We start from the raw sequence: 70,661 nt of genomic DNA, 5'->3' as shown, positions 1-70,661 counted from the left end.
GAACATTTAATATTCATTGAAGGCTGTAGCAATAAAGAAAATGGAGCTGCCATCAAGTAAGGAAGCAGATGGAGAACGAGAATTTAGAGTAGAAGTTGATCTCTTGAGCAGGCTGGATCACCCAAACCTGGTTGCTCTTATTGGTTATTGTGCAGACGGGAAGCATCGTTTCCTGGTTTATGAATATATGCACAATGGAAACCTGCAAGATCACTTGAATGGTGACGTACATTTCCAATGTGCTCCTTTTCCTGTTTCTTCCATTAGGCCGTTTAACTCAAGTCATCTATTTCATCGACCAAGGTACTAGAAGAGAGAAGTTGGATTGGCCATTGAGACTCAAAGTAGCATTTGGAGCTGCAAGAGGACTTGCCTATCTCCATTCCAGTGCTCCCCTGGGATTCCCTATTGTGCACAGAGATTTCAAATCCACCAACATCCTTTTGGATGAAGACTATGAAGTCAAGGTAGTTATAAGATATGTTTTAGCTTTTAATATCTGTAAAAGTTACATGACCAGATGCCAATTGTCTCACAGATTTCAGATTTTGGCCTAGCTAAGTTGATGCATGAGGGGCAAGAATTATATGTCACAAGAGTGCTCGGTACTTTTGGCTATTTCGATCCGGAGTACACAGCAGTATGTAGACAAATCTTATTCCACTTCGATTTTGGTAATAGTGTTTAATTTACAAAATGTTGCCTTTTCCCTCATTGGTATTTATCGTGCTATTTTTTTGTGCATAAAATTTCAAGGCTCTGCCATTTTTTAAGTGCGGTCTGTTCAGCAAAACCCTGCTTCTATGTATATCTTTCTTTTGAGAGATGTTTGAAGTTTTCAGAACCCCATGGATTATATAGAAGAGAATCTGTTATTAGTAAATAAACCATTTCTTAAATATCACATTTTTCAGGGAAGACATTAATGACGGCCTAATATTAAATACATAAATAAGATCATATATTATCCATCTCATATCACATGAGCCTTATTCGTCTTAATGTTGTTCCAGACAGGAAAACTTACGATTCAGAGTGATGTATATGCATTTGGAATAGTTCTCCTGGAACTGCTGACTGGTCGGAAAGCGGTGGATTTGAACCAGGGACCAAATGAACAAAGCCTTGTACTACAGGTATACCGTTTCTTGTACATTCTGAGAGTTCCACTATTTGAGTTCTTTGCAACTACTCATTGAGATGGTCCTGAAAACTCCAGGTAAGACGCATGCTGAATGACCGGAAGAAGTTGTATAAAGTGATCGATCCTGATCTTAATAGGGGATCATACACCTTCGAATCTGTTGCAATGTTTGCAAACCTTGCATCTCGATGTATACGTATTGACAGTAGTGAAAGACCAACGATGATAGACTGTGTCAGGGAACTTCAAAAGATATTCTACAATAACTCAAAGGCGTCGGGCTTCTCTTCCGTGAACCTTTGATGTCTCATATTGAATATTGTATTATGAGGTCTGCATGTTGGGCTTTTGTATAATTTAAATTAAACAGCATCATGTGATGCACATGTAAGATAAGCTGTCTATTTGTCTATAAAAAGCGAACGGATGGAACTGGATCCAAGTTCATTATGAAATTTAAATTGACAAACCGAGTTGACATAGTAATAGTTCTCCATATTCATGCTTCCAAACCTTGCTAGACAGTAATACCTGAAGCCATCAATTCCACACATCATGACACTGTCCTGAATGTCCAAGTACTCAGCCTCATTAATCCTTTTCTAGATTAACAGGCAACCGAGTTGCATTATTCACAAGCTAACAAATTCATTTTCTTCGTACCAAATAACATTGTGAAGCATGCAAGAAAAATTCTTCTTTGCCTAGTCATTTGAAAATCCGTTTTTGGGTCACTACAGCACCTGTACTGTGCCTGAGAATAGAGTAACTTATGAAGCCTGGGCAGCAAAACTGATCTTGTAACTTAAACTAAGGAAATGATTTCACGCAGATTGCAAGGAGCACTTGCACTATAATGTGAACACATTTGAGGGCGTTCCTAAAAAGCTTGGTTGAGACACACCGTTATATTTATATATAACAGGGATGTGTGGACAGGATGCTGCTGAAGTGTAGCATCCAAGCCAATTATTTCCATGACAATGAACGTCTTCAACAATGCTTCTGCCAGCACACCATTTAGATGTATAAGGTCCTTGGAGTTGGAATGTCTGTCTCTCCCTCTGAAATGGAAGCAAATGAACTTGACACCTATAACCTAAAAATACTGGTAGAACTCTGAAGTCTAAACACACTCTAAAATAACGGCACTGGCAAAGTGACACCACAAAAAAGGGACTTTTACTGATGCAACAAAAACACTCAAACGTTCAAGAGCACTGAATTATGGAAGGGAAAAGAATTATGCAATGAAGCATTGAAACAAACAAATAAGTTATAACTATACCGGTCAGACCACTTAACCTGAATCCTCAGTTTAAATCCCGGAAGACCAACCCTTCCTTCGACTATCCAACAAAAAAAAAGGAGGGAAGGGCCTTCCAGAAATAGATATTTTCTTTCCTTCAATGGCCTAAAGCATTGGTAGACATTCACAACCTTTGACTAAAAGCTGAAGTGTACGTGATTCATGCATTATTTATTAACAAACTTTCTGAACTACTGATGTACACATTATTTATTACCAAGTAAAATAATGTGTGCAAGAGAAATTAAGCATGTAAGTGTTCACAAACATACAGCTGGTAACAATCTTAAGGCAAGGTAGTTTCAAGTACAATCGAACTTAATAGGAGAAAGAAACCACTATATTCCAAGATCAACCTGTCATGCAGTCATAACTCATGTATACTAGCCAAAAAATGTCTATAAAAAAACGGGAAATGTTTGAGCCAGAAGACTACCAGTGAATCTATGATTGACTAGCTGATCATTCTTTCATTTATTAATCATGTATCAGAAATCCTTGATCAGCATGGACGAACAGTAATAGGCGAACCTATGATGCAGTCATAGCTCATGCATACTAGCCAAAAGAATGTTTATGAAAAGACAGGGAACATTTGAGCCAGAAAAGTACCAGTAAATCTATGATTGACTGGCTGATCATTCTTTCATGTATTGATCATGTATCAGAAACCGTTGGTCTGCAGGAATGGACAGTACAACTATCCCAGTTCACCAGCAAAAGTGAAAAGAAGCTGTGATGGGGACCAAAGCAAATCACGCTCATCTTCAAAAAATTATTAATATGAAAAAGTTCATGGTCGTTCATTAGCTAAACAATAAATTTTGCTATGCAAACTAGGGGCATCAGGTAACCTTTTTCTTGCAATATATTGTACCTTATTCATAAAATATCCATATAAGCAGATGAACTTCAGGTGTCACAATCATGCATAATTCAGAGGTTTCATAAGCTGTTTGCACCTATTGGCAAACAGGGTATAGGCACTCATATCTAAGATGCTGTTCTCTTCACATTTCTATGTGGACCTAATGACATAAAAAAGAAGGGTTTTAAACCACATGAATTTCTGTCAAAAGTTTCAGAAGTGAAGTCTAAAAAAATGAAACTAGACTATCTAGACTATGAAGTTGATTTCCTTTGGGCTTGCCAAAGCAAAAGGTCCTGAATTTCAAGAAGCCAGCTGCAACCAACCATGTAAAACATGATGCAGCAATAGAAAGATGCAAAAGCCTTTTTTTACCTATTTTCTTGTCTATAAAAGAATAAAAAAATAAAACTCAATTTTTTTGTTACACTGAGCTGTGTTGTAATTTGTTCACTACCTTCATATACACTGAGGAGATTTGAGTCTACAGTGGATCTATAAGTTGTCGAGTCTTTGCAGGCAAAGCCAGTCTCTTATACATCAAGTGTTTGCGTCGCTGAAAACTCAACAGGGACAAGAGACTGTCTGTTCTGACAACATTATAACCAGCCTTGCTATACATGCTAAGAGGCGCAGTATCAATCAGCCTGCAATGCAAGTATATCTCGCTGGCTCCCAACTGAGGTGCAAGTTCCTCTGATGCCTTCAATAGATGGCGGCCAATTCCCCTTCTGAAAAAAAGATAAAATTACAGTAAGATTAGAGAGCCCTAGTTCTCATAAGCATCAATGAAAAAGCTGGAAATTTTCAAAATTTCTAGTTGTGAAGACATAGTGCCATTCGTCATGGTTATCAATCTCCATTATCCAATAATATAAATATAGTGTAGACCATTACAGCTAATGATTCCAAAATGTGAATCGTGAAGTTATAAACATATAACAATATGGATTCGCACACAGGTTCTTGAAGATGAAATGTTTTACGGCAACATCAGCTCACTCTGGGGCGCACGCTAAAGCATCTTTCAGATAGAAAACGTAAAAATTGAACTGTTGAAGAAATGCATGAGAGTGAGGAAGGAGAAAAGACAAACAAACAGAAGTAGCGCATTGCGAAACCAAAAGACTCAATTACTTACAACAATTAATAACTTCAAGCTGATAGGTTCTGATTACTGAAGTTCGCTGTATAATGGACTTGATGGTTCATTTAATCATCTTCCACTATAAGTTAAAGCCCTCGGTATAAAAATCTATTGAAGCCCACTCATTTATGAAGAAAAGCAAAAGAACTCTTTCGCCGAGGCAGATAAAGCCACGGCAAAAGTAAACATTTTGCCATAGTTCAATTCTTTTAAAAATTGTTTAACAAGATAATAAAAGCATACACAAAAGGCTCATATGCAAATATATAAATTGAAGAATTAGCACCATTCAAGCTTTCCTTGTCACTCCAAATAGATTGACCCAAAATGAAGGAGCAAAAGAACACCGCCCAATTAATCACGATGGCGATTGCAGAAATAATTACCAATATGGAAACAATTAATCTACTGAATTAAGATTCCTCAAATGGGTGACCTAGCAAAACCACTCTTCTCAATGAGAGCCCCACCCCATCGCGCATACCTTCGAAGCTCTTTCCTGACGGACATATTACAAAGATACGGCGACCCTCTCGGCGGCGTCGGCGTGGGGGGATTAGCGTTAGCCCCTCTCCGATCGAACGATATCTCGACGGTTCCCGCAAGCTCCATCTCCCCGTTCCCTGTTCCATAAAAGCCTACGAGCGTGGCGGCATGAGGAATCACTGCCCTTCTCTCCATCACATGTTGCCTCACCACCACCTTCAACAATGGAGTATAAGTAAATTGTGCCCACGACAATTCAGCGAACGAATCCGCGAGCAGTTCAACGGTCTTGTCTATCTCCTCCGCAGCCATGAGCCTAATCTGCAAAAGCCCATGACCTAATTCTTGAACATACAAGAAGTTCTCCAAAATTCTCAGTTTCCGCAAATCTTCTTCATCCAAGAACCCGTTCACTCTCTTGAGTTTGAGAACATCGAAACTTGAGGTCCTGGTCTTATTCTCCGAAGCCTGTGGATCAGAGAAGTCTGAATCTGATGCGGATGAGGGAAGGGGAGGGAAGAAGTGGAAATGGGGGGTTGAGGGCTGAGAGAGAAAAGATGGTGGTTTCTTGTGTAACAGACAAGTGGGTCGCCTGGTTTCGTTCTGTGATGAAGGTGCAAGCGTCCGAATTGCAAAGGAACCGATGACTTGGGGAGCGGTAAGTGAGAAGAAGGGATTGCAGCCTCTAAGCAGCAGGAAGACAGAGTTGCGGCCATAGTAAAACTTATTTCCCGCTCAGAAGTGACGAGAGACTGCGCGTCGCGCTTTCATCGTTATCTTCGGTAGAGACTAAAGAGAGAGAGAGAGAGACGTAGATGTGGTTCTGGATACGAGCGAGAGAGAGGTGGAAAATGGTCGGACCGATTGTGTGTACCCCCCAGCCGATTTGCACCGGAATGTGACCAATTGTGGTGACCCCGCTGGCTCGGAGATTAGCTCTGTTGGTTGTGTGCGCCGATAAAAATATTGTTAGAAATGAATAATAATAATTTCTTCGATAGAATGGAAATTGTTTTATTTGGAGTAATATCGCTATTTCAATTGTCCACTTATAAAAAATCTCAATGAATTCAAAGAAGGAATATTGTTTTGGAGGGTTGAGAGCAACATTGAGAGGTCGTTTGATGGCTACATGACACAAGTAGGTCTAATCAAAATTTTCATCAAACCCTGTCCAAGACAGGTTGGACACGGTGACAACTAGAAGTATAAATTGTTTTTTTTGTTTCATTATGTTCTGAGTTAATCCTTAAAACAGACACCACAGAACACTCTTCCTCTCTCGTCCCCCCGACTAAGCATAGGCATCGGGTCAGGCCGCTGCCGGGTACCCGGTATCCGGCCCGCCACGGGCTCGAGCTTGCTGCTGTGATCGTCGGTGGCCTGACAAGTCCGACATTATTATTATAGTATTATTCTTTTTTACAAAAATGAACTTAGGTAAGTTAGGGTTTTGGACTTTTTGTTGTAAAAAGTTTCATTCCCGTCATGGAGACTGCCTCCTCCCATCCTCCTCCTCGTCCCTTGGCTGCCTCCTTTGGTCCTCCCCCGTCGCCGTTGTCGCTGTGAAGGTCCAACTTTTTTTGATGATTTTTTTTTCTACCCGTTAGGGCTTCTTCTATCACGCTCCTCTCCCTCGCTACCGCCTCTTCATCACGCTCTCCATTGCTTCTCGTTATCATCGCAACCAGTTAATCATTTTTTCATTTCATCACTGGATTTTGCATTCCAATCGATTGTCCACCACAACCACTCGATCGAGAAGGAGGAGAAGAAAGAAGAAATAATAAGGATATGCCTCTGTCATCTCATTCAAGCAGAAAAATTCTTGCCTACACTAAAATCCTTTGAAGTTCTTATCTGCCTACCTTGGAAGCTTCCATCTGCAACTTGTTTTGCCCTGTGAAATGCTGACAACTATTGTGAGAAACAGGCCCGACCCAAAAAAGCCCAGCCCATCTCACCCAAAAGCCCGACTAAGCCCGCCCGGCCCATTAACAATTGGGTCGGACCGGGCTTCGAGCATTAACCGAAGCACGAGGCCCGAAATTACATTGGCCCGGCCCGGCCCGATGCCCAACCCTACCTGCGACGACCACGACCCCCGACCCCAAGCACTCGACGCCATCTCCTTCTCCTCCATCTCTGCCCCCATCTCTGCTGCCTTTCTCCTCGCCTCCGCCCCCAGCTGCCTTTCTCCTCCATCTCCGCCCCAAGCTGCCCTAACCCTTCCTATTTCTCTCCTTCTCCTCCGTCTCCCGAGCTGCCCTAGCCCTTTCTGTTTTTCTCCTTCTCCTCTGTCTCCACTGGAGGGCGATCACCGCAGTGTCGCTTGCAGCTTCTCAGTGAGCGTCTTCGAGCAACCCCTCAGCAGGGCGTCTTCCAGCGGCTCCTGTGCAGCAGCTTTGAGCAAGGCAGGGTGACCATCTGCATTCCAGGTACCGGTCTATTCCCATCTCTCTCTCTCTCCCTCTCTCTATTGTTCGATTCTACTATCAATGGTAGCTAAAGCCCCTTTTGTATTTGTTGCAAATGGCAACAATTGGGTTACTGGATTTGGGTTTTTTTACTACTGAATGGAAGATTTCCCAAAATGTTTGTAGAAAAGCATGACCAAAATCTTGCATCCTGATCAGCACAGTGTGAACTGTGAAATGTCTGTGCACATGTATGTTGTATATTTATTTGAGTCTAACATCAACGAGATCACCTTTTGCTTTCAAGATCTCAGTATTGCAAAGAATTTGATATTATTTGCTGACCCCATGGCCAGCACTTTGTCTGTAGTTTCCAAAGCTTTTCTTGAATATCCACTTAGGCCAAGCAAGCCTAAAATCAAAGCCTTCCATGACACAATGTCATCCTGAACCATCTTCAAAAATAAAGAGTTGTTTTTGTCAAATATGATATCATCATGGTGCCTTCCTGTATATAATACTCTGGGTAGTCATCCAAATAATCATTCTTTTGGTTATTGAAAAATTATGCATGATGTGTACCCCAAGCCATCCTTTTCATGTTTAAATATGAATTTGACCTTCTTTGTAAAGTTTAAGTTATTTTTTTGTATTGACAGAAAAAATGGTCTTCTCCTGATTGACTAATTTTATTAAAATGGTTCCCTTTTTGTCTTTAATTTTGATAAATCATGCAGGTTTGTGGCATCGGAGCTAGCAACTGACATAATTGTAGTTGTCGAAGAAGTGAAATTTCATTTGCACAAGGTATTGAATTTTTTGTCCGTTTCAATAAATTTTATTGCTTTTCAGATGGGCATCTACGCCAATATTGATGGTCCAACAATATCAATGAACATCATTATATTTTTTAAATTGCTAATGAATATGTTTGATTGTTGCTATTTTTTACTCATTTAGTTCTGTGCCAAAATATATCTATAAGATATTGTCATTGTATTTGACCTGACCAAGGTCTAAGTAGAAGAGGCCCCTTGTCTCTTTACGAGTTGGATGTCTTACTCAATATAACAGATTTGGGTCGGGTGGACTGGTTAGGACGTTGTAATAAACCCACCCAATTTTGAGGTATATATATTGAAGAAGGGATTTCATTAAACCCTAATCGCAGACATAGATACCTCTTTTAGAAGTTGGGCATATGAGTGCATGTGTAGAAGAGAATGTGTGTGAGTTGAGCTAACACATTATCGGGTCTTTTTGTAGAACAAAAGTTTTCTACCTTGAATGTCTGCAGGAGGCCGAGTATAGTATACATGAACATAGCTTTATATGGATGAGACATTAATCCAAACATAGACCTCGACCTCAAAGATCTTTTTTGAATAGATCTCTTCATTTACTAGATTATCCCGTGCTTATTATCATGGTCTGACAATATTCAATCTCATCTTTCTGTGCCCTTATGTTGATATATTGAAGATGTATATTATGTTGATTTGCATTTGTCTGATCCCAATTGGACAATTTTGTTTACACTTATAGTTACCTTATCAAGTTGTAGTGCTCTCCTTCAGTCCTTGGAAACATTTTAATGTTAGATATTATTTCAGTGATAAGCTTGTGTTTCATTCTAGTTTTCCTTTTTTTTTTTTTTGATCAAGATCCTGATGATGATTTAACTATTTCCCGACACCGAATATTTTGCACTTCCAATGTTTTTTCAGATAAGCAAATCTCCAGTTTTTAAAGCAATGCTGGAGAATGACATGGAAGAAAGCAAGCGTGGCACCATCAAGATAGTGGATGTTTCCTATTACGTGTTGCGCTCTCTCGTGTAAACAGCTGATGCCTTCTTTGATGAACAAATGGCTTACGAGCTCTTAATAGTGGCAGAGAAGTATGAAGTGAAGCATCTAAAGGTTGTTTGTGAGAAGTTCAACACATTATCTAAGCTAAAACGAAACCTTATATTCTGGAGCTGCATTGTAGAGATATTTTTTGTTTTTTTTTTATAGAAAAAATTTGAATTTCATTTGCTTATATAGAGAGTTTTTGGTTTTACCGGTTAATGTACCATGGTTATTTCCGATTCCTCATCCATTGTCTCATGTCAGCTGTTCAGCAGCTTTCAACAAGTATAGACATAATTCATTAAAAAACCATAAACAAGTGATTTCTGGTTTTGAAATTATATGTAAAACGTAGGCTTCATCTGAATCTCTATGACTATGAGTTCGACCCCGAACATTGAAGTGTGTGCTTGAGTGCTCAAATGACTAAAATACCCATGATGAGAAAAAGTGAAAATTATATTAAAAAAATGAAAATGTATCTCACAGAGTGACGCATTAACTAGAGAAAGGTCTAATGCATGAGATGAACGTCTAAGGAAGGAAAAATGACAAAACATGGACCAGGTGTATAAGAAGAAAGTACAATCTCTTTTCACGTGGCTTTTTAAACATTCCTTTTTTTATTTATTTACTTGTATATTTGTCTTTTTTTTCTTTTTAAATATTGTCATGTTAACAAATATGATAGTCAAAACTTATTAGAGAAGATACAAACATTGGATAGAATAGATAGTTCGAACAAAACATAAAAACAAACATCAATCAGGACAAACAAAACAGACAGATTGGACCGGACCGGACAGAAACAAACATTAGACAAAACGGACAGAACAGACATATATAAAACAAACGCCGGACAAAAAGAATGTAGTGTTTTGTTGTTAAAGTAATCAAATGGTGAACAATGAACATTATTGTCTATGTGGATAGGACAGTAGTAGTGTAATGGACAGAACGTCATGTCTATCATATCTTAATGGACAGCAATCAAACGACCTTTGAGGGTAAAAACATCTATCCTCAAAAACACTCGCAAAGTTGTAAGAATAGCCTCCCAGTGACCTTTTAACTCAAACTTAATAGATTGAGAACTAATATATTTACTTAATTCATGGATTTACCAAGAAAAACATAAAATGTTGGCAGAACTATGATTACATTTTGGCAAATGTTACTATCTAGATGATAGTGATTTCTTTCTTGTATAAGATGATTCAAATCACTATCGGGAGCCAAAAATTTACAAAAGAAAATTAGAAAAGTTAAAGTGGGGCGTGTTCCCATCTTAAGTTCCTAGTAAAGTTAAAAGATGAACGATGATGATGGCACACATATAGAATACTTGAACAAGAAAATATCTGTTCCGCACACACGGTCCGTCTCGTGGATGGACGTAGGGCTGTTCAACGAGTCGAGCTACTCGAACTCGACTCGTTTAACTCGACTCGTATGTTTAAACGAGCCGCTTATTTAGTTAAACGAGTCGAGCTCGAGTTGATGAGCCGACTCGTTTAATTAATCGAGTCGAGTTCGAGTTCATGTAAGTGAACTCGTTAAAGCTCGAATCGGCTCGATTATTTAGTGAACCGGTTTTTTTAAAACCGGTTCAGATGAAAAAGCGTCAAAGCGGGACGCGGTTTAGGGTTTCCTCATTTCATTTTCGTTCTCGAATCTCACTTCTCCCTCTCTTTTGAAGTTTTCGCTCTCTCCGACTCTCCCTCTCTTGCCAGTCGCCCCTCGATCTCTCCGACTTCATCAACTCTTCTCTTCTCTAGTTCTCTCGTCCGGGATTCTCCGACGTCTGCAGGAGGAACCACCGAACCAGTCGTCCGCGGGCCGTGTCCGTGGGCCACTTCAGCCTTCAAGGTCAGCCGGCTGCTCCGCCTTCGATTTCATCTGTTTTTTACCCCATTTCTTGTTGGATTCCTAACACATTTGTGATCTAAGTGTATAACAACTGATTTGAATGTTAACACATCGTCTCTAGTGCAGATTCAAGTTTAGAGGGCGTCCCTCGATCTTCCTCTTCGGTTCTCTTCGATGGATCCGACAGTCCGGCAGCGAGCGGGTATTTGCTCCTCCGGTTGATTCCGTGAATCGGTAGGGCTCTCTCTCTCTCTCCGGTTGCTACCTCAATATGCTAGTCCTCTGCTCTTGTTTTTGGGTTTTCTGTTTCGTCACTAAAGTTCTGCCTCCCGCCCTGCTTCACTGTGCTTCTTCTCCGCAGTCCGCCCGCCTGTGCTCTGTGCTTTGGTTTCCCTGCGAGGCAGCGTCAGTGTACTCGCCGTGGCCGCTTTCATCTTTGGAAAGGCGGAGGCGAAGGAGCGCCTCCCTCCCGAGCTTATCCCACGCAACGTCGTGCTCTATCAGCCTTCTGCAACAAGGTTAAAGGTGAACCCACGGAATTTTACTTCTCTTACACTGTTCCGGTAGATTTTTTATGTGCACCGATTTTGCATAACGTTGGAACGTATAGTTTTAAGTTGGTTTTAAGTTGATCGTTCTTGATGTTCTTTTAGTGTGTTTGTTTATTTGTTTTGGGTGTTTTAATGTGATATTTCAAAACTAATGTTGATATTCATGACATTGGTTTTTATCCCTCTCTGTGAAACTGTTGCTTGATTGTTTTTCCTGTCATGGATTTTGTTGTGTTACCTGCAGTTTGATTATTTACAAATAGAAAGAATTAGTATGCCATATTCTTTTTGCAGAAAAGGGCCTCAAAACTCTTACAAATTTGTAGCATATGATGGTATTTCAATCATGTTTTTCGTTGCAAATCTGATGCCCTTTTTAATTGGGGTTGGGAAGTGTTCATGCTATTTGAGGAATTTATATTTTGTTATTGGAACTTATTTTATGTACTCAGTAGATTTTTTTTTGTAACTTTATACAATTTAAATTTTATGATTGGATGTTCTCCTCACTGGATTTTTCTTTCCTTCTTGTTTCTTTGTGCATTTGCGCATGCACGTGATTTTTTTAGGCAATGGGAGGTTTTCCACAATGATCTTTATCTCTGCTAGCAGGGACTGCGGATGATCTTATAACCATTCCCTCGTTGCTAATTGTCATCCTAGGGTGTGCACTTGACTGCCAGTGAACTTAAGATGTGTTCACATGCCTTTGGCTGCTAGCTGACTTGAAACTCTTTCCTTATCAGGGAGAGTCAAACCTGACTGAACTTCCTAGTTTGTGTATGAGATAAATCCAGATATTAGAAACACAAAAACCATTAGCATCAGCTTATGGACACTATTGTTGAAGGACTTTCCACCATGAAGTGATTTAATGGTTTTGAGTCTTTTGACAATAACATAATTGCAATTTTTTTATTGCATTTCTAATTCCAATAGGTATTTGATTGAGAACTTGCGAGTTATTAAATTTTCCTTGTAATATAGGGTACTGGTTCATCATTTTTGTTTCAAGTTCCTTTTTCTTTGTTTTGGGTAGATGGTCATTTATAACAATTTCAATTAATTATTTTTCTGAATTCATTTATAAATTGTCTTCATGTAAATTGTAAAGTTTGTCTTTAGAATGATGTTTAAAATTCTGAGGTTTGGTTTTTATTTTGGTTATAGTGGATACCTCAAGACTGTATTATCCCGGACGGGCAAATTTCCCAAGTCTGCTAGGCTAATGTGGTATGTAGTTTGAGTCGAGATCCAACCAATAAAAGCTTTGCGGCTGCTTTTATAAATATACTTAGATTCTTGTTTACAGTCACACTAGTTCAGTTTATATGTCTGTCAAAATATTTCAGTTCATGTCTTATGCTTTCAAATAACATACCATTTTCTTCCATGTTGCATGATTGTGATCATGTGAGCATAATAGAATGAGATTCTAGTCTACCCACCTCAGGTATCTCATTATGATGATTGAACAATCTTCTTGTTTGATTAGACGTAACTGGTAATATGCTTGTTGATGAGTAATTTCTTTTCATGTTCAAATAGGAGAATAGCTTGAGCAGGAGGGAAAATTACTAGTTTGAAGAATGACAAATTTAGGAAGCTCGAGCATTAATAAGGGCAAACAAGTATGTGATTCGAGACCGAGTTCAGATGATGTCCCAAATGGAGTACATTCCTCTAATGAAACTCCTATAGATTCGCAAGACCCTGACTATGAAGGGGTTTCAATAGATGCTCATGAAGTACGTATAAGTGGTGCAAAAAGGTCAAGGTCAAAGACTTCTACAATATGGAATGATTTTGACGAGGTTGTTATAAATTGTATCAAAAAAGGAAAATGTAAATACTGCAGTGCACTATTTTCGATAAGTGAAGGAGGCTCTACATCATCAATGAGAAGACACAAATGTTTGACACGTTGTGCTAACACAAAGCAAACGACTTTAAGTTTTAAATCTGGGACTACTTCAGATGTCACGAAGAAGCTTATGGAAATTGGTTCCAACATTGATGCTCAAGCAATAAGAGAGTTAATTGCAAAACTAGTGGCAACCGGAGAACATGCTTTTTCCATAGTGGATAATTGTTGGTTTAGGTTCATTCTTAGGCTTGGTTTTCCTAATTGGGTGCCAGTTTCAAGAACGACAGTTAAGAGAGATGTCATGAAATTATATGAAGATGAAAAGAAGAAATTACTTCTTGTCTTCAAGGGTGTTGAGAAGATTGCTTTGACTACAGATATGTGGACATCAAACCAACAACTTGGATATTTGGCATTAACAGCACATTTCATTGATAAAGATTGGAAGATGCAACAACGTATCATTAACTTTACCGAAGTTGAGCCACCTCATACTGGGTTAGTTTTAGCAAATGTAATTGCTAAACATCTTGCAGAGTGGGAGATTAAAAAGAAAATAATATCTATTACAGTTGACAACGCTTCATCAAATGATGTTCTTGTCAGAAAATTAAAAGAAAACATGGAAAAGAGCGGCATCAACTTGTATCATGGAGGTAAATTTTTTCATGTGCGATGTTGTGCACATATTTTGAATATAATGGTACAAGATGGATTGAGTGCCATTAAGGATGAAATCATTAGCATTAGAGAGGCAGTTAAATATATCAAAGTTTCACCTTCAAGACTCCATGGTTTTGCAGCTGCAGCTAGAGAGTTGGATCTTTCAACGTCAAAGAAGTTAGTGTTAGATGTACCAACTCGATGGAATTCAACATATTTTATGTTGGAAAGAGCTCTTTTATATAAAGATGCTTTTGCAAGATATAGCATGGAAGACCCAGGTTTGGTATGGTTGCTTGGACCCGAGGATTGGGAAAAAATTGCAGTGATATGTGGTTTTCTTCGTGTTTTTTATTCAGTGTCGACCCTATTTTCTGGGTCATCTTATGCAACAACAAACTTATATTTTCTTGAAATTTGGAGAGTTCAAGCAATATTGCAGGAAAAAGTTGAAAGTGAAGGTGGGTTTATGAAGGCAATGGCAGTGAAAATGAAGGACAAATTTGATAAATATTGGAAATCCTGTAACTTGATCATGATTATTGCATCCATATTAGATCCACGCGTGAAACTCACATTATCAGAACTTGTCTTTTCAAGAATTTACCAATCAAGAGAAGAAAGGGAAGAACAAATGCAAATGGTAAAACAATCTTTACAAGATGTATATCAAAGTTACATTCAAAGAAATGAAGTGGATGTCAATATTTCTACTGCTTCAACTAATTCCTCTAGTATTCAAAGTCGAGAGAGTCAAGACACCCTACAATGTGGAATAGATCTATTTTTTAACTTGTTAGGTAAAGCTGAGAATGTTGCTTTTCAGGTCACCAAATCTGAGATAGACACATATTTGGAGGACGGATTGATTAAGCATGATAATAATGGTGATGCTTTTTCTTTCAATCTTTTGCAATGGTGGAAGGATAAGGAATCTAAGTATCGAATTCTTTCACAAATGGCACGTGATTTGTTGTCAATTCCAATAACTTCTGTTGCTTCAGAAAGAGCTTTCAGTACAGGAGGTCGAATTGTTAATGATAGTCGTAGTTCATTGGTGCCAAAAACAGTTGAAGTTTTGGTTTGTTTGGGTAATTGGGTAAAGAATGATGGTGATCCAATGCATGAAGTTGTAACACAAGTAAGTATATTTTGAATAAATTGTATTCATTAAATATTTTGTGAATCATTTGTTAATTGACTATATGTATTTCTTTCAGGTTGAGGATGAATCAAGTGAATATATATCATTAGAATGATTCAAGTTGCCTCTTGGTAATGCCTTTTTTTTTGTTGTTTTGTTTTCTTCTTTTTCTTGATCTAATGTGATTCTAGTGTCTGTTTCAGTTGCCTCTTGTAGTTTTTCTTAATCTTTTTCTGTGTACGGGTTTTATTCATTTGCTTATTGTTCTAGTGTCTGTTTCAGATGGAAAACTTCTTTCTTCATTTGCTTTCAGGTTTTATTCATTTGATCTAATGTGATTCAAAAGGGTATGTTAATCGAGCCTTTAACGAGCTCCAAAAGGATGGGCCACCTCAATTCTAGATAATATTCTGAACACTGTGTACTGAATTCACAATTTGCATTCAGTTTTGCTTCTTGATGTTCTTATTGCTTAGTGAATGGTGGAAGACTGGAAGTACATAGCAGTTGAACCCATCTTGTTTTATGCAAGTAGTCACATATGTAAATGTCGTAACACGGTAACAGGTTGCCAAAATTCTTTACCCGTCCAACTGGTTTGAATTTAACCTTTATTGTTTTCTGAACTTCATTCTTTTGATTGGTCAGGCTGCAATGATTGATCAGCCATGCAAAATACAAATGAGGTATGAAATCAAGGTCGATAAATGTTGGATTGTCTGCATGTCTTCGATAAACCCCATATTGGTTTACATTTCTGATAAGAATGTGATTCATGTAGGAATGATCTTTCTTCAATCCTTTTTATTCATACTATCCAATTCTGCATGCTTATTGATTCCTATTTGCTATTTAGGTGGATCCGAGGTATAGGAGTACATCACCATATTTTTTATTTTTATCTTTTATTTTATCCCGTAACCGAGAAATGAATTGCTCTTGTGATGTGATCCTAGCATGACAGACTTAGTCGCCTCCTACAGTCTTTGGTCCCACGATGCTTTGGCTTGCTATACAGTTTGAATTGGAATTTTTATAACTTGCCATATAGTTTTACAATTATCCTTGTACTTTTATGTTTGTGGTTGTTTTCCGGTGAATTTCTACGGTTTCTGTCAATAACGTGCTATGGAAGAGTGGTTAACCTTTTAGAGGTGTGTGCGAGTTTTATTGGTGTCAATGAATTTGTAAGCATTTTGACTGACATAGGTTTGGTTTTTCTGTGTTTTCACAGGTTGCATTTTAGAAGTCTCTGCTGGTTGTGTTATTCTGAATCTCTGATGGAGACATATAGATGTGGATGCTAATTTGGTGTGCAGTTCTTGTGGAGATGGGCTGTTTGGAAACTTGGTTTAACCATTGAAATGGACTTGGTTCCAGGAGATCAGTGGCCAAAAACGGACTGGGTTGGCTTTGTCAAGCGTTTGTGACTTCTGTTTAGGCGCTGATTGTTTATGCTATTACTCTTAAAATGAACACAACAATGGCTACTATGGGCACCATTCATTCTGTTTTGCTTGTATGTTTGCAGTCATTGCTTGTATGTATAATGTATCACGAACTTGAAATTTTCCACTATGCGTCTATGCCCCTCAGACTGTTCTTGCTGAGATCTCGAACTTGATACAGTCATTGCTTGTATGTATAATGTATTCCAAAAATTGTTGACAATCTGAACATAATTAATGCCAGGTGGTTTTATATATCTTTTTGATGAAACTGTTAGCAGTAATACAATTGGTTTGATTTGATTCAGTAAACGAGTTAAACGAGTCGAGTTCGACTATTGGTTTAATTCTTAAACGTTAAACGAGTTAAACGAGTCAAGCTCGACTAAACGAGTTAAACGAGTTGAGCTCGACTATTAAACAATTAAACATTAAATGAGTTAAACGAGCCGAGCTCGAGCTTGACTATGTATAGTCGAGTCGAGTTCGAGCTCGTGTTAGGAACTCGACTCGAGTTCGAGTTCGAGTTCGAGCTCAAGTATTTTGAGCCGAGTCGAGTTCGAGCTGGGCGAGCTCGAGCTCGACTCGGCTCGTGTGCAGCCCTAGATGGACGTTTCTATTTGGGTCAGTCTCATGGACCAACCATGTAAAGTAAGCACGGATCCAGACCCGTCTATGTCTATGATTAATTGAGGAACCACGTCGCTAATATTTTTCGTTGACCCAAACAATCCTAACGAATAATGAAGTTGGATTAGTGTTGTCGTTGTTATGATTAACGTCGTGTTTTGGGTTGTGCACAGTTATCCAATTTGATACTGGGATATGTCATTAGATAGCAAATTGGGATACCGTAACTTGTTCTTCCCTTCTAAGACGTGCTGCGAGTTAAACTCCTTATAACAATCTCGAGCTCACTCGATTACACAAAATTGAACTCGAACTCGACTCGTTTAACTCATTTAACTTGTTTAGGTGTTATATTGTGTAAGCATTAACTCGTTTAACTCGTTTAATTTGTGTAACTTATGAAAAATTGTTTTTACCCTAAAAGTTAAAAGCGGTGAACTGGTTTTGCAAATATTATATAAATTACTGGTTTGCGAATCGAGTCGAGTATAAACAAGTTGAGTTCATGAAACTCAAACTCGACTTGTTTATCGTTTTAAGTACCTTTGTAAGCTCGAACTCGGTTCGTTTATAAACAAGTCAAGCATGAGTTGAATTTTTTCGAGCTAGTTCGAGTTAAGTCTGAATTGGTTGGGCTCATTGTGCAGCCTTACATCTAAGTGAACAAATGTTTTGTGAAAATTTAAAATGGAATATTTAGTTATTTCGGATTTAAAATCTGTGCTTTTGTTGTTGATACGGCAAAAAATCCATGGTTTATCCAATTAGGATCTTATGTCTGATTTATGATTGAAGGGAAGTGGATCCTAAAACCATGGTTTAAATTCTGATGATCTCAAATTCCATGCTATCAAACACTCCCAAAAACTTTTCCAACCTTATTAGCCACCATAAAGAGTAACAATAAGACCTGGAATTTGAATGCATTAATGAAAAGGAAAAACAAGGCATAAGATTGGTATATGATTCAAACTTAACTCGAAAAACTCAAAAGGATTTCTTTCTCCTAAAATAGGATAGGGAAATCTGATTTCATCTTTGTGATTAGGATTGAATCCAGATTGGTTAACTTTAGGACATCAATGACATAATTATATGATAAATGAAAATTTTAAGAGAAGTGCAGTCCAAGAGCCAAAGTTTTAGAACGTGGGGCAAGAACAGAGGTGCTGAGCTGTGAGATGCGATCGGTCCTCGTGCTCGAGTCTCTCGGCCAACTGTCAGTGACATCATCGTTTCTGTTTTCCTTAACCAAAGCTCTTCCCCTATCTTCCGAAAAATTAAAAAAAGAAAAAGGTAAAAAGTTTTGTTCTTTTGAATCCATTGATTTGGGCCAATTTCTTTTCTTTTATGTGCGGGCTTCTGGACCAATTAGTTGTTGCCTGGCTCTCTCCGATGCCCATTTTTTTAGCAATCAACTGGGAAAAAAAAGGGGGAATTATTACACGTATTAAATACTTAACAGATCTACATCAAGGAAACAAATAATGAGGCTGTTTGATGGTTGGTCTTCTTCTTCTTCTTCTTCTTCTCTTTTGTCTCCCACCTTCTGGGTTTTTTTAGTGATGGACTACCATAACTCGACGACCTCAGAGGAGGAGGATGCAAATGGCATCAACTTTTGATTTTTCAAGCTTTTCAAAGCATAGCGGCAAGGGAGGCGGGAGTCCGTTGCCCGTGACGATGGAGAACCCCAACCAATTTTCGTTGGTGGAAATCACAGAGCCTCTGCCATCGACATCTTCTTCTTCTTCCGTAGATGAGAAGCAGAGAGTGAAGAACATGAAGCAATTCAGATGGGTTTTCCTCCTAAAGATCCAGAAGGCGTGGTCTTTGCTCTGTTGGGTCTTCTCTGCTTCCTTCGGCAGGCTCTCTTCTGCAAAAAGACGACTGTTTTCCACTGGAAACGAAGGGCGCGGCTACAAGGGCAGGCTATTAAGGTTCATTAGGGGATTTCTGGTAGCTGCCATGGTGGTTCTGGCCTTTGAATTGGTTGCCCATTTCAAGGGGTGGTACGCTCACAGCCTGCGGGTGATTAGGCCTTCTGAGATTGACGGCTTCTTGCATTGGATTTACCTTCAGTGGCTGGATTTCAGGGCTGAATATATTGCAAGACCAATCAAGTTTCTCTCAGATTTTTGTGTGGTTCTGTTCATGATTCAGTCGGTGGATAGAGTCGTTCTGTGCATTGGGTGCTTCTGGATCAAGTTCAGGAGGATTAAACCACGGGTTGCAGATGGAGAGGTGCTTGGATCTGGAGACGTTGAGGCCCAGGGATCAGATTTCCCACTGGTTCTTGTTCAAATTCCCATGTGTAACGAAAGAGAGGTAAATCTGGATCTGCCATTATATTACTAAAATTGAATTTCCTTTCTATAATAAACCTGAATTTTTTGATGTAATTGTTTTTCTCTATATTCAGAATGATCTGTATAGACTAACTTCCTTAGCTTAAGTGATAATAAACAATTGTCTTTTGGTACCTGAGAATCATAATTATTCCGAATTCGTGGTGATTGATTCAGCCAGTACTAGTATATAATCGAAAACCACCGTAATAGAGATCTATAGAAAATTACACTGACAGAAATTTTTACTGAAAAGGTTTTTGAAGGATGCATTGATGTGGAATGGTTAATGTGGGGAATGGACTAGCTATCCTACAGAAGTGATCTGTGTGCTATTTAGGTTTTGCAGAGAGCACATTCCACGCTGTTAGAACTTAGATCTATGACGTGCTTAGATTTTTTTAGTTCCTTTGTTGCTTGCATCTTCAATGGAGTTTGATTGTGATGATTAGGTGTACGAGCAATCCATCTCAGCTGTTTGTCATTTGGATTGGCCAAAAGACAGGCTGTTGATACAGATATTAGATGATTCAGATGAGGAAGGCATACAAAAGCTGATTAAGAATGAAGTTTCAAAGTGGAGTCAGAAGGGACTGAACATACTGTACCGTCACCGTTTCATTAGGACTGGTTACAAGGCCGGTAATCTCAAATCTGCAATGGCTTGTGATTATGTGAAGGACTACGAATTTGTTGCAATATTTGATGCAGACTTCCAGCCAAATCCTGATTTCCTGAAGCAGACGATACCATATTTCAAGGTATGCGCCCTCAGCCATGTCATGTTGTAAAAGCCAGAGGAAGCCAAAACTGTGCAATATACAGTGGGACTGAGAAAGCGAATTTCTCTTACTGCAGGGGAAGCCTGATCTTGGTCTTGTTCAAGCTAGGTGGGGTTTTGTGAATAAGGATGAAAATCTGCTCACTAGGCTTCAGAACATCAACTTGTGCTTTCACTTTGAGGTGGAGCAGCAAGTAAATGGTGTTTTCCTGAACTTCTTTGGATTCAATGGAACTGCTGGCGTGTGGAGAATCAAGGCCCTGGAGGATTCTGGTGGTTGGCTCGAACGCACTACTGTCGAGGATATGGACATAGCTGTCCGTGCTCATCTCAAAGGATGGAAGTTTATCTTTCTTAATGATGTTAAGGTGCTTAACTCAATTGCACCTTCAATTGTTGTTTTTCTTTCTTATTCGCATTTTTTAGTGCATTATCAGTAAAACTTGGCTGCATGAATGGTTTAGGTCCTTTGTGAAATTCCAGAATGCTATGAAGCATATCGGAAGCAGCAGCACCGATGGCATTCTGGTCCAATGCAGCTTTTCCGGTTGTGCCTTCCAGATATCATCACTTCCAAGGTTATTTATCTGACCCCTTTCACTGATATTTTCAGTTTTACTGCACTTCGCATGACTATTGTTATAAAATTCTTGTATTATGCTGCCTGCAGATATCATTCTGGAAGAAGATGAACCTCATATTCCTCTTCTTTCTTCTAAGGAAGTTAATCCTCCCATTCTATTCCTTCACGCTTTTCTGCATTATCCTTCCCTTGACAATGTTTGTACCAGAAGCCGAGTTGCCATTATGGGTCATATGTTATGTTCCTGTTTTTATGTCAATCTTAAACATTATGCCTGCTCCAAGTTCATTTCCTTTTGTGGTGCCTTACCTTCTGTTTGAGAACACCATGTCCGTCACAAAATTTAATGCGATGATTTCTGGACTGTTCCAATTGGGTAGTGCTTATGAGTGGGTTGTCACAAAGAAGACTGGGAGATCATCAGAAACAGATCTAGTAGCAGTTGCAGAGAGGGAATTGGCAAAGATGAAACAGCATAAGCTCCACAGACAAGCTTCTGAATCTGCATTAGAGACACTAAGTAAAATGAGAGAACAGGAAGAAGCTCCTCCTCTCAAGAAGAAGGCCAATCGCATATATCGCAAGGAGCTAGCACTTGCTCTCCTCCTCCTCACAGCAGCAGTAAGAAGCCTACTCTCTGCTCAAGGCATCCATTTCTACTTCCTTCTGTTTCAAGGAGTGTCTTTTCTACTTGTTGGCTTGGACTTGATTGGAGAACAGATAAGCTGATGCCTTCACAAGAGACGATGGCACCAACGACCTCCTTCAATCCATGTCCGGACGACCATGGCAATGAATTTCTTGGTTCAACTCAAGTCGAGATGCCCAATTGGCACCTGAGTTTGAGATTATTGAATCTGGTTTTATGGCTACATCTATCTTTATGAAAAATTTCGTTCATGAATCATCTTGTTCTTTGTAGAACACAGCTCCTTTTTCATATGGGAACTGTTTGAGGAGTAGGCCTCTTTCCTCTTTCACTCTTTCAGTAGTATATAATACATAGCATACAAAAATTCATGTTTGTGATGCTTACCATTGTACAACAATGATATGTACATTTAATTCATTTATATGATGAAAAAAAAAAGGCTTTCCCTTCTCGGTGAACAAATTTCGGAATTTTGGCCGGAGTATCAGTTCACATTATCTTCACTTTTGCACTGTTATTTTTCCTTGGTAGTGCAGAAATATTTTGGAATCATGGCCATTGATATTCGATAGCATTTCATATTTTTCTTTTCAGTGCACTGCTTTCTCATTGTCCATTTTCTGGTTTTCAAGTGGGTCATTGGAATCTAAACACAGGTCAGGTCAAAATTACCTTCGAAAGGAAAAGAAATGAAGGTCGCTTTCAAGTTGTTGCGTATGGTAGCAGGAAGAGAAAGGCAGATGGAAATTGCTTCAAATATGTGAGGCATGCAGTGACACACGTCATTCCTGTTTCTTTGTAGGTCAAATGAGGTACATTATAAAGACAACAATGGTTGCTTTCATATCGGCAGCTAACAGTGGAACTTTCAGGGCTCGCTTTTGTCACACAGTCTTTTCTCCAAATAGACAAATTCTGCCAGAAAAACAACGAATTTTGTATTCAAGTTTTAAAAGAAATCAAGTGGGACCTAACATAGAAATCGATAATTTTCTCTGCAGCTGTCACTTCCATGGCGAAATTAGAGTTTCATGTGTCTATTCCATGACAAAACTAATACTTTTCGATTGAGATTTGGGCTCCTAATGTTCATGTTTCTATTTCCAAATAAATCTTGTCGGTTGCTTAAAAATTTGAGAAATTTATAAGTAAACCCCTAAGTTTTGGCATATCAACAAAGAAGTACTGTCTAACAGTCCAGAATTACAAATAACTGCCTGACTTCATAAAATAATAACGCACGTTTCATGAATAAAAGACACCGGAGATATATTTTTAAAAAAAAAGTATTTTACCCCTAACAAAAAATAAAATACCTTTAAAACGAGAAGTAATCTTTACAATTTACATTAGTATTTGTTAGTTTCTCTATGATTTTGCCTGTTTTTTTGGTAGGCATGATCATAGAGACAAAGGCAAGAGAGAAAAGAGAGAGAGAGAGACTGTGAAATTGGAGAGAATTTCACTTAAACAATGTGGTTGCGGTTTTTTTATGAAATTATATCTAAAATTATTATGAAGAGAGAGATAGAGAGATTTTTAGCTTGTTTGATATAAGGAAGAGGAAAACATCAAGATGGCTGGATATGTGGAACCACAAGCTTGCAGGGTTTCATGATATTAGAAGGAGAAGAAAGGAAAGCTTGTTGATTGTGTTGGATTAAATAAAAAAGGTGGCTTGATCCACGTCTCGATCGACCGACGGGCTTGCAGGGAATGGTGATGATTCTTCTCATAATGATGATAACTTCTAGTTTCCCGGCCATATCATTTCCCAGTTTTCCATTTTCAAAGGCCAGACATATAATATCTGGCAAGAAAAAAATAATTTTTAGAAATCGAACATAACAAAAAAAGTTTCTGAACAAGATGCGATGTATATTTTGATATATTTAATATGATGAACATCTTGTAGATGTTTCATGAATCTGTTCCAAAATTTAGGTAGAATCTATGAATCTACTTCAAATTTCAGGCAAATTCATGAGACAGCCATGCTATTCCTAATGCCAAACGGCTCCTAATGGTGATGCAAATCATGAATAAGTCTCACAAGAAAACATATGCTACCCTACAAACAAAGGAGAAAAATAAATAAACTAAGAAAAAGAAATTGTAAAAATTAATTCCTAAACAAGCTTGCAGATAAGCAAGAGAGAACAAAAGGGCAAATCAAAACTTGGATCTTATTGGTCCTCGAATCAGCTCTTCTGTTTCCTTTCCTTCAATCTAGAGCTTTGCCCCTGCATCAATACTGTCCCCTGGTTGCTAACAACTCAACTTGGAACCAATAGAAGTTATTTGTTAAAAGGAATTATTTGTTGGCCGCATACACTTGAATATCGCAAGTCTGGATATGTTTTACTTAGTTCAAATACTAAGCCGATTCATGAGAACACCTCGAAGGCCTCATCAGAAGACCGCCATTCGAGTACAATCACAACTTAGCGTGATATGTAGATGGAAATAAAAATGTTTTCTTCTTAAAGAAACGTAACTAATCAAACTTTGTTTGATTATACCGAAAGAATGAACAATAAAAGGTTAAGCTTAAACAGGCCTCGATAAATTGAATCAGCTTGGAATCTACATTAACAAACTCAAAAACATAAAATCCACGACATTTTTCTTCTTCTATAAGTGCAGAAGTGAGCATGTCTTTCAAACGAATGAGATACAACAATAAAAACTTATTCTCACAAACATTTCCGTCCATATGTGAAAGGGTGGAGTTTTCTACTCTCTCTCTCTCTCTCTCTCTCTCTCTCTCTCTATATATATATATATATATATATATATATATATATATATATATATATATATATATATATATATATATATATATATATATATATATATATATATATATATATATATATATAAAGAGAGAGAGAGGAAAGTTAAATGGTTATTATATTCATGATGAATGGTTGAAAGAAAAACAAAAAGAAAAAGTCAATTGTTACCTTTTTTATATTTTTTTATCTCTAAAATGTTTAGTCATTTTCTCATGTTTGGAGTTCTTGGTGTCTGTTAGTTTTATAGTCATGGTTCGTGAAATATATATATATATATATATATATAGAGAGAGAGAGAGAGAGAGAGAGAGAGAGAGAACCCAGTGTGGGAATAGAGAGGGTCCAAATGTACTTTCGATATGCTATGGTTTGGACTCGAGACTCCAAGGTGGCAATGCATTCACATATATAAAATCGAACAGAGCCATTTATTTAATCGAATGTAACTGGATCCAAGATTTGGAGCATGTGCAGTGCAACTACTGCTGGCTGCTGCAGCACTGATCTGCAGAGCACAACACATGCGAAGGCTTGCTGGAGGCGGTACATGAGCATGTGAGCTCGACACAAAGAGACAACAAAAGCCGTCTACCTAGGCCCACTGCATGACGCCAAGACTAATCAGGAGAATCTCTGTCAAAACAAGCCACAGACTCCAACTCTGCGCACAACTGAGCTTGTCAAGCAAGTTGTCTGCAGGATCCAAGTCCCCACTCTTTTTTAATTGATTGGAGAAAACAGACATACTTTATACACGAAAGCATACATCCCATTACAATATGAGCACAAGTTAAATTACATTTTTCTTTTTCCAAGAAGAATGAAAGGTGTGCTGCAGTGAGAAGGTCATGTCACCTGCTGGAATGAATATCCCATCAAGGTGAAACACCTAAGGATCGTGCAAGTTTGAGACTGTGGAATGTATGTTCCTCGCTGTTCCCTTAGCAAAGCGAACAGAGTGTTGGTGAAGGAAATTAGAATGTCTGAATCTTTGGAGAAACTTAATACAGAGAAGGAAACTAGAGAAAAGAATTCTATTAAAAGAGACACGTCCAAAGATTAGTAGACGCAGAAACCTTAGTTCTCAGATAGAAAATCGTAAGCTAAACTTCGCCAGAAGTTGAGGACCCCAGAAGGCTTTTACAATTGCAGTAACCTCAAGATGAAAAGCAAGGGGGAACAGACATGATTGGGCTGCCAACGTAGAAAATACTTTGCTTTGGGTGTGGGGTGCATTTGTTTTTCCCCTCATCCTCCACCACCGTGAGAGCGACAATCCGAGTGCTTGGAGGGAGCCATGTGGACAAAAAAGTCCCTCACTACTTTCCCTGACGGCAAACCCTCTGAACTCGAAAGCTACGTCGGCCCCTCATTTCCATCACATGGGCAGAGGACAAACCCCTAACTAAGCATGACAGCAACGTCTCTCTCTCTCTCTCTCTCTCTCTCTTCTTTTCTTTTTTTCCTTTTTTTTTTCAGTCCAACGGTAAAATTGTCACAATAAAATTATTTTGAAGCAGGAAGCTGGTGCAAATGTTCGCGAGTCGATTGCTAAACTCAAGTTTTAGTGACGGAAGAGACGAAAAGGTCAGTATTTGAGATAGTTTGACAGCGAGAGGGAGAGGGAGGAAGGTCCATTACTTTATGACAGTGAAGAGAAAGAAAGTGATTGGTGTGACGTGATGAGTTTTGTCACAAGTGTGCAAAGGATGGATTATTAGTGTACATGTTTTCAAAGTAGCATGTAGAGACTATGTGATGTGATTATGAGCTGTCAAATTTAGTTAATTGATAGTTTATAAACTATCACAAGTAAAAATTATTTTTCTAAAAGGTAAACTATGGGTATGTTGCATTTCTTCAAGGCTAACTTTTAAACATGAGATTTTGAAAACCTTCAATTATCATGTCCAATCTAATATGATTTTTTTTTTAATAAGAGACGCTTAGATTTAGATTCAGATTTGAATTTTTGAATCCAAATCCAGATACAACATGGGTAATATCCAAATTAGGTTGGATCCTTTCAAACACCTTGACCCATAAGCTAAATCCAAGTTTGGTTGTAATTCAGATGCTTATGTGTTGCTTTATCCTGCAAAAAAAAAAAATGTGACTGGTGTGTTTTAGTTTAAAATATGAATGAAACTTCTGGGCAATGTTTGTGCAGAAAAATTGGATGGTGACCTTTGCCATTATTCATTAAAACCGTCCTGTTAAGAGAAAAACAAAGAAAAAAAAGTATGAATTTAATAAATAATATGGATCACATAAGTACGGTTGCTTTTGACAAGCAAAAGAAAAAGACAAAAACGCATTGAGTATCATTTATCATTTTTCATTAGTCATAAATTAGCCATCCAGTCAACATCTAATTTTTCCCAACATATTTCCTTTAAAATATTATGCCGATGTTGAAACTTTTGGCTCGACTTTGATTGGCAAATGGGTAGCCACAAAACCCGTTGGTGATTCAAGAACGAGCCATGCTTCCATGTGTCACAAGCGAACTCAAACCCTACAAGTGTTAGGACCTGGTCCGACTAAATCGGGCTATGAACTTTTCTTGGTCTGCAGGTCTCACCAATGGGAAATCCCGTGACAACTCACCTTAATATTCGCAATAAATTCTTGACTGCAATATAGAAAAAATTATAGGCCACAGGACTTAGCTTTACCTAATATAGGTGGCCAAATGAAAGAAATCAAAACTAAAGTTCACTTTTTCTTATTATACCAAAACATGAGCATGTTTTTTGGTAAAAAAAAATCATTTTTCGACTCTAGAAGGTGAGGGCCGGGGACAGGCTTTCGCAAACGCGACGAATCGGCCGGTTCACCGATTCGGCTGAATTTGTCGAGGATCATTAAGAAGAAAGCTAACGACTTTATTTGTAGAAAATTAACGACATGGATCCAAATCTGCCATCCGTCAATTGAGTTGGTCTAAAAATAATGATTGATCCAGCAATGAGCTGGACGACATGGATCGGGCCCAACCCCAAAGAGTACGGGACCCAGACTTGGATTGCAGGATTGGTGCTGATCTCATGTTGGGCAACAACGTAGCACTTTTCTTGATGAGACTGGGGCCAGTCCTCGTCCGATTCCAACAAAATACAAATATGATATTGACCCAATTATCGGGTCTTTTCTTAATTGAAGATTAGCAAGATCGAACTTAGGTCCAGTTCCAGACGCAGACCAAGGACCCGACAAGCCCTAAAATCCCAGCTCTATACTTCAAAAGCATTTTATTGTCTAAAAACGGATAATCCGGTGCTCAGCAAGCACCTTTCTTCTATTTTTCTGAAGTACCAAGCCTACTTTCGGTGTCCCAAGATGACAACTGGGTATGCAAACTTGAAAAGGAGACTAGCTGCTCGTCCTAGCCCCATCTATAGGTTGTAAGTGTTGCATGACACTCAGTAACGTGTTTGATAAGGATGCGGGACATTCTGTCTTGAAAATATTGCGGGTGAAACTTTGGTCGTTTCATTTTGGTAGGAAGGCACCCCTACTTTTCTTTGCACCAACCACCACGTTTCCAAAAAAAGTTGCACCAAAACACCTCAAATGAAATTCAACTTTGCCTTATGAGAATAGAGCGGAGATTAAGTCCACTTCCTTCTGCTCAGATTTTTGTCACCAACTTACATTGTCTTGGTGCAAATTGTCCTGAAAAATGTGCAGGTATGTTAAAGCTTCACAGCTGTGCCATTGAAGCCAAACCTCAAGGTGACATCATTTTGACATTAATTAGATCCGATTTCAAGAGAACATTAATTGGATCCAAAATCCCTCAGCATTTGTGGAGTTGGACTTGCCAAACGCAACTTCGAATTAATCATAAAAAAAATCAAACCATGATTATATATATATATATATGAAGCGGGTAAGAGGGGCATCATGCGGACGCTATGGTAATGCGTCATAAATGCAATAATGCCGCAAACATGGCATGGAAAGAGAGCGCAGGCGCGCGCGCGCACCCACACATCACACCAACGCGGGGGGTGGTGGTTGCCTGCCTGAGCGCGGGAAACACACGTGGGAGTGGCACGAGGGGAGCCCGTGAGAAGAGGGGGAGGGGAGGGTCCCTCGCTCCTCTCCTTGCCCGCGGTGGCCTGATCGCCCCGCTGCCCGTGCTGCCCGTGCTGCCCGCCCAATCGTGCAACACCAAAGTACGCCTCCTCTTCGTCCTTCCCCCTCTTTCCTCTCCGTGCCGTCTTCTGGCGTTGGCCCCGACATTTTCCTTCTTCTCTCTGCTCGTCCTTTCTCTGCCTTCTCTTTCCTTTTTATTGGTTTATTTATTTCTCCGCGGCATCTCTACTACCGGACGCCCGTTTTTTGGCCGTCGATTGCTTTTACCACCGCTCGCTTGCAGTCGTTGGTTTCGTTCAGATCGGGGCAGGAAGCACCCGGCGGCGCGGGTCTCGCGGGAAAGGAGGCGGTGATCGTTGGGGATCTGGCGGGAAGCGGTTTGGCCTGGGGATTCAGAGGGGAGGTGTGGGAATTTCCGGGAAACTTTGAGTTTTAGGGTTCCGGATGGGGTGATTGTGCGGGATTTTGGGGGTCTTGGTTGTGGGGTTGTTTGACGAGGTGCGATCTAGGGTTTGAAGGGAGATGGAGGTGGTCTCTTTGTGAGCGCAAGGGAGGAGGAGGAGGAGGGAGGAGAGAGCGGGATTGATGTGTCTCCTTTGGGTCGAGGGCGCGGCGGAGCACCGGGGGGAAGATGCAAGGCTATGCATGGGGGGGAAGGTGAGGATCGGAAGCGGAAGCGGCACATGTTGCCAGTCCCTCCTCGCACGGCGACGGTAGGGAATTCTTCTCCTTCGGATGAGGCGTGTTTCTGCAAGGTAATGGCTGGAGAGGGCAGGAATTCTTCTTTTCCCGTTGTTTCCCCCTCTTTCGGTGCTTCGTTTGCGATGTCACTTTCTTCTCTTGCGATATGGGGGGGATTTTACCCTATTCTTGTGATTGTTTTCCGTGGAAGATAAGGTGGCCTTTGATTTGCCGATTTTTTGGGGCATCGGGTGTCCAGAATCGTTCGCGAGATTTGATTTTGAGCACCTTGGTTTTATTCAATCGAGTGGTTTGTTAAAATTCATTTTTCCTTGGAACTTTCGCTCTAGACATGGTTGTTCTGTTTCTTCGAATTGTGGTGATGGTTGTTAATGATGGTCTTAGGGGAACAAGTTGGTCGAATTGGTGTGTTTTATCCTTCTTTTCCTTTGTTTTTGGTGTTTCGGTCACGTCTATCCATCGGCGAAGGCAATGCATTGTCGTCCGTCTCTTATGGTCTTACAGATCCTTCTATTGTGCCTTTTTCGTGGTTTGCTTTTGGTTTTTGTGGTTATTGCGCATGTGGAGCTTGCTGTATAATTTGAAGAAGCAGTGGAAGGTAGTTGATGGTGTGGCATAGCAGGCTTAGGTTGCGGGCAAGAATGAGTCATTTATTCTTTTTTTCTTCACTAATTCCTCTTCTGTTTCTGCGGTAATTGACATGATTCCGACCGTGGAGGTTCGTTTTCTCATACTATTTGCAAGTGACAGTTGTCGACTTGCCAAGTAAGTTTTTTATGTTAGGTCTTATTATCGTTTCCGTCGTGGTCGTTGTGGAATTGCATTTTCCAATTGCTCTTATTTGCTGATATAGCCTTCCAATGGAGAGCTTAATAAAGTGCTCCATGACCACAACCTCGATCATAATTGCATACTATCAATTTCCTTTTCCTCTCGTTGTAAAAAGCATTGATATTTTAGGTCTTGAAAATGCAAAGGCAATTTCTTGAGGATGCTTTTTTTTTTCCATTTCTCGTCTTACCGTTTATATGGAAATCCTTTTCTCTTTTTATTTTTCTTCTGCAATAATATCGTCCATATAATTTCTCATGATCTGTTTTTTTAGCCGTATGTTCGAGATTGAGTGGGGAATGAACTGGGGATCTGTTCTTCTTGCTGTTCTGAGACTCCTCTTTGCTACAAGGATTGAATGTCCTTACATTCAAATAGTGTCATGCAATATCTGTATAATTGTTGATTTCATTGCTTTTCAATTTTTTTAGGCATATCAAGCTTAGCAAAGCTTTGTGCACCAATTTTTTTATCTTTTTTAAAAGCATTATACTTTTATTCATTTATTATTTTTCATCCTTTAATCTCTGATTGCCATGCGTATCTTACTTGCTTATTTGAAAATAGCACATCGGAGAATGTAGTTGAGGCTTATTAAGCATGGTCTGCACCTGGATCAATAAGAATTTTCATTTGTTGCTTCCTTTCTTTTCCTTGTTTAGGTTGAATTTTATAAACAGGTAGCTATTCCTGATGGATTTTTGTGAGTTTAATTTTATACTAGTCCTATTGTCCACCAGTATATATTTTTCTTAAGAGTTTGTGTATGTGGTGTTTAAGATTTATGTTGTTTATTTTGTTTGATCTTGTAATTCTTGTTGTTCTATCTCTCACCCTCCCCCCACCCTCATATATATACACACACACACACACACACACACACACACACACACACACACACATATATATATATATATATATATTCTTGTTGTTCTATATCTCACCCTATGTAGTAAACGCATACTTAGTAAACGCATACTGAGTTTAAGTGTTTGAAATGGAGCAGACTTTGATGATTCTCAATTCCGCTGTGGATGTCCTTGTGTTCTTTTGTTGCTTTTCTTGCTAAATCACATGCGTACTTCAATAAGGTCTACGTACCCTTGTCGCCGTATCCGTACCCAAAGTGAGTACTTAGAGTAATTTTTAGATCGAAACCGAACCGAACTGCTTAATTTTACGTGAGTTTTTTTTTTTCCAACTCTGTTTTCATTTTGTTTTTAGAGTTATTGCTCATTAACATGTAATGTTTTTTTAAATCACTTGTTCTCTGTTGTACCCTCGTACCCACATTTTCTAAAGTTGCTGAGTCTGTTCCCGTATGTCCACACCTGAACCGTACTTGTACCCATGCGACTTACTTTTCTTGTCATCCATAGCACACACTTGTTTTCTGTTTCTTTAATATGTAAAAGACTTGCATCTTCCTCTCTTTCCTCTCATCTGTCTTCTCATCTAATTTGTCATGACCATGATCGAAACCAAATATCCATGTCTTATTTAAAATTGCCGTTTTCATAAAAAAGCTTGATTTATATTATGTTGAACTATTAAATTTGTTCTGCATATGTCTTTATGGAGTGTATAATTTACACAAATTTCATGCGTATGGTAGTCTATAGATTAATTCATTACAGTCTGGGGATGTAACCTTTTCCTTGTTAAAACTGAATGGATGATAATGGCCATTTAGCTCTCTGAAGTCTGAACATCAACTTTTATTTTGACTGCAGCAGAAAGCAGGGGCGTATTACCTCTTTATTTTGATGTTTTATATTCAGTATTTTCTGATCTCCATGTATGAGATATGGGATTGGTCGCATCCACCTTCTAATGATCGCTCAATGGATCTTCTTATTTGAGATGGCAGCTTTGGCATGTGCCAAGGATTTGTATTTGGTTCTTTTGAATATCCATCATTGAAGTATCTATTAATATTCTTTCGTGATTTTTTGCCTACTAGATTTTTTTTGTGATTGTTGTTGATGATGCTTGCATCTTATGTTTGGATACTTAACTCGTGGATAATGATGGGCTTTTTTTTAGGGGGGGTGGGGGGCGGGGCGGTGTACAGATCGATTTCTCATTTGGATCATAAGGGATAATTGAAATTATTTATTTATTTTTTTCCTTTTCTTTTATCAGCTTTTGATTAAACGATTGTCCCATTATCCATGCTACATTCTTTATGACCATGATATTGATAGAGTATTTTATGGTCCTCTAATTTAATGGAATCTTTAGGTTTCTTTAGGAAAATGGCTTATGTAATGAGTAGTCAGTAGAGGAAAAGGATGTAAGAATAAGTAAAATCCATTGCAATGTCTAGTTTATTGGGCTTGGTTGATGGGGGAGATGGCGGACCTGGTGTCTTTTGTGCGTATGTGCATTCCCTTTGGTGTTTTTTCTAGAATTGTCTTGTATTGGCAATTTCCTTCCTCTGATGCAATTGCATGCTTGTATTGATGTTCATTTTTTTTTAAGAGCAAGATCTCCTTGGATTGTCTGTGCTAATGTAAAAGGGCTAGGAGGCTGGCTACCTACGGTGACCAGAAACATGTTACTGTCCATGTTCATAATGGATGACATACTAAATGTTCTTTTGTCTGGTACACTAATTATTTCTTTTGGTTCATTGTATTGCCATAAGGTGAACGTTTCCAAACTTTGTTCTATATGCATGGCTCAGTGGAGAGTCCAATTTTATTTGGCCTTTGCCAAATCCTGCTTGTCATATTGCAACTTAGACCTTGTTGGACCTGGAATGATGCTTCTACAAGTCTTTGCATTAGTTCTGTGATGAATAATATTGGGGTGTGTTTAAATTACATGGAAGGGAGATTGGACAAGCTAATGAAAGTAGTCATGCTATGGATCATCCCCTATTGTTTCATCCTATTATTTATTCGTTGCTTGTAGCAGCAACATACAATACCAGCTTCAATGAAGCTAGTTTATCCATTTAGGAGATAAGAAAGGGCATAAAGCTGGTGATTTTTCTAAGTTGCATTAAAACTATTGAGGTTGTTAAGCTTTTAGGGTAGTCGCGTTTTAATGATATGACATTTCTTCCTGCCTGTTTTATTAGCAAGCATGTGTGTTTTTTTGTTTTCTTGTGTCATTAACTTTATTTAAATTTCTGCAACGTTGGAAAGGAATTCTGTAGCTACTCATGGCAGAGATTATGCTAAACAACTGCTCTAATTTATAGTGTGTGTGTGTGTGTGCTTGGTTTGGCACAAAATCCTTGAGTGAAAGACCAAGTTTAAACTCTGAGGCTTGGGTTCCCTCTGAGAGGGGTGCTTGATTGGCTGTAGGAAAAGGAAGTAGTTCTTCATATACACTATGGGTTAAATAATTTGGGAGAAAAAATTGGAACTTTTTTGGACAAAAAAATCAGAAAAACCATACAATATGCAGTGTAAAAAAACAGAAAGTTTTCAAGAAAACTTTATCATGTGTGATGCTTGGATGTATGGTTGCGATAAAATCCACCAAACAAGTAGACCTGGAAAACCTTTTTTTCACCGATCAAATACCGCCTTGTAGAGCCTTTGCCAGGGAGTTTGTGCAAGGTGGTGGCACATATAAGAGTTGCATCACAAATGGCTGTATGATGGCTTCAAGTTGTTCTTGCTATCCAGCCCTCCAAGTTCTCCAGACCAATTATATGAGTAGTATGGAGTTCAACTAATCAAATAGCCAAAGCATCCTGGAAAGAAATGACATATTTTGAAATTTTATAATTACTTTTAGAAGTATAGCAGTTTCTTTGGAAAGAAGAAAATTAAACACATTATGTGCTTTGTACATTTGAATGTGAAAAGTGGAAGTGACACGTTTGACTCTAAGAACAACTAATCCACTTTGGACAATGAATGACAGCTAAATTTCTTTTGAGAATGCCACTTATGAATTGGTTGAATGCTGCTAAATGTAGCTGTTGAGTGTGCGTGTGTATGCATTGTCCTTTATCATTGGTTTAGAAATATCCTTAGCTTGGTATTTCAGCTGTTTTTAATCGCCTATGATATATAGGCCGAAGGTCGATACTGATGTTCAACTATGCATGTGTATGTCTTTTCAGGTTTTCGTTGCTGCTCTTTCTTTTTTTTTTTTTCTTTTTTTTTTTTTCCAATTTTGTGTGCTCATTTGTGTGCACTCTCTGTCATATGATCGAAAGCTTTTGTGATTCCAAATCTCAATTAGGTCCCCTTGTTTATGCAGGATGGTCGCAAGATTAGTATTGGTGATTGTGCACTCTTTCAAGCTGAAGATTCTCCACCCTTTGTTGGAATAATTCGTTCCTTGACAGCAAGCAAGGAGGATCATCCTAAACTTTGTGTGAATTGGCTTTATCGGCCTGCTGATGTGAAGCTTGGCAAAGGCAATTTGCTTGATGCTGCACCCAACGAAGTCTTTTATTCATTTCACAAGGATGAAATACCAGCTTCTTTCCTACTCCATCCATGTAAAGTTGCATTTCTTCGGAAAGGCGTTGAACTTCCACCAGGCATATCTTCATTTGTATGTCGGCGAGTTTATGACACAGCAAACAAGTGTTTATGGTGGCTAACTGATAAGGATTACATAAATGTAAGTTAGCTAGTACTTGCATTTAGCAGATGATGTGGTGCGTATGATGGTTATGTTTTTTGGAAAAGGTCTAGGTTAATGGTAGTACAGTTCTTTTCCCTATGATTTTGTGATGGATGACATGCATCATCTCGTGTATCAGGAGGTTAAAAATGTTAAAGTGCATTGATAGATTCTCCAACTATTTAAAAAAAATGGACTTAACTGTATTTATGTGAAATTGATCTCTTTTTTGAGATAAAAATATCAATTTTTTTTCAAGGCATATATTGGAAACAGTAGAGCCAAAGAAGTGATTCTACTGGCTTTTAGAATGATGTGATATCTGAGTGAGAGGAAGTGGAAGACAAATGGTTTTTTCCTTTTCTTTGTTCCCTTTTTTGTTTTTCTACTAAGCAGCAGAGTCACTGAAATGCGTGTAGCTGTCTGTGGGGTGTGAACACATACATGTAAAGATAGCGTTTGGCTGAGAAATGTACATATGGCCACATGTGGTAACAAGTAAACCAGTTTTACTTGGGATCTGCTTTTTATATGCATGTAATTGGCAGACATGCTGATTTACATGTGGATGTTCCTAAGAGCTGGCTAAGTGATGTGGTAGATGACGGTGTTGATGGTAGCTTTTTCTCCCACTTATTTTGACAAACAATGAAATATCCATGTTTGTTGAGTTGGGTGACTCTTCATTGTACTATATCATTTTTTTTCCATGTGTGGACCAGTGTCCCTTTCTATTGAAATTGTTAGGTACTGTTTCTTAGTTGTTGTTGTCACCATCAGCCTATAAACCAGTTGCTCATTGCAGGAAGATGTTATTGTCTTCAGTTGTTTATTTTTCTTGTTTTCTCTGCATAACTCTTGGTTGCATCTCTTTTCCATAGGAGTGGCAGGAGGAAGTAGATCAGCTTTTGGACAAAACACGTCTAGAAATGTATGCAGAAGGTCGCACTCCCAAACCTTTAAATAGCCCAGCATCATCACAGCAGTTGAAATCTGGTTCTGATACTGTACCAAATAGTGCCTCTCCTTTTCCTTCTCAAGTTAAGGGAAAGAAGAGGGAACGAAATGATCCGGGCTTGGAGCCCATTAAGCGTGAGCGACTGTCTAGAGTAGACGATGGAGAATCTGGTTATACTAGATCAGAAAATATGATTAAGTCAGAGGTTTCAAAAATAATTGACAAGGAAGGTGGCGGCCTTGTAAATTTGGAAGGTGTTGAGAAATTGGTGCAACTCATGCAATCAGATAAACCTGAGAAGAAAATAGATTTGGCTGGGCGGATAATGCTTGCAGATGTTATTGCAGCCACTGACAGATTTGATTGCCTGAGCAAGTTTGTGCAACTAAGAGGGTTGCCTGTATTGGATGATTGGCTCCAGGAGGCACACAAAGGTAAGGCTGGTGATAACAGTAGTCCAAGGGAAGGTGATAAAGGTGTAGAGGAACTGCTCCTGGCATTACTTCGTGCACTTGATAAGTTGCCTGTCAATCTTCATGCCTTACAGTCTTGTAATATAGGCAAATCTGTAAATCATTTGCGCAATCACAAGAATTTTGAGATCCATAAGAAGGCAAAAAGTTTAGTTGACACATGGAAGAAGCGGGTTGAGGCAGAAATGAAGAGTAATGATGCAAAATCTGGAACAGGTCAGGTAGTATCATGGCCAGTTTCTCATAGTGGGGGTAAAAGGACCGGATCTTCAGATATTCTGAAAAGTTCTATTTCACAGCCAGCTGCAACTAAAACATCTAATAAGCTTGGTCATGGCGAGTCTGTTGTAAAATCAACATCAGCATCTCCAGGGTCTGTTAAGTTATCACCACCTGCATCAGCAGCTGGCTCAAAGGACTCGTACAGCAAAGTGGCAGCAACTGGTGGAACATCTGATCTTCCTCTGCCAGCTATAAAGGAGGAAAAAAGTAGCAGTTCCAGTCAATCACAGAACAATAGCCAGTCTTGTTCAAGTGATCATGCCAAGGTTGCAGGTTCTGCTTGGAAGGAGGATGCAAGGAGTTCAACTGCTGGATCAATGACTAAAGCATCAGGCAGTTCTTCTCGACACAGGAAATCAAGTAATGGGTTCTTGGGGTCTGGTGCTTCTGGTGTCCTAAAAGAAAGTGGTGGAGGGAAGTCAGGTTCAGCGAATAGAAGCATGGCATCAGATAAAACACCACAATCAGGAATAACAAGTGAGAAAACATCCGATGCACTCCTTGGGGAGCATGTCAACAGTCAGAGGTTGATTGTAAGGCTCCCAAATCCTGGAAAAAGTCCTGCACAGAGTGTCAATGGTGGTTCATTTGAGGATGTTGCTGTTACAGGAAGCAGGGCTTCTTCACCTGGGATGTCTGACAAACTTGACCATGGTGAACGAAAACCGAAAGGAAAAGGTGATGCTTCTCGAGGTACCACAACTCCTGAAGTTAACAATGAATCTTGGCAAAGTAATGATGTTAAAGATGGTTTAGCTGGATTGGATGAAGGTGATCGATCTCCACTGGCGGCTTTTGATGATGAGCAGAGCCGGAATAGTGAGGATGCTTGTAAGGTTGTGGATGCGTCAAAAACTATCTGCTCCTCTTCTGGAAATGAAAAACGGGTGTTTGCACCTGAGTCAAAATATACAAAGCCTTATGATGCATCTTTTAGCTCCATAAATGCATTAATTGAAAGCTGTGTTAAGTATTCCGAGATCCCATCTTCCTTATCTGGTGGTGATGACCTTGGAATGAACTTGCTTGCAAGTGTGGCGGCTGGTGAAATATCAAATTCTCCCTTGCAGGAAGACTCAAATAATGAAAAGGATAGTAGATCAAGATCCTCACAGGACAACCTTGATGCCCAAGAACACAGTCAACAAGATGAGATTGCAGATGCTGATTCTGAGAAGCGAGGGAATGACAGCCTGGAAGTCAAACATGACATGTCACACTCTCTTGTGGACGACAAACAGAGCACTGATATGACTGAGAAATCTCTTGGAGTTGGTGAGTTGCATCAATCTGAAGAGGTGTGTGCAAAGCCTGATGGAAAGCCAACTGTGGATGGGCCTCCTGCTGAGTCAAATGGAGTGGTAAGTAGTGACACACCACTTGCTCAGGCAACAGAATCCTCATTGACTGGAGATCATAAACAATGTTCTGGTAAAAGGAAAGTGTCCAGTAGTGAAGAGGATCCTGATGGCTTTATGGATGTCAAAAAGAAGCCAAAGATTTCCTCAGCATTGGAAAAGGTTAATTTCGATACTTCAAGAGAAAAGGTTGTAAACAATGGTCCAACTAGGCTAGAAGTTGATAATTCCTCAAATCATTCAACCAAGAGAGACACCAAGGAAGAATCTCTCTCTAGCCCTCCAGGGGAAACTGATGCTGTAGGCAAAGTCCATTCAAAGGTGGAGGGCATCCTTGATGAAGATTCTAAAGAGGGAAAGCAACCTGCTATTGCTGCAAGTTGTGTGCCTAGTGAAAATGGTGGTGAAGATGCTAGTTTTGTTCCTGGCAGTGTCATCATAACCTGTCCAGATGATGCTGACAAATCAAAGCCTGAAAGTGCCAAAGGTTTGGAAGGTAAGAGTGTTAAGGAGCAGAATAGTAGTGATATGGTGCTGAATTGTCAGAAGGTTGATTCCGTTGGAGGGAAAACTGATCCAAAAGAGGGTGAGCCAATGGTGTTAAATCAAGAGGAAATGGGACCGGAAGAAAAATCAAGGGGGAAAATTCTGGTTGACCAACAGTGTATATCAGCATCTGGTGAGAAAGCATCCTTGACTCTAGGTAAGGGAACAGAACAAATTCCCAAAGGGTCTGAAGAAGAAGGTGTGCCTAAAGAAAATGCATCTGCTGCTGAGCCATCGGGCTTGGAGGTAATTGCAATGGCTGATGCGAAGATTGATTTTGATTTGAATGAAGGATTTCCTGCAGATGATGGTAACCAAGATGAAACAGTATCTGTCAGCTCTTCCACTGCACATAATGCCATGCAACTTAATAGTTCTACGATACCAAGTGGTATGACGACTTCAATTACTGTGGCATCTGCGGCAAAAGGGTCTGTTGTTCCACCAGATAATATGTTACGAAATAAAGGAGATATTCGTTGGAAGGGGTCAGCTGCTACAAGTGCTTTTAGACGGGCAGAACCAAGGAAGCTCCCTGAAGTGCCTGTTGCTGCTGCGGAAGCATCACTGTATGACTCTTCTTCTGGCAAGCAAGTGCGTCTGCCATTGGATATTGATTTGAATATGCCTGATGAAAGAGTGCTGGAAGATGTAGCTTCTCAATGCACTGCCTCCCAGCAGTCAGGATCTGAACAAGGTGTTAAGCCATTGGCAAGTGAAACACTCTGTGCAGAACCATCTCGTAGTGCTGGACGACTGGACCTTGATTTGAATCGAGCTGAAGAGGGTCCAGAGAACGGTCAACCTGTAGGAACATCCACCCGAAGATTAGAGATGCTTCTTTTGTCAGCAAGACCGTCGTCTTCTTCTGGGGGGCTATCTAATGGAGAACATGCTGCTAGGGACTTTGATTTGAATAATGGACCTAGTGTTGACGATTCTGGTGCAGATCCAATTCCGCGATATGCACCTTCGAAAGGTGGTGTTGGTCCATACCTTCCACCAATTGCCAACCTTAGGATGAACACGGAACCGGGAAATCTCTCCTCATGGTTCCCTCCTGGCGGGTCATTTCCCCCAGTTTCACTTCCTCCATTTGTGGCTGACAGAACAGAGCAGCCTTTCCCAATTGTTGCTGCGGCTGGTGGTGTCCAGAGGATTTTGGGCTCAACATCAGGTGCCGCAATTGCCTATGGTGCTGATATGTATAGAGCGCCTGTGCTGTCTTCCTCTCCAGCCATCTCATTCCCTGCTCCAAATGCCTATCCATACCCTAGTTTCCAATTTGGAGGCGGTTTCCCCCTTGCGTCGACATCTTTCGCAGCAGGTTCAACGTGCATGGAATCTTCATCAGGTGGAGGCCCATGCTTTCCACCAGCTACAGCTCAGCTGGTAGGTCCTGGTGCTGCGGTTTCAACTCCATTTGGTAGGCCCTACTTGATAAGCCACCAAGATGCGCCTGGCATGGATGGCAGTCGCAAGTGGCCAAGGCAGGGCCTTGATCTCAATGCAGGTCCAGGCACCACAGAGACAGATTCTAGAGATGAGAGGTTTTTGGCAATGAGGCCGCTCCCGGTTGCCAATTCTCAGGCATTGACAGAGGAGCAGGTAAAGATATACCAAGCAGCAAGTAGTGCTGCATTGAAGAGGAGAGATCCTGAGGGCGGGTGGGACACAGAGAGATTTGGATATAAACAGCCATCATGGCAGTAAAGGAGAATCAGGTAGGGTGCCTTCTGCAGCGACCGATCGGCTGGTATGCAGTTGGTCTTTGTTCAAAATTGCCCGACTGTTGGCGATGCCGATATGCTTCTGTCTCCCAGCCTGTGCATGAGTGGTAAGGAATTGCAGGCTAGGCATTTGTTGACTCTCTCTCTCTCTCTCTCTCTCTCTTTGTCTCTCTCACATATGTCATATGCATGTCTGCCTGCCCATGCACGTGCACAAACACACACACACACAAACTCGAAATGCTCCATTAGTGTTTGGAGGGAACTAGAGGAAAATTCACATGTAATTCCTGTAAATGTTGAGGTCCAGGGCTTTCCCCTTTAATTTAAACTCATCCGTTTCTTTCATGGAACTCTTGCTTTGTTCTTTGTCTATTTTTGTTTTCCTGTAGATTCTTTTTCCAGGGTTTCATGGCTGGAAATCTTGGAAGGAATTTCCACAGGTCCTTTGGAGACGTGTTACAGGAAATTGCAGGGCATTCAGTATTGTCTTGTGCAAGAGGTTATACCATGCCGCTTCATTCCCACGTATCTGTTGAATGTATGCATATGTCGCAAAGGTTAAAACGGAAAGTAAAAGGCTGATAATGCCATATTTCTGGAAATGGATATTGATTTATTACCAGGCATCACAGTTGTAACTGGTGTGAGTATATATATATTGATATATGTGTGTGTGTGTCTCTGAGAGAGAGAGAGAGAGAGAGAGAGAGAGAGAGAGAGAGAGGTATAAAAATTGTCTATAAACAAGAAGAATAAGAATTAACACGCTATGAGAGAGAGAATGAGAGAGGTATAAAAATTGTCTATAAACAAGAAGAATAAGAAATAACACGCTATCATTCCATCAACGATTCGACGAACAAGGAGACCCAACTGTGTCAGATACTGCACCGGAGCCACTGACACCCACGCCTGTCATTTGAACCGGGGTGTGGATAGTATTGTGGCAGGTCGATGTGATTTGACTTGTAATATTGAATTCCCTCGTTGGGGGTGACGGGAGAAGTCGCTAGTTTGCTCCTGATCGGGTAACATTTTTGATTCTGTGCCCTTGTTGATGACCAGAAGGAACATTTGCAAGTGCTTACTGCTGCTCTCAGTTTCGGGTTTTCAGTAGTAGATTTCGAGGACCGCAAGAACCAGAAAAAGGGTTGGATGTCATTTTGAGCGTGTATTCTTTCTTTACACCAGAGGGTTAGTAGTTTGGATATGCGTGTCCACCATTTGTTAATTATCAGTGCCATTTACATTTTGATGAGTGTATGTAAATTGGATGGTAAGGGCGAGTGGAATAAAAGAAAAACCAGGCTCAATGTTCATGACCTCCTGAAATGTGCTTAAGCACTTTCTCGTACGTGTCTGATCCTGGGGGAAAGATTTGTGCCATTTCTGCTTCGACCAGCCTATTGCTGATTCTGGAACTGCTTTTTATCTTCCTAGCCGCAGTCAATGATGTCTGATTATGAACCTACAGAAACTTTCTGATTGCCTTAGAAACCTGTATGTCCTGCACTGCTTTTTTGTTCGTATTGTCATTGTCCGTAAGCAAGGCAGATGCAATGGTGGTTTGACAGTGTTGCTCCTTTAGGCTGGTAAGCCTAATGGTTCATATGTTTTCAAGTTCCCAAACTTCGTGGCTAATTTGTATATGCCTGTTCCTTTACCGTCATCATGAACTTGAGGTTCAGGTTAATGATGCGCTTGCAGCTTGGTGTCGTATGGTCAAGAGGCGGTTGTGCGAAGCAGCGAGAAATCATATTGAACGGTGGAGAGTGAGAGAGACAGAGAGATTTGCCTGTATGTGTCCTCGTTGCAAATTCTCCTGTTCACAAAGCATAAGTCACATTTTGTGGTAAGTAATTTGTTTGCTGCTCTGAAGTAGAGAACTAAAAAATAGAAATCTTGTGCTTGGGTTAGCAACACCTTTCCATACTATATCCAGGAGGCACATTTCAAAGTGTGGGGTTCGGCGCTTGAGCACACAATCAGCTCAGCTATTTATAATTACGACCAATTTGCCGAACGGGTGGTGTTTCTGGAGTAGCAAGTGTAATTTGACGAATAGTACCAGTCTTCATGTTACTTTGCATATCCAGTTTTCAACTTTTTAACACTTTGCTGTGGGACGCTGGAGAATTTTCGAATCTGTAACGCGTGGACTATCTGTTTTCTGCATTTCGTGTTCGACGTCTACATCTATTTTTAATCATCCATTGTTGAGTGTCACGGATTTGGGTGTAGCATTCAAATTACAACAGAAATGAAACCTGGATCGTGCAACGACCAGGGAGGAGGACGTCCAGTTCGTAAGAGTGTGGCAATTGATGCGAAATGAAAACTCTGGAAAAAAAATGCAAAAGCTCTCCCTCTTGCCTTCCGTTCCCACTGTCTTTTGATGAGGTGGTCGTACTTGGACATGCTTGATTGAGAGAGGTGAGACAGCGTGGCCGAGGACAGCCGGGGCTTGCTTCCATCATTGTGCGAGTGGTAACGCTTCCCTGTGTCAGCTTTCCGTAGCCTTCCAAGTTGTTCGTGCGTACTGTTCGTTTCTTTTGCTCAGGAATCTCATCGTTCCTTTTCCTTTGTGGTTGACGTGGCCCTTACACGTCTGTACTCTTTAGTCTTTGCCTTTGTCTCTGTCATGGACATATCTTGAAAAGAAAAACAAGAGAGAGAGAGAGAGAGAGAGAGAGAGGCTTTTCCAAACTTATCCTGGATTTGTTTGACATGAAGGTTAACGTAGAAACAACAAAACGGAAGCAACTTTTGAAGTCTTAACTCTTTGCATACAAAAACTTCATTATGTGGTCTCCTACTTTTTGCTTATAATCTTAAAAAAAGAGTTATTTTTGTGATTTTTAGTAAGAGCTTTAGTTTTCATGCAAACTGCCAAATAAACTTACTTGTGAAGTGAAATTACGTTACTTATAAATGAAAAGTATTAGTAGCAATTCCTTTTCAACCTTTAGTGTCTACAGTCAATTTACATTCTTACTAGTTTAGCCAACAACTTTTTTGTTTCTCAAGTTATTGAAACTATAATTCGAAAATTGTGGCCTTTATTAACAAAGTTGCAGAAAAATGACTTTTTTTAATAAAATTATAAGCAAAAAAGGGTCTGGAAAAAGAAATATCACTACACTTACACAAGTGTTCCTGACCCTTAAAAGAGGCTTTTTGGCATATTTCCAGGGGCTGCGCAGGTTCGCCCATGGAGTTTTACCACTGGGGGCTGCGGTTTGCCATTGACTTATTGGATAAAGAAAGGTTTTCTAATGGACTGTGTGAGAAGGGCCGAAACAGATCTTCATAAAGGCAAAGATAGATATGACAATGTATCAAATCTGTGCCCCTCAACTTTGTAAAACTTAAAAGAGACATTGTCCCAATCCTACATAGAACTTTGGCTAGTCTTACATGCCACGTTTGAGATTCCTTTGGCGAGTGGAAGATCAAGAAATACCTCACCGCTCCAATGGAAAGACGGCAGACCTTTTTCTTTCTCTATTTATTCCAGGGTCTAGGGTGGGTTGCATCGGAGTCTAGAGTTAGAACAGGAGAAAATGTACTTTCTACCACTTTCTAACATCAGGAAGCATAACTTTCACATTAATTGACGACTGGTTTCTCACCTTCCTGCAAGCTTTTATGAAAGTTTTTGAGTGCCGCTGCATGTGGTTCAAATTGGAGGTCTGCCCAAGTTTTCCTGCTTAAACTTTTAAGAGGCATTAAATGGAGAAAACGATTCCCGTGTGTGCACCGACAGCCAACACCATTCAATGAGCGACGTGTAGCCATGTAGGTGGATCTCAAAGCCAAACAGGAACTTGATAATTTGCCTCACCATTCACCCAACTGCTAGTCTGCTACCCTGCTCAATGATTCAAATACAGCAAAAGCCAAACCCCATAAATATTTTAACAAGATTGGTTGTCCTTTCCCATTTGTCTCTCAAAGCACCAACCACTAAAATCAGGCTCTTTTACATTATTTTTTAAAGCCAAATGTTTCTGCGTTACGTCGATCGCACTCTTCGAACCAATCAATATGGGAGGTACAATGCCATCTGCCTTTATGTATGCGTTCACTGATTGGAGTGGTGGGTCAAAATGGAAGGAAAAGACAAATGGTTCAATAAGTTTATTAGCATGGGTGGGGCTATGGTGCTTCGTTTACTTTTCTTCTCTGTATTATTGGCTTATTATTACTGTTATCTTCAGTATTAATTTTGCCAAAAATTGATGACGAGTTTGTCAACTTTGCTTATCAGTGGCCCTTCTTGCTTTTGCAGTACAAGGAGTTGATATCTTGAAGAGTGAAAACATAAATTGTCCATCTACCAGCTCCCGCTTCGTCTACTGTTTCAAGTTTTCAACCTCCTCGGGAATAAGATATTCAGTTGTCAGCATCTTGCTAATAAAAGGTCTTGACACCTAATAATAGAGTAGATACTCTCCTGATTGAAAAGTCTCTCGTTTGCATTTATTTTCCTTGACTTGTAGAGTGTAATAACCAGGTTTTCAAAAACATTTACTATTTTTTTGCCTTCATATGTTATGAGTTCCAGAGTGACGTGAACCTTCCCCTCAACCTTCACCTTATTTGCTTGTTGTTGACTCTCTCTCTCTCTCTCTCTCTCTCTCTCACACACACACACACACACACGATGATGGGCATTGCAATTGGTTGGGCTGGATGGCATGTAAAGGGCATGTCTCTTGTTCAATTCTCAGAGGCACTTCTATCTTAATGATATTGGGAGACGTTGGTATTAGGTTGAGGGGTGTTTAATGTGGTTTGAGGGACAAGGTGTTGCGCTCTCCTATCTCTTTCCCTCATCTCTCTATTTCCCCTATGTGTTTGTGGGTAGAGAGCCCTCCCTGGTATAGGATTTGTGCGTTGGAGTGAAGTGCAGTGCGTTTTTAGTGTTTCATTTTTACAGTGCTTGTCTTGTCATGACAAACTACCTATACAGATTCAATGTTCATGTGTAGAAAGTCAAGCATATTAATCAATAAAATAAAGTTCTATCAACTATTTGGCCTTTAATTTTTGTTGGAAAAGTACCTGTCAACATTGTGGGGTGCTGCCATTCATGACATTTTTTTCTTCCTTTCTTAAATGAAGAAGTCTACATCTTGGGGAAGTGACGACGGATTTGGACATGTGGAATTAATCTCCCCTTCCCAAATCAGCTCACGTAGATGCAAAACCGATACATGAGACCGGTACTAAACTTTGACGAGTCATACGATGAAAATAGCGGTTGTGTGACCTTTTAAGCTGAGACACATACTCATGACATGATTATATATATATATATATATATATATATATATATATATATATATATATATATATATATAATTATTAAAGTAGCTCTTTGAAAATATATATATATATATATATATATATAAAATTATTAAAGTAGCTCTCTTTTCAACCAAAATGTTTGGCTTGGCTAGTGCCTCTATCATTATTCCAAGAGTTTAGAGCTGCACCAGTAGTTAATTAAAAAATTAAAATCCTCTTTATTGCTTTTTCCTATCCATTTGGCAGAACTGCCGACTGAGGTTGAAAAGTCATACAGGTTGAAACGAAAGCAAAAGAAGGACAAGACGCAAAGTGAAAACAGATGATAAGCAGTAGTAGTAGGGCTGTAAATGAATTGGATCGAGAATCCGATGTTTTAAATCAACTTTTCCTTCACGAGATTTCATTCCAGTTATCATTTTTGAGTGTACTGAACTTGATTCAGGTAGCATTTAGCTGTCCCCGATGCAAACTGTTGGCATCTTGCTTGTTTTTTTTTTTTTTTTTTTTTTTAACGTTAGTTGGAAAAGTATTTATATTGTTTTTTTTTGAACCGTTTGACAATAAAAATAACTTGTTATTGTTTCACAAATCTATTTTAACACTATAATAAGGTGTACCATGATTTACCCTAATTTTTAAAATATATTTATAAAAGAATAACAAACTGTTATTATTGGCAAACAATACTTTTATCTTAAGTTTTTTACGTTACATGTGATGAGTCATGAATGCTATATAATTTCAATTAATCGGTTGACTTGACCCATATTGAAGTAATAAGTTGCATACTGAGCATTTTATTGCAAAGATGAAGTCTCCATAAAGCTGAACGAACCGAACAAAGGAAACTTTGGGGCCCTATTTTTTTAGGGACTGTTTGACATTAGAAACAGCTTGTGAGTGTTTCATAAATTTATTTCAAAATTATGATAGACTCATAAAACAAATGTTCTAACAGTCTATTTATAAAACGCTTGCACCTGTTCCTAATGTCAATCGGCTCCTATGGGGATCATTCCGGTCACAGGATGCTCTTGATTTGCTTTTCTCATGAACATAATTTGCGTTCCGGCTAGAAGGGATAAATATAACAAGTTTAGTTAAAGCTGCGGTCAAATTCGAGCTTCATGAGTATGATCGGGAAGAAGGATCCATCTCTCCTTGGACAAACTTTGTTCCCTCAGTTTCAAGGCAAAAAGCTCTACTTTGACGAAGAAAGTCTAACAAGTTTTGAGTATGTTTATGCTCATTGCCTTTTCCATAGTGAAAATAAGTTAACATGGATCAAATGTTATTTAGGTAATCAAGTATCAAACACTCCTTGGATAATTCAACGTAGAAGAATCCGGCCAAAGCTTACTGGATAGTCCAATGAAGTCACCTATTGTTGCATGCGTAGAAATTGGATTGAATCAACCGGGTTGCCCACAAGGTGAATCGACCGATCAAGATAAACAGACTATGAATGGGCCATAAAATATACTATGTATTAAAAATTTTAAACATTTTAAAGTTAAAAACAATAAAAAAAACATGATCGAGTAATTTATGCGCATGATACCCCTTGAATTCATTAGTTAGCGAATTTGCAACCCATTTAATTCAAATACGACCAACCACCCATATAATTCACACAGACGGATTCAAGTCTACTTTGAAAGTTCGAACGGACATCGGCGCAGGTCATTGGCTTATCTAACCGGGTTGACCCAAACTTGATGATACCACAAAATCAACACCTGTCGAGCGAGAGAAAGAGAAAAGAGAGAGCAACTCATGCAATGGATACCATAGAAACAAAAAATTTAAAATAAATAATGAATCATTTAGACACATAATCCTTCAATCATATGGTAGGATCAATGGGATCTGGGTTTCACGAAATTTCAAGTCCACACCAAAGCGTTTCCGGCGCGGCAGCTTGACATCTATGATCTGAAACGTCTCTCTGTGCGTAGTCGATCATGGAAGAGCTTGATTTACAGGAGACTATCAAGGGGGAAAGAGTCCTCTTCCTAGCCGGACTGAACTTACGGCACATAAATCTTTATGAACACCAAAGCCTAAACCAACCAAATCCTTTTACTGCCTCTCATCTTCACTTCTCCATCTTCTCATCGTCTCCAGCAATATCTCATTCCAAGTGTCGATGGCGCCCGGGAGACACCAGTGGACGCAATCGTTCTGCACTCTCTCCTTCATCCCACCTGCAAAGGGGAAAGGGTGCATGTAGGGTCCCGGGTGGGCATCAGGCCTCATCATGGCGAGCCCAGTCACATCCAGAGCCTCAACCCTCAGCCCCCATCTCCACCCATCCCCCAATCTGAGCCCCTCGACCTCTTCAACCTCGATCTTCCTCAGCTCTGCATCCATCCACCCCAACTCCTTCTCCCCCAACCTGTAGGGCTCCTTCCTGTCGCATGCCCCTGCCTTGTCCCACTCCCCATCGAAATGGGCAGGCGAGAAAGTGGTCACCACCACATTCATCTTCCTCCTCGCCTCCATGATTCCCCTCAAGCTCGTCCGCAGAGCTTTCCTCAGGACGCCGTAGAACCCAATCTCCGTGTGGTTCATGCCCGGGCAATGGTGGCACCCGACCACCTCTCCTCCCTCGAAGAACAGGGCGGGGTGAAGGAACCAATGGCCGACGGAGAGTACCACGGCGTGCGCCTCCTTCAGCTCGCTCCCCCATCTGGCGTCCATGACATCCAGGTAGAGCTTGTTGTGATTGAGCTCGCCGTTCTTCTCGATGCCGTTCACCAGGAAGGGCGACCACAGGACGGAGACGGTGAGGTTGTGGGAGGGGAAGACCCAAGTCCGGAATTTGTTGTTGTGATCGGAGTGGGTGAGCTTGGGCTGGGAGTGTTGGGAGAGGAGGCAGAGGAGGGACTCGAGCTGGTTCCGGGCCATGGAGTCGCCGACGAATATGAGTTTCTGGTTGGCGGTGAGGGAGAGGAAGGTCGAGGGATCGAACCTCGGGAGGGTGCAGTTGTGGGGCTGCCATCTCCAATGGAGGTAGCCCGTGTCGGGGCGGCCGTGGGCTATGCAGTTCTGCCCTTCCTTGATGGTGTTGCAGGTGGAGTCATTGTAGGGCGGAGGGGACGCGTCGTGGACCCATTGGCCCTGGGCGACATCGCATATTGGCTGGGTTGGCCTGTGGTGGTCAACATGGTGAAGCTTCGGTGAGGATGGCAATGGCGAGCCCTGAAACAAATAGGAGCGGAGGAGGAAGAGGAGGAGGACAGAGTAGAAAGCCCAAAGGATGGTCCTCCTTGAGAAACAGAGAGGTTGCTGGTGAAGCTTATGGTCCTTCAGCATCTCACCTCCCATCTTCTTCTGATTCTTCCCCTCACCCTCGTCGTCTTCATCCACTCCCTCGGAAAAGAAAAAGAGGCCCCTGGTTAGCCTCTTACACGGCCAGGGCCTGGTCAGTGGCCACCACAAACCTGGACTCTTGATTATCCATTGGAAATCAGAAGACTGTCCACCGCTCCACGTTGAAAAGGAAGAGGACAAACCAATAATTTCACTCTTTATTTCTTATTCTTAAAGAGCCTCTCTGCTTTAGTAGGCAATGAGCTGGAATCTTCGACAGAACAGTCCTCTCAACCTTAAGCAGACACTGTTTTTAGAGAGAGAGAGAGAGAGAGAAATTGTCATCTGACGAAGATACCCTCTTAGCTTTTTTCATGTGTCAGACTGCCAACTAAACTAACGATCTTACATTGTTTGGATTTAGGAGATCATATGGAACCGGAGCGCGGCTCGCCTCAGTTTTTGGGATTAGAGATCACACCTTTCATTTATATGTGAAAATACATGCATTTCTACATGTGGGATTTTCACTGGTTTGCAGGAGTATGTTTCCCGGGGCAGCCGAAAACTCATCTCCACTTTCACAGGGCGGGGTGAGAAAATGCTCACTTTCTACTAAATAACAAGACTTGTTTTCTTCTGTTGGGAATAGAGAAGAGGAAAATGGACAGGAATCTCAAGAGAAAACTAAAGTCGACAGGAATCCGGGGAGGAAAGTGGACGGGAATCCCCCAGAATTCGTCGGAAAATTAAAGCGAAACTCATTTCCGGCATCGCGAGGGTTAATTTCGTAAATGACGAAGTCAAATGGAAGGAGGCGGGGCCGCCTGATGTAGTACGATACCGCACTGCCCCCACTCATGACTGTAATACCCTTCGACAATAGGTTAAAGGACGATCCGTGTCCGTTTTGGCTCTGCAATTATTTCACCAGCAACATGCACATATTTTGTTATATTCATTAGTCGTGCCTGACGAGTAAACTGAAATTAATTTTCATTGGACACTCCGTGACTTTTCTTTTTTAAGTGCCAATGAAAGGCGCGGCCCCATCTTTTATTGCAAAAATCACTTTTTTTAATTTAGACAACTCCCAAATTAATGCGTTTTTTTTCAGGAGAAATATCTCGAAAGTTAAAAAGTGTTTTTTCTCTAAAGACATTGTGACATTAAAACGAAGAATAAAGGAAAAGAAAAAAATTAGCAAAATGTTAGATAGCTTAAAGTGAAGAAGGGTTAATCATAGTAATGCTTTACAAATTTTTCGAAGCGACACTTTTTGAATGAGCGAGGAAGATTTACCTATGTAGCTGAAGGCTGAAGTTCACACCCAATCTTCTCATATTGTAACCTTTTTTTTGCATTTGACATTTTAAAAATTTATAGCGAAAATTGATTCGCCTTTTTATGCTCGAATTTATGACAGTGTTGCCCAATATGTTTTGCTGGTTATTTGCTTGTTTATTAATTATTCACGAAAAGGGAAAAAAATAGGAAAAGGAGGAGACACGAGAATAATTGTGGGTATTAGGTAGGGAAAGTGGGAACCACGAGTCCAAGTCAAGCGTTTCACGTTAGACTTGCTGGGTTGGCTCACATGGCCCAGATGACCCTTGCAACCATGTTTCACAGTTACCAATCCAACTAAAAAGGATTTGGATATGCGGAAGTGGTCCACAAAACATTTATTTATATCACAACTAAAAAAGACAATAATTTTAATTGTCTCCTCTTCCAATGGTAAAATGATGTCCATATGCATATATCAAGTCAAGGGTAAGATTGACATGTAATTGCCATACAAGGATACAAAAGTATGGAGAAGTTTGGCATAGGTTGAAATCACTTTTACTTATTCTCCTTTCTCTCTTAATAGAGCAAGGAGCTGGTCAGACTCTCACTACTGAAATCTCGCTCTGTCAATTTGATTATATTGGGTGTTATGTCTATATGCCAATAAGGTAGGTAGGAGCACTGTATCGTTTGTCATACATTCAACTCACTCCAAACACCGAGGCAGTCCTGGACAGAGGCTTTAGGTTTGCGACCAGTAGTGGGATGAAATACTTCTCTTATGCACACCCGAAATATTATAACAAGCACGAGTTGGGCAGACCCTTAATTTACAATGGTAGTCGGCCTCTTAAACAAAGTGAACTTGAACTACGTAGCCATGTGGATGGAACTCTAGACCTCTTATAAGCTTAATTTAGCTTTTTTTATGTAAATACGTGCAAAAGAAAAAGAGGAAGGTGAGGGTGGAGGCACTCATAATGTTGTTTTGAAAAATGATGATCTCACATGCATGCTGGCCTGGAACCCACAAATAAGCATATAGGTGTTCAACAGGTACATCTAATTTTTCTTATATATATATATATATATATATATATAGAGAGAGAGAGAGAGAGAGAGAGAGAGAGAGAGAGAGTTTCTACACGAAAAAATAATACTTGGGGCATTTATGGAGAGTGAGACGCAAGAACCCATAAGCTAATTTTAATATAGCATTAATAACTTAAAGAGCAAAAGGTTACGACATTGACATTCTTAGTTTTTGGCTTGATGTAAATTATTTAGCTGTATCCAATATCTGCTTCTAAAGCAGTGAAGAACTGACGGCGAAAAGACAGTGCTGTAAATTACCGCTAAATTTAGACTCTTGAGCATTCTTAATCAAATAGTTAAGTCATTCGTTGTAAAACATGCATTTGGTCACGGTACTCAATGACTTAGATCGGGCGATACTGAAAAATAATTTAATCAAGTTGTATTAGTTTAGAGGCCTAAATGTCAGCCTCTAAAAATTAAATGGATCCCAAAAAGTGAATTCCTTCTTCCACTTTTTACTTGTGTTCTCTACCACTAAAATATGAACGGCTCTCTGACTCTGTCTGTCACTGATAAAATGCTCCAACTTTTTGGTTACTACCTTCGTTTAACCTGTTGGAAAAAGAAACGCACTAAAATAAAAAACTAAAACCATGATTTTTAATTAATAAAAGTTTGAAAATGCTTAATAAAATAAATATATATTTTTCTAGCTCTTATGTCAGTTGGCATGGTAATCAGTTTGCAGCGTATTCGATGCGTTACTGCAGTTCTTTTAATGCCGCAATTTGACGCTGTTCTTTCCGGGAGTGAGAGGTTAACATTTAACAATTTGGTGTTGTTCATTACCGCAGCGTGTTCTTGCATTTCTTTTTGACAGTCACGAAAGGGAATATTCTCTTTTTCTTTTTCCTTCTCCATGTCTTCCTGAAGTTGATCGAAGGTAAACGGTATATATATATATAGCTTCACCTTCATAAGCAGATGCGACAACTCTTCCTTTCAATCCAACTATATCCATGTACTGAAATTTGATCACAAAACTCAGAAATGAATCCAATTCGAATCATTAATGAATCTAACAACGTACTGAGCAAATTTAAGTAAAAGGATCCAAACGAGTTGGATATGCATCCTTAACTTGAAAAATTTACATCCCTTTAACCACATTCTTTGGTAGCTAGTCATTATTTAATTAAATTGTGACATTTCTTTCATATATATGTATATGCGTCACATGCAATAGGCGTGAGTATTTTATGCCGATTTTAAACTAGAGAAAAGCTTGGTGTCATGCTCAATTGAATAAAAGTTTGAGGGATCAACAGGTCGGTAATTACCTATCCAGACATGGTACACAATAGTTTTGAATTCTAAGTGCAGTATGAAACTTCACAATAGCTTGATTTCACCCCAATATATCAATGAACTCTCAATTTCAATAAATGAAAACATCAAATAACTAATCAAAATAGGCTGGTCGGCTGGTGAGAATATGGTTACCAATTCGATTCCCATATATGATTACCAAAGGAACAGCTTCGACTCTCTTCGAGCAGTGGAATTGTCAAAATGATCACTAAAACCATGGGATCTTAACAGTTTTGGTCTTGACAAAAATGTTCTTTTTTGCATATTGGCGGCATTTTATCCTTGTTAATTATGTAATGATGAAAACTCAATGAATCTTTTGAGGAATCGTTTGTTTACTGTGAAGGTTTTGTTATTTTTTGCTGCAGGGGGTCCTCGGCGGCCCGATCTCCAATGCAATATTTATTTATAATCTTGGATCTTAGATCTGAGCCATTTGCATTACTCCTTGTAAGACAAAAAGCAATGATTTTGAGTTTGCACATGGAGGAGATGATTATTGCAACTTCGAATTCTCTAGGTAAGTTGCAGCTGGAAAGAAGCATCTCAGCACAGGAAGATGTGGCCATTCAATTAAATGAGTCAGTAAACAAATGCAGAAGAGTACTGCTGATAAAACCACTAATTTGTGTGGCCATTTGAGGAACAAAAGAGGTCTCCCAGCACATGCGTTAGCTAATTATACGGATCCATCTGGATTGAGTTAACCAGGATGGAGCTGCGATAACCATAGCTAATTAATTCAGTATGAAAATTTGTAACAGAAAATAAGAAGTTTTTTTTTCTTGAAAAACGCAACTTGAGAGACTAATTCTGGATGTATGGAATAGTAGATCCTGCTGACTTATGTGTTGTTCTGACTGCTTCCAGGTGTAGAGTATAGTTGGTGGAATTAGTGGACTGGTAAAAGTTTAGTTGTCAACTTGATTCATGTGTGTTTAAACTGCAAAATAAAAATGTGCGGCAGTCTAGTTGACCGGTGTCCCGCTCCCCACGTATCTGTTTTAATCTCTAGGGCAGGGATTCGACCTTTATGTCATAATGAAGGTCTAGACATAGTTACATAACCCTGTGACATGAGAACATATAACCGGCTCTGGAGGAGGTTATATGGACGTAGATAATGTTTGGCCCGAAAACACATACTGATGTGAGCTTCAATACGAGTCAGTGAAAAGTTAATTTTTAGCGACGTCTTTCCAACGACTGTCGCAAAAAGCTGAATTTCAACGATATTTTCCCGACACGCATCGGTGAATGCTGATTTGCATCGACGTCCGCCTTCGGGGACACTAGTGAAACGCGATCTTCTCCAACACAGGAAGCCTGAACGTTGATAAAAATTCACTTTTACGGACATCTGTCTTTTTACGTGTCGATGAATCTGCTTTTTTTTTTTTTTTTGGTAGTGATGTGAAGTGCCCACATGTAAAGCAAGGCATGAATATGGGAAAGTCTTTGTAGAAATTACATTGGGTTGAGTTGGGCCTCATTTAAGCACATGAAATTTTTGAAGTGTCACCTTCAATAATGGAGGAGGAGCCCATTGAATTGGGTTGGTGGCACGAAGCTTCTATGACAAGGAAAGAAAAAGGGAAAAGAAGAAGACAAAAGTGAGCGAGGGGATGTTGTTGTGATGTTCCTTTTGCTATTTGGTTGGTGCGCTCTCTTATTACTAGTAATAATGGTGCCAAAGCTCATTCAATCTTTTTTTCTTTTTATTCTTGCAAAACCACGACAACTCATTCAATGACAAATGCATCGGATCCTGACATGCGGGTCCATGCCCATTATTGCTCTTTGTTCTTAATTTTCTTATGTCCATTATTGCTCTTTGTTCTTAATTTTCTTTCCTTTTTATTCCATAATAAATTATTGAATGTGCACTCAAATTGAAAGATATAGTGTAGGACCACTGAAGTTTCGAAACACCCACGAACCCTTGAAGCGAAGAGAAGGGGATGGCTTAGTCTCTTATAGCTATACTACTTTTTCATGTATGTTTTTACATACTATGCATGTACTACCGAGAATGATAATATTTATGCATTCGTAATAGGTTGTATGAAGGGTAGTTGGCATTGGTGCATTATTTTGTGCTATGCATTCTTTTGACTTGACGCTTAAGATGATAAAAGACCTTCATTAATGCATGTATGACTTTCATCACCGAATTTCTTGAACATGTCTTGATTACGAGCTTTCGGAATATCTAATGGAAGGTCAATAATGAAGTTGTGATTAAATTTACTGAAGTAATGTGCTACTAAAATAAATTAAGTTTATTGCGCGTGTAATTTATGCAAAGCAAATTAATCAATGCGAGCACATCTTACATGGTGCACAAGAAGGTGACCATCTTCTATGATCTCTTAGTTTTGCTAAACCTAAAATGATGTCAGGCGAAAAATATATGCATCATGAGGGCGATTGATCGCCAAACTGATACTGCAATAGCTCTTGTTTAAAACATGATGAATAATAACGGGCCATGTATTTACCTTTTCCATTGTCTTGTATGTGCACATCAATTTATAATATGTATTTTGTTACTACTGCAATACTTGGTTCTGTTGTTACTGGTGGTTCATGTCTTTTTTTCTTTTTTGTGGCTTGACATTTAGTGATTTATAAAAAGGAAATGTTCTATTCACATTGGGTGTATGGTTTTCAATCTTGTTTTGCACCAAACTTGAGTCTACTGTTCTGTATATTTGAAAGTTTGTTGCAGCCCACTCAGGGAGAATGAAGTTGTTAAGTGCGTTGTTTCCAGTATGAAGAAGAATAAGACACCTGGCCAAAACGCGTTTGCAGTGGAGTTTTCCAAAAGTTCTCTCCAATTGTAGGCTGGGTTGTACTAGTAGCAGTAATATACATTTTTATAAGACTGGTAAATTGGCTAGCTTATGAACAGGTCACATATAATGCTGATTCTAAAAGTGAAAGAAGCTGTTATTATCGACTTATTGCACTTTGTAATACTATTTACAAAATGATTACTAGAATCATGGTGTAAAGGATGAAGCAAATTTGTGGCAGATTGGTAGGCCTCGAACAAGGAGGTTTTATTCCTAACCGATTAATCCAAGATCAGATCCTTTTGATTCATGAGTTGGCAAATGCGTTAAATAATAGTTGTGAAGGACAATTTTTTGAGTCATTGTGGACTAAGACAAGGAGATTCAATGTCCCCAATATTGTTTAAGTTGGTGATGGAGACACTTTCAAGAAGTTTGCAATGGGAGAAGACTAATAGTGGCATACAGGTGCAGAAAATTGTGGGAGTTAAAGATCGGTCATGGCCTATTTTATGCAATGACATGATGCTCTCTTGCAAAGCAGAATTTGACTCTGTAAGGCATATTAAAGAGGTTCCTGCGTGTTTGGAAGAGAGATAGGGTTACAGATGAATCCAGTCAAGTTGACTGTTATTCCATTCTATCTAAATGGAGGAGTGAAAATTAGTCGACTTCTGGGATGGGAAAGAGGAGAGCTGCCTATCACTTTGGCTTACCGCATTTCATAGGCAAACTTGAGACTGAGTACTGTAATTTCTTTTAAATCAAAAGGTGAGTAAAAGTTGGTAGTATGGAACTGTCGCCTCCCCTCAAGTGCAGGGACGATCTGCCTGGTAAAACATGTTATTACTAGGTTATAGGGTATTGGATGTTGCCTAGGCAGCCAAGACCAGAAGAAAAGGAGTATTGCAGATTTATTTGGTGAGCAAAATATAATAGTTCATCCTGATTAATTGGCACACGCTTTGTAAACCTGTTGATGAAGGAGGGATTGGATGTTCACAATTGAGTGTTTTTAACAGATATTCAATGAGTTTTTTTTGGGCTGCAGAGTGTTTTGAGTGAATTCAGCCTGCACTGTCTTGATCAGGAAAAAATATCTAACTAGAAACAATTTAAGGACGTTTAAGTTGAAGCCTTAACAATCTTGGGCCAATAGGGGTATAGTCTGGGGTTGGGACGAGGAGGGATATATGATTAGATCGAGTATTGGTGATGAGTGCTCTGTTAATGTTTGGAACGATCAATGGGGATGGTGAGTGCTACCTTACCTAATTCCTGAAGAGAATCTCCCTCTTTCTAAGAAAATCATGGGAGCTTCCATGGAGCAAATTATTAATTGTCATGCGGAGAATTTACTGATCACTTTAAATTCACCTTGGATTAAGCATGTGATCAGATGTGTGCAGGTGAACTCAAGAAGTGATTCCTTGGTGTGGAAAAAGGACAGAGTGACCGAGTTGAAAAGGACAAATACAAAAGAATTCAGGTTCATTAAGAATATGGCTTTTGCTAATATCTGGGAGAGAAGAGCTGTTCCTAGCGCTAAGTGAACTGCTTATTTAGCAGCAGGGAGGCGGCTGCTTACATATGGCAGATTACAGAGAATGGTTATTGAAATGCCAAACAGATGTAAACTCTGGAAATCTACAGAGCAGATTAATGAAGAGGAATTTGTTAAGTTCCTTGTAAATAAAGACCCTGATTTTAATGTAATCACATGTAACATTTTATATATGTTTATTGTGCATTTCACATAAAAGTCCTGCTCTTAGGTATCAACAGATGCAAAACAAGAATCTAAAGGATTCGTATAATAAATTTGAAGGATTCTCTATTTGTAAATGAACCTTCTACATTATGCTTTCCCTACACATCATGCTGATTCAAAGTGAAGAATGTTAGAAACGTCCACCCTCAGGTGCCTGCTTTCATGGTATGTATGGGTTGAGGTTGTGAAGCAAGTCGCTGCTTCTTAAAAGTCCAGGCACATATGCATGTATCATATGAAGAGAGTGATACATACGCATGGCCATTTTTTTCTATTGAAAAGGAGGGGAGCCTCGTCTCTTGGTGCTGTTGCATATCCGATGCATACAGATGGACAAAACCTTAGCATTTTCAGCTTTTGCCCATCAAAGAGTCGAAGACAGCTGAGTTATACACCACCTATGTGGCATGGAATCCACTCATCCATGGCATCAAACACGGGATCTAAAGTAAGCTTCTCATTTTTGCATGGGTTTCTATGTTTGTGACTTTTTCCCGAGTGTCCCAAGCTGCGGACAGATCAATAATCCTTAACCTACAATGGCCATTGTTCTTTGAACTGTGAAGATCGACTGCAAAAAAAAAAAAAAATAATTTCGTTCATTGAGTTTTGTTTTCCTTAATTGGAAACAAATGCGCCATCTTTAGAACAAAAGCTTGATAGTATTGGTTTAACTTGTCGTATTCATTTATCTTTTTCTTACAATTTTTTTTTTTGAAACCTATGTGGTCTCACTCAAACGTGGAAGCCCTATCTAGCATGAGACCATGATGAAGTTGGAGTTTTCTGTTTAGTTTTTATTTCATAAATTTTCACTCTTTTAAGTGTCATCTTTTAAGTGTCACCAGTGTATATAAATAAGCAAATATTTGAAGGTATATATTAAAACAAACAAAAATTGCAGGACTCGTGTGGGCAACTGCCCGCACCAGCCAGTATGTGGCTCCATCATTATAGAGAGGAGCGATTGGATGGCCTCATCGATGGAGCAATTTTCCGCAGCTCTGATAATATTATTATTATTATTATTATTATTATTATTATTATTATTATTATTGTTGTTGTTGTTGTGGTAGACGAAAGCGATTTCAGCGAGAAACAAGTTTGTGACATATATGTAAACGTTGAATTTTCATTTCCACCAAAGATTTCAAGTCAAATCTACGTAAATAATATATCCGACCTATTAAAGGGGGAAAATAAAAGCGTATGATCAAGTGAAAGGATCAAACGCGATGTGAACTACATTCTAGTGAACCAAGCTTTTATTTTTTTTCATGTATAGAAAAAATAAGAAAAATGGTTCATACCCACTTTATTTTGGCGTCTACGTACTATTCCATATATAGAAAAGTTTTTGAGACTAGAAATCTCGTTTACAGTTTGCAACAACAAACTGACCCGTGCATAGTTGGGATCTAATCATGTACAACACGTGCATGGTTAAACGATTAGAAACCAATTTAAAAAAATAACACGTATAAGAATTAAAAGGAAGTTGTTGGACTGTTAAAAATTAATTGTATATTATTAAAAACAATCATCACAAGAATATTAGCAACAGTTCATAATGCTTTTAACAATGTTTTATAATGTTTTTAGTAATAAATTTTTTATTTTTAGCCATTGACAACATTTGGCATCTGATGTATTTGAATGCATACCCAAAATATATATATATATATATATATATATATATATATATATATATATATATATATATATATATATATATATATATATATATATATATATATATATATATATATATATATATATATGTGTGTGTGCGCGCGCGCGTGTGCGCACGTGCACAAGCATCTGTTGATATGCCTAATCAGTCTATCTTTTTTTCTCTATTTATCAAGCTAAAACTATAAGTATATTCTACGTCTAACATATATATATATATATATATATATATATATATATATATATATATATATATCATTTGAGTTGTCATCGTTCATTTTTCGTGGACGCTTTTTGCAGCTATATGTTAGGGCTATGTTGTTCTAAAACATCGTTAATCTAGAGGATGCACGCCTAAGATTTCCATAAACTCTTTGGCAGAATAAAAGCAAATCAATAAAAGTTTATATTTACTTGTAGGCGTTTTAAGCAACTTGCTTGACTGATTTTTTTTAATGTAAAATATATCAAAAACCTATTGATTATTTCAGTGAATTTATGAGCACGCAGCTTGCCTACTTTCCTCTGCCTGTCTTCAGGTGCTATTCAGCACAAATCAAGGACCGAATATCGTTAAATCAAACAAGCGGATATCAATTCCTGGCCACGACCGTGCTGAGACCATCTTGTCAACAACTACGACTTTGGGTCACCACGAGCACATGGCATTCCGCAAGAGGTGAAAGCAACGAACCGAAGAAAGGAGGATTCATTCCCAAACCACATGGACAGATGGTTTTCCCCTGGCCGAAATAAGCATCTTCCAGTGATATGCAAAGATGAACCACTGGTTGCAAGGTTTCACGTGAAGAGAGAAACCGTGTTTTTTTTTTTAATCAAGAGAGCAACAGAAGCCAACCCAAGCAGACCCTCTAAGCCAAAGCAACAAGTTGATCCATGTTTTGGATTACATCTGTGAAGATCTGGATCTCTGAGTACAGTTCAAGAGTTGTTTCACATCCCAGAAACATGAAATTTGTCAGCATATAATAACTTGAAGATTTCTAGATCATAGAAGCATCTGAAAAGAAATATAAGCCACCATCTTTAGCATCTACAAGATTAACACACTTTATTGACGGTTTTAGGCCCTAGATCAGTTCTCGACGAGCTAGAAGTTGAGAAGCAAAACTGTTTTGGGCCACCCAAGAGAAACGGTGGAGCATCACAGAAAGTGAAACAAATTGCCATCTATGATGCACAGTTAATTGCAATCCTATACCTTTCAAAGATATACAAAAAAATTACATATATCAATAATACCAAAAAAGGGAGTTTGACAGAAGGATTCTGATAAACTAGCAATGCAGTTCATATTACGGGAATGACGCTATTATCCCTCTTTTCCGCCATGGAGAGCCATTAAGCAATCCACTTTCATGACCTCTGATCGGTGGAAGCACCTGCGCTTTATACTGACGGGAAGAATTTGTTAAGATTGAAAGGCAATGAGTAGAACTCTTCACTCCTTGTGTCAGTTTTGAATGACCGGAATTTGTCCCACCAATGGTGCCCTCTGTCTGTCCTGTTCCCACCGTCCCGCCAGTGAAGTGTATTATCCAGGAAGAAAGCTATCAGTGCGGCAACAAATGCTTCCGATGAAAATGGGACATTAATCATATCATTGAACTGCAAAAATTGAGAGGCTTTAAGCAAGGATATTGAAATATGATTTCATTCTGTCAACAGATTACATCATACATACCCATCTTGCAGGAGTGTGAACGGGACCATAACCAGCAAATGAAGTGTACTCGTTGAAGTACTGTGGCACTGACAACCCCATGAATATAGAAAAGCCCAAGATGAACTTTGTTCTGAAACTGTTGAGATTGCAGAACTGAAGGAAGCTAAGCCCAGCAGAAGCTGTTAACAGTGCCACCGCCTCAGTTTATTAATTTGTGAGAAATGAAACGAGATATCTCAAAGCCTTTAGTAATGTACGTACCAACATATGCAAAGAAAAGGCAATAAAGTGCTGCCACAATTGGGAAGGGAATAGATGCAAAAACAGCTCCAAATTTTCCTAGGGAAGCAGAAGCAAATTATCAATTGCCAGTTGACCATAAGAAAACAGACACAAAAGATTGATTGGTCCCATGTCAATAAATCGCCCATGAAGAAAAGGGAACACACATCACAAGAAATATCAGCAATTTCATATCTAGTATCACTTTGAAAATTATCACATTCGCACTCCTCTAGAGGAGTTACTTGAAATGCTACATTTAGTCCATCCAAGACAAGCACAAGAATATGCACACACACCAATGTTGAAGAAAAAGGTAAACTGGGAGAAAGCATTACTTCAAAAGTGCCTGTTACAGGATTTAGCTCTTATGTTTCCAATAGAGACAAGAATATAAATAATCCTAATGAATCCACAAATCAAGAACGCTTAAGACTAACTTTTGGAACATCAAAATTGCAACAGCAAAAGTTCAGAAACAGGCTCTTACAGAGTATGACCCTAAGAGCAGAAGTGTCAATGTTATGACCAGAACCCAAGGCCAGGAAACAATCTTCCAAGGAATGCAGAAAATCAAACACAGAAATACTCAATACAGAGTTGATATCCATCATGTTTGGCACAGTTGAAATTTCAGAAGCTCATAGTGGATTTGCCGATTTGGATCATGTTTGGCACGGGTGACAATTTCAGATCTCCATGTTGAATCCATGCATTTCATATCCTCATAATTCAGCTGAGAAGAAGCTCCCAGAACGTTAACATTTTCTCAGGGCAGACTTACAGTGTGAGAATCCAATATGAGAAAACTAAGTTGTGCACTGAAAGGAAAGGATTAAAATCTCATAAGCAGATATGTATACATCAAAACTACCTACCTGTTAATTACGTCAGATGGCAAGAGATTTAATCATACAAGTCAAACAATGAATATTGAACGTGATGCACTGTCATCATTTACAAGTTTAACCTATGTAAATTAATGCCTCATTGTACACTATTGAATTCATCTAGCAGCCAGAAACTTAACTATTCACTTCTATTGGTTTCAAGTTAAAAAGGCACGTCAGTGAACTTCAGAAATTCAAGCATTCAAGGACAAGTAAAATCTATTTCCACTAATTTGTGTTTGTATTTTCCATTTGTGTTGCAGACATGGTAGAACACAAGGGAAAAAAATATACATTACTCAAACTCAAGTTGTTCAAAGCATGCATGCACAAGCTGTGCAAAGCTTACCAAGAACAGAAAAGAAAATCATGAATCCAGCAGATATCTGCACAACTCTTCTGCTGCCAACACGAGTCAAAGCAAGGAGCCCAGCATTTTCTCTGTATAGAAATATGTGAATTTGCTAAATGAAATGATAACTCCCATCAGCATAAAAAATATCCATGTTCAGAATAAAAAAACTTACACAGATACTGTAGATCCATTGGCTGTCCCAAATAGTCCATCCAACAGAATACCAATTCCCTGCAATCAGAAATGTTTGTAATAACTTATCTCTTAAGCTTGGAGATAAAACTGGAGAACTGCTTGATGCAAGCTGAAAGCAGCACAAATATAATCAAATTCTCCTTTTTTCCTTTTGATTCCTAAAACACCCTTCTCCATTTTAGCAAGAGGCAGCAAGAACAACTCAGACACCTAATACTCACTTGATTGCAGCAACTAGAATGCCTAATTGAAACAAATAATAAAGTTTAGCATGCGACAGCCAAAAGAACTGCATTACCTGCCAACCAATACCACGACTGAGAATAGAAGGAGGCATTGGAGTGGCACTGGCATATCTTGTCACCGCATAGAATGTACCCGTAGACTAAAATTCCAATAAGATAGTTACAAAATGAGAACCAAACAAGAGTCAACTTTCTTTGAAGAAAAACAAAGGAATCAGCTCCAGAATCCAAAGATAAGATTAGACCTACAGAAGTTCAAACAGTCATGAAGTGAAAATAGAGGAGATCCTACAGCATGACATCGACATACCTCCACAAGAGCGACAAATGATGCCATCATCATGGCAAAAGCTTCTCCAGCATCAAAAGTAGGCGGCCCCCATTGAAATGGATATGGAACTCTTATCCTACAGGGGACCATGTTATAACAATAGTCAGATGTGAAGAGTGATACCGATGAATGTCCAACGCAGCATAATTGTAAGCATGCCAGCAAGTTGCAATGCACAAGGTCCAGACTTGGTGGACATTAGATATCGGGTACAATGGATGACATGCTCAAGAAGCAAAGAAGCACAATTATCATCCAGGCAGACAAAGCTATTAAGTGGAGATGCCACTTATAGAAAGAACACGGATTACCTCTTGGCAGGCAAATGGAAGTGGAAACCATATTACAAATGAACTGATGACAGTTCAAAGGTACCCATACACAACCTCGCCTAGTAGTCAGTAGTGTTGCACAATTGAATTGTTTAATGAAGCAGATGGTACATTTAAAAGAAATATCAAGGGTCACAGGAATGAGAAAGATAAAGCCAGAAAAAAGAAGACAAAAATGAACCCAAGAAATGGCAGATCAAAGAAAAAGCATCACAGAGAATCTAATAGTATGAAAGCATGACAGGCATGCCGGTAATAAACAGTGAAATTACCAAGGGGCAGCACCAATTAGTCCACCTCGATCAGTCCGACAATGAAATTGAGTCTTTGGTGGTGCATGCTTGTAAGCCCCACCTACTGTGAGGAGGTGAGCATAGATCCACACGATGATAACCATAAATATAACAGCAAACCGATCAAAAACCATCCGCTTTGACTGTATTGCATGAGGAACATACTGCAACAGTTTAAAAGTATGTAGGTCAGGCCACTAACAGGCAGCTTCACCCTTTTCTATCATATGGAAAGTTCTAAGGGTTCTCTGCATACCAACAAAAGGTGACACACTGACAAGTAATAAAACATGAAGAATATTAACTCTACATGTTTCAAGTGGAGTCAAAACTACCAGAAACTTTAGAATAAAAAAAAAGAGGTAAATAATCAATAACTGAAGATATTATTCGCACAAATAAGTTTTCAAATAAAAGAGGGTAGATTATCAATTACCTGTGAAAATACTACCAGAACAATAAGTGCAGGGAGGCCAATCTCAATGCACTTTGCCACCTAGTGAAAGCATTCCATCAGATAATGTCAGTGAAATCTATCGCGAACTTAACTTACACTCCCATTGTCATATATTCAATTGCTAGTCCTATTTTATGTTAGGATATGTAAAGGACCAAATGATCCAAGGGAAACCTCAATCTAATTTTCTCTTTCAAGACAGAGAAAACCAAAGAATAAGGTACTTACCCCAGGAAAACCAAACTCAAAAAGCCCAAGTCCTGCTAGAGTTATGAGAGGAACTGCTGAAAGTGGACTAAGAAACCTGAAGTAAGATGAAATGTATAAAATCAGCACAGAGATAAACTGCATCAACTTTTGCATGCATATATCGTAAACTAGTAATAGTTGCACCTGGTAATATTTCGCCAAAGTCCACTGAAGCCAATAATAATCTGAAGAGTAGATGCAACTATCAGAGCACCCTGAGTTCCCCTCATTGTTCGAATAAATTTCTGCGTGTGCAAACAAGAGGGTTTAAGTTTTGAAGCTGCTGCTGATAAACAATAGAAAAATCAAGTTCAAGAACAGATGTCTTTCAGACCGACATAAAAAATGTACCTCATGTGGGTCTAAGATGCCACTATATCGCCGAGCTAAGATGATTGACAGAGTAGGCACAACGAAGGTGTACGATCCTCCGATAACAGCAGGCAACCGACTCCCAAAAAAGGATTGGAACAGAGTGTTCAAGCCAGCAACAAAAAGCAGCGTTTGGATCACTCTAACTTTCTCCTCCTACAGTTCCAAATGGAAGCACAAATCTCCATCGTATATGAAAGCATAATTCCAGAAAATAAATCTGCAAATTCACAAGAAATGAAAAACGAAAATCCTGAACAGGAATCATGTCTTACATTTCCTCCTCCCATCTGAGGAACCAAAGCAGTGGGTATTATAACAGTCGTTCCAAGCATGACCAGATAATGCTGAAAACCAAGTAGAATGGCTTCCGCTGCATTGTCAATTTAACAAGCACAATTACAATTTGAACATAGATGGCAAGATGAAGATGTCGGCCAGATCTTTTCCGTGGTGAATTTTAGACCAATATAAAAGGTGATACGCAAAGAAAACCTTGAGTTTCCACACGAGAGTACCAGTTACAATTTGATGAAAACCAAACAAGTATTAACTCCACAGAGAAAATACTAGAGAACAGCATTGCTTCTCACAGACCAACAAATACTGGTGCTTTCATGCAAGTGAGAGTTGGAAAATCGGGTTGGTTCGCTTTCATTGTGCTTAAATGTCAAGAAAAAATATTTTTTCCATGCCTAAATGAGAGACAGCAAAGAGGAACTTTACTTTGCTTGTCACAGTGAAGACATCGAAAGAACAGAGATTCTGTCTGCCTCTAGGAGAAAGATGCAGGAAGATGAAAGCCCTATTTTATGTATAACAAAGAAGGTCTGTTATGTTTGTCACTCAAAGACTAAATTTAGACTGAAATATCAAAGAGAAAAGGCAACCATTACTGATCACTGAATAGAAAACCAATGTACCATGTGAAAGCTGCCCACCATTTCAAAATTTGACGAAAGGCCATCTCTCGCAGTATCAACAAACCACACCCAAGAGAGAGAGAGAGAGAGAGGGATTCGTACCCCATGGAGGAGGACTGGTGATGCAGTAAGAAATTCCAGGAAGTTGGTCCTTGACAGCATGTGGCACTAACTCGTCTTGCTTAGGCGGTGGCGCTGCTCTTCCAGCCATCACCAGCACCGACAGCCCCTCTCCCTCTAGCGCGAAAGAACAACCAGACTACCGCAAAATATAGACGAAAAATCGCATTAAAGATCCATCACCAACTCCAGATCAACCCTCAGAGCCACATCCCACAAATCCTCTCACCAAAATCCCGACCAAAAAACAAAGACGGGGGAAAAGTAAAAGACAAGGAAAAATAGCTTCAAGAAAATGCCACTAGAAACAACAGGGAGGTTGATTGCACACTAACAGAGGGTAAGGTAACAGGTCAAAATAAACCCAGAAAGTAATATTTAAAAGGAGGAAAAATAAACTATTCCTTGGAGAAGCAAGCAAAGAAAAGAGCAAAACACCAAAAACTTCTGTACACAAGGAATCTGTAGTTTTTCAGTTTGATTGTCAAAAAAGCATGCCTACAAATCTTTTCTGGTTTTTCACATTCTCAAAAAGAAGACAAAGTTAAAAACAATCCTGAAGGACCACCATCTCAGCAAACCAAATTATTTTCCCTCCTTCCCTCTCTCAGAGGATGGAGAGAGATATAAAAAGAAGGCAAAAAAGCAAGCTCATACAGTGGTGCCACCGTATCAGTAGCACATAAAAAAGTATACCACCTATACCCTTTCCAGTTCCGCTTTAGAAAACCCAGGAAGGAAGACAAGAAAGGAGTAGGAGAGATGGGATGGGATGGGTGAAAGCAACCCCTGTTGAAAGGCGTTGATGTTACTCTGGAGCTTTAGCTAAGCCGTAACAGGTTCACCTTCACCTCCAAGCTGTCTCATTGAGGACACCAATACAGCAAAAGTGCCACCATTATGGCTCTATCTTACATGGCGCCACTGAGTTGGTAGATTGTTGGGACAATGTCATTCGTGAAATCAGATGACCATAGTGCCCTTCTGTTCACGATTTTGCAGTTCTTGGAAATTTGGAATGCTTCTTTCAGGCTTTGATCTTGGTCGGTGAGCGGTCACATGCTCAGATGTACGTTTTTTGGACATACCATCTGACTGCCATTGTTGAAATTTGAGCCCTGTGAGATGTCTCGCATTTGAGAACCCTTGGCTGTGAGATTCTTGCAGGGCTCAACAGTCTAGGCCTGCTCCCGCATATTCATAACAAGAACATTTGTTCATTTGCCTAATCAACCACCAGCTTAGAATGTGTCTCTGTAGTCTTCTCTTTGTTAATGTGCAGCTGCCTTTGGCCTAGATTTCAAGACTCTGCAGCCATACATAATGTCACCTGTGAAGAGGCTGCTGAAACATCAGTGTGACAAATATCGTGGCATCTGTCTTCTTCATTTATATTTGCCAAAACGACTGTTTCTTATCTTCTTGAAGGTTTCATACTTTTACTGTTTTAGTCCTCCTGCAATTTTTTTTCTTAGTTTTCTTGTAGAAGAATACTGTTTTAGTTACTATTTTTTTTCGTTCACGAGATTGTTAACGACCTTTTACATTCTTTAGCACTTTGTCGTTGTGCTAGACATTTTTAAACACAACTTGCAAGTGATGATAAGACCTGAGCATTAGCTTTGGTTATGACGTTCCACCGATGCATATCATAGGAAAAGGATTTGCTTGCCACACATTGAAGGAAACGCTGAGCCGTTTGGACTATTATGAGGTTGACAGAGTCGACTGCAGTAATTTATAAGATCAGTGGTTGATTTAGAAACAGTAAGATAATAATTTATAGGATTGCTGGTTCAAACATCAAACACTAATCATGGGGCCCTTGAAAGATCGACCTTGTGACTAATTTGGTGTTCGTCATGCATGAAAAAGCCTGAATTTGCTCAGTGGGGTCCCATAAGCAACAAGTATGCTACTAAAGAAGTAAGGAGCCGTGCATTGTTGCAGCCTTTTTGCCAGAGGCAAATTATTTATGCCACTTGCTTTTCTTTCTTCTCCAGATACGAGCATGAATATGCAGATGAATCAGGGATCCAGGGAGGGGTTCGATTCATAGAGCCTCTTCCTTTGGGGTCTAGATCCATCCAGAGCTCGGGTTCAAAAGAAGGGGCTCATTGGGCCTAAATTAGTTCACCTAAAAGGCTGCGAACTGGTTGCAGCTTTTGATAAGGTCCGATGGATCGAACTCATACTTTTTTTTAGATCATGGCACTGTGCGTCCACATGTTGGCTGGATGAAGGAAGGAAAGTTTGACAGGTGGGGAGTCGAATCGGGTCTAACTTTTAAAACTTGGTTCTTTGGTGCTTGGTAAATAAGATCAACTCTTGAACGAACCAAGGGGAGCCAAATTCTTAGCATAGGCTATGTTCCAGCCAAACCAAAGGTCCAAAGGGACTCGGTGTTTGCAACTTTGGAATCGAACTTATGACCTTTGTGAACGAGAAAGCTTTAAGATGAACCACATAACCCATGGTCCGATAAAAATTGTAAAATGAATTAGGATTCACAAATGCGGATTCATAACTTGGGAAGCAAATTATTTTGGAGTTTGAATATTGATAGTTAGGTAACCGAGTGCATGTTGTAGGTGGCCTCGAATTGTTCCAATGATGTTGATGCTTTCCAAACATGAAAAGAAAAGGCAATGAAGATGCAACTTCATTCATATTTAACAACTTTACAAATGAATCTACAAATAGGTATCTCACTTTTTTACATATACAAATAACTAGTTGGGTTTATAATAATTTACAAACAGGGGCTTTACGAATGACAAAACTAAAAATACGTTATCTTTAAGTAAAAAGAATTTTATAATTCCCAATTGTCTGAAAAATCCTCTCAACATTTTCTGAAGAATCTCCACTAGTTACTTATGAATGTGTTATGGATGACAATGACCGAATGCCCCCAATAAATTAAGTAGAAGAGACTCTTCCCACAATATCCCGTGTTCTCTCAGAAGGGTGTTTTTGGTGTTTGAAGTTGAAAAGGAATAACGCCAAAGGGAGGTGCAGTTTTGTAATTTCAAGGCAGAGGGCGCATAAAAAAATATGGCGATAATATTTACTGTACGAAAAGCTGTGTTACAATTCCAATGCATCCAAAAGATATTGTGGATGTGATGGGAGGAATTTTCTTTTTTCCAATTTTGATTTTTTTCCTTTTTGGCCTCTCGCTGATAATTCTTTTACAAAATCATCCCCTACCAAGTAGGGGTAAGGGGGCCTAGGATTCCTGCTTTTGCACTATTTGATCAATATATTATTCCCTTGCTTTGAACATGATTATCAGCATAGGTAATCGATACAAATAAGTTACAAATATTAGAAGGCATCGCATGACAACCGGATTAAGTCGAATTTTGTTTGGAAGGTTCGTATTCAAATAAGTTCATCAAACCGTTCTAATACATTCTGAACATCCGGAACTACTTTGTAAAACAATAAAAATGTCGGCATCGATTTGTCAATTAAAACTTTCTCGGTGGTGTGATGGAGTGTGGGCCCCAGACGGTGGGTGGGCCCATTCAATCTGAGGGTGGAACCCACCTCTATGCCAAAGTTGTTTCGACTTCTCTCTTCCATCAATGCAATGACGTCGTTTTTGGATCACCCTTTTTCATCTCATTTTTAGCCTTAGGTTTTTGTGTTATCTATATATATACATATATATATTTACGATTTATTAAAAAAATTAATATTATAAAAAAAGATTAGATAAGAAGTGCATTAAGTCAAGAATGTCGATTATTTTGGTAACGAAGGAATCATAACCTTATTTTAATCTCTTTAAATTTGATGATTAAAAACTAAAATTTTTATCATTAAAAACAGTCACCAAGGAAGCATTAACAATGGTTATGTACATGGAGTGCTCTATTAAACAGTGGGGGCATTTTGGTCAATTTCTGACCATAACGGACGGTCCTTTGTTAACTTACCTGAATCGTTTGGAAAAGGAAAAGAAGCCACCCCACCTCAAGGGCGTGTTTGAATGCACGTAGAAAACACGTCCAACGTGGAAAAGTTTTACTCCTTTTTCAAAATTTCCAAAGCTGTAACAACTTACTTGACTTGAGCGCGCAAACTGCCATATTGCTTTAAGAGTATGTTAAGCAACAGAAATTTGTTTGGTGCAACATCAAGAGTTCGAGCAAGCACAGTTGCTTCTTATTGCAAGTTTACTTTCTTTTTCCCACCAGTGGTGAATAGCTAAGACCATTAAAGAGCAATTAATGATGCTTGGCCCCATGGATAATAGAGACACACCAACAAAGATGAAATCATTATTGGCATTATTACTCTTGGGGCCTACATGATTGAAGAAATTCAAGAGAAATTAAGAGATCTGGACCGCTCGATTAACCTAGTTTGGTAGTTTGTGAATGAAAAGAAACTAAAACCAACAAGTTGTCATGTCTCTTTCGTTTTTCCTCAGCGCCATAATAGAGATGAATGATTAAGTTTTCTGTCTTCAATGATATAACTGCAAGGTATCTTTTAGGTCGTGAGAAAAAGTGACATTATTGAAGGGAAACGGGATGTGGTGCTTGCATAGTCATCTTTAAAGCTATAAATCAATTCCAAAGTAGATCCACTCATAAAATTTGTTTGAATATGGACTAATGTTGTATATACTCAACTGGATTCGGTGTTGGATTTGGAGCAAGGGAAAATCCAATTGCAGTAACAATTGAATACCATAAGCTTTGTTTGATGGCCTCGGGTATAAGATCCAAGGCTGATTTTCTCCTATCTGGAAGTGTCTATATATGTATATATATTTGTGGTTTTGAAATCGGTGGTAGCTTCGATCTTAGATCCGACTCTAACACTATCAAACATTGCTTTATGGTGTCATGGTCAGTTGGATCTTTGTGAGTCTGACCCGTCAAATGTACAAGACGTGTGGATGGAACACCTTAAAATCGACCGCTGATCCGTTCGAATCTGACTAATTTTAAGGGGCTTAAACTTTTCTGAAAGTTACGTGACAATGATATTACGTCCGTTTCCGAACACACTCACATGCAAGAATTTTGACAAACCCAAGAGTCCACTTCTATAAATCAAAGCACATAATGCACGTATGAAATTCTATATGGGTTCATCATACATGGATTTTGCCCTTGAAGTTTATTAATCATCTTCAACTATTTTCTTTTCAGCCAATTTTTTGAAATTCA

At 39.3% G+C, this 70,661-nt stretch overlaps 6 protein-coding genes across 6 annotated transcripts in view; 3 read left to right on the top strand and 3 right to left on the bottom strand.

Annotated features, from left to right (window-relative positions):
• Positions 1-2,207, top strand: part of LOC116251169 (probable serine/threonine-protein kinase PBL28) — a 4,771-nt gene extending 2,564 nt beyond the window's left edge. Inside the window, exons 4-8 of the mRNA XM_031625276.2 lie at positions 23-221; positions 304-467; positions 539-640; positions 1,014-1,136; positions 1,220-2,207. Of these exons, the coding sequence (XP_031481136.1) occupies positions 23-221; positions 304-467; positions 539-640; positions 1,014-1,136; positions 1,220-1,447 (816 nt within the window). The 3' untranslated portion in view covers positions 1,448-2,207. The remainder of the gene's footprint in view (positions 1-22; positions 222-303; positions 468-538; positions 641-1,013; positions 1,137-1,219) is intronic.
• A 1,520-nt stretch (positions 2,208-3,727) lies between these two features.
• LOC116250366 (uncharacterized) lies at positions 3,728-7,109 on the bottom strand. Its single transcript, XM_050076791.1, has 4 exons — positions 7,041-7,109; positions 6,286-6,337; positions 4,953-5,688; positions 3,728-4,052 (listed from the first exon to the last, which is right to left on the bottom strand). Exons 1-4 carry the CDS (start codon positions 7,107-7,109, stop codon positions 3,806-3,808), a joined length of 1,104 nt encoding a protein of 367 aa, XP_049932748.1. The 3' UTR covers positions 3,728-3,805.
• An 11,609-nt stretch (positions 7,110-18,718) lies between these two features.
• Positions 18,719-22,228, top strand: LOC116251212 (probable xyloglucan glycosyltransferase 8). The gene is made up of 5 exons (XM_031625336.2): positions 18,719-19,724; positions 20,197-20,505; positions 20,603-20,893; positions 20,990-21,103; positions 21,196-22,228. The coding sequence occupies exons 1-5, from the start codon at positions 18,999-19,001 to the stop codon at positions 21,835-21,837; spliced, it is 2,082 nt and encodes a 693-aa protein (XP_031481196.1). The 5' UTR covers positions 18,719-18,998; the 3' UTR covers positions 21,838-22,228.
• Positions 22,229-28,756: 6,528 nt separating this feature from the next.
• Positions 28,757-40,494, top strand: LOC116251658 (uncharacterized). The gene is made up of 3 exons (XM_031626041.2): positions 28,757-29,417; positions 34,423-34,791; positions 35,676-40,494. The coding sequence occupies exons 1-3, from the start codon at positions 29,304-29,306 to the stop codon at positions 40,122-40,124; spliced, it is 4,932 nt and encodes a 1,643-aa protein (XP_031481901.1). The 5' UTR covers positions 28,757-29,303; the 3' UTR covers positions 40,125-40,494.
• Positions 40,495-47,246: 6,752 nt separating this feature from the next.
• On the bottom strand, positions 47,247-48,977 carry LOC116249638 (xyloglucan O-acetyltransferase 1-like). Its single transcript, XM_031622810.2, has one exon. The coding sequence runs from the start codon at positions 48,788-48,790 to the stop codon at positions 47,543-47,545; it is 1,248 nt and encodes a 415-aa protein (XP_031478670.1). The 5' UTR covers positions 48,791-48,977; the 3' UTR covers positions 47,247-47,542.
• A 10,783-nt stretch (positions 48,978-59,760) lies between these two features.
• LOC116250104 (nucleobase-ascorbate transporter 6-like) lies at positions 59,761-66,141 on the bottom strand. Its single transcript, XM_031623497.2, has 14 exons — positions 65,452-66,141; positions 64,702-64,799; positions 64,406-64,582; positions 64,199-64,299; positions 64,034-64,109; positions 63,785-63,844; positions 63,328-63,512; positions 62,703-62,799; positions 62,446-62,532; positions 62,125-62,183; positions 61,947-62,038; positions 60,687-60,764; positions 60,444-60,604; positions 59,761-60,367 (listed from the first exon to the last, which is right to left on the bottom strand). The coding sequence occupies exons 1-14, from the start codon at positions 65,558-65,560 to the stop codon at positions 60,149-60,151; spliced, it is 1,599 nt and encodes a 532-aa protein (XP_031479357.1). The 5' UTR covers positions 65,561-66,141; the 3' UTR covers positions 59,761-60,148.
• Between the last annotated feature and the right edge of the window lie 4,520 nt (positions 66,142-70,661).

The sequence above is a fragment of the Nymphaea colorata genome, chromosome 3 (assembly GCF_008831285.2).
Source record: "Nymphaea colorata isolate Beijing-Zhang1983 chromosome 3, ASM883128v2, whole genome shotgun sequence".
NCBI classification, from domain to species: Eukaryota; Viridiplantae; Streptophyta; class Magnoliopsida; order Nymphaeales; family Nymphaeaceae; genus Nymphaea; species Nymphaea colorata.
This window is presented reverse-complemented; position numbering and strand designations above follow the sequence as displayed.

Bases quoted from the DNA above. Each gene is read 5' to 3' on its own strand.
- LOC116251658 (XM_031626041.2), top strand. From the start codon at position 29,304: ATGCATGGGGGGGAAGGTGAGGATCGGAAGCGGAAGCGGCACATGTTG. The intron at 29,418-34,422 runs GTAATGGCTGGA...TTGTTTATGCAG, and splicing joins ATGAGGCGTGTTTCTGCAAG to GATGGTCGCAAGATTAGTAT. The intron at 34,792-35,675 runs GTAAGTTAGCTA...TCTTTTCCATAG, and splicing joins CTGATAAGGATTACATAAAT to GAGTGGCAGGAGGAAGTAGA.
- LOC116250104 (XM_031623497.2), bottom strand. From the start codon at position 65,560: ATGGCTGGAAGAGCAGCGCCACCGCCTAAGCAAGACGAGTTAGTGCCA. The intron at 62,039-62,124 runs GTAAGTTTTTTT...ATTTCTATACAG, and splicing joins AATGGATCTACAGTATCTGT to AGAAAATGCTGGGCTCCTTG. The intron at 60,605-60,686 runs GTACGTACATTA...CACTGTTAACAG, and splicing joins CCTTTTCTTTGCATATGTTG to CTTCTGCTGGGCTTAGCTTC.
- LOC116251212 (XM_031625336.2), top strand. From the start codon at position 18,999: ATGCAAATGGCATCAACTTTTGATTTTTCAAGCTTTTCAAAGCATAGC. The intron at 19,725-20,196 runs GTAAATCTGGAT...TGTGATGATTAG, and splicing joins CCATGTGTAACGAAAGAGAG to GTGTACGAGCAATCCATCTC. The intron at 21,104-21,195 runs GTTATTTATCTG...TGCTGCCTGCAG, and splicing joins CAGATATCATCACTTCCAAG to ATATCATTCTGGAAGAAGAT.
- LOC116249638 (XM_031622810.2), bottom strand. From the start codon at position 48,790: ATGGGAGGTGAGATGCTGAAGGACCATAAGCTTCACCAGCAACCTCTC.
- LOC116250366 (XM_050076791.1), bottom strand. From the start codon at position 7,109: ATGGGGGCAGAGATGGAGGAGAAGGAGATGGCGTCGAGTGCTTGGGGT. The intron at 6,338-7,040 runs GTAGGGTTGGGC...CGGACTTGTCAG, and splicing joins GGGGGTCGTGGTCGTCGCAG to GCCACCGACGATCACAGCAG. The intron at 4,053-4,952 runs GTATGCGCGATG...TCTTTTTTTCAG, and splicing joins GTCAGGAAAGAGCTTCGAAG to AAGGGGAATTGGCCGCCATC.